General features: G+C 33.5%; 1 protein-coding gene and 2 pseudogenes across 1 annotated transcript; all 3 read left to right on the top strand.

Annotated features, from left to right (window-relative positions):
• The first annotated feature begins 1533 nt into the window (after nucleotides 1–1533).
• On the top strand, nucleotides 1534–2472 carry LOC100733253 (olfactory receptor 6C74-like). Its single transcript, XM_003475995.1, has one exon. It carries the CDS (start codon nucleotides 1534–1536, stop codon nucleotides 2470–2472), a length of 939 nt encoding a protein of 312 aa, XP_003476043.1.
• Nucleotides 2473–21541: 19069 nt separating this feature from the next.
• LOC101788794 (olfactory receptor 6C2-like) lies at nucleotides 21542–55947 on the top strand (annotated as a pseudogene).
• A 9133-nt stretch (nucleotides 55948–65080) lies between these two features.
• On the top strand, nucleotides 65081–66019 carry LOC100733815 (olfactory receptor 6C68-like; annotated as a pseudogene).
• Nucleotides 66020–72089: the final 6070 nt, after the last annotated feature.

The raw sequence follows: 72089 nt of genomic DNA, 5'->3' as shown, positions 1-72089 counted from the left end.
GGAAGTGAGGAATTGAAAGCACCAAGTGGCTCGGGTGCTTTTAAAATTGCAGAGAGTTTTAGAAAACATTTAACTCTCACTATAAGAATTCAAATTTCTTTTAATATAGTTTAGATTTTTTTGTAGGTGCTATGAATGTTAATTAACTTGGTCATTTATTTTTCAGAGCTAATGATGAAAATAGTCAATTAGTGTCTTTCTATCCCCAAGGTCCTTAATCAAGTATGAGCAAATAAGTGCTTATTAAAGAACAAATATTATTTATGGTGAAGCAGAACTAAAAAGTTTTTATTGAAGAAAAAGAGAAACACTCATTAGTGACTATGATTTTTAAAAAGGAAATAAAACAAACACTACAACTTGTTACTAATAAGTAACTTAGCTCTCCTGAGTAAATTAGATTGAATTCTGATAATCCACACCTAATATGTGGCGAAATTTTTAAAAATGAGTTTTAAAGTGCCACATTTATTCTGTTTGGGAGGGGAGAGAGACTGAGACAGAGACAGAGACCGAGACCCAGAAAAAAAGAATGAGAAGGAGAGAAAGAGGAAGAGGAAGGACAAGAGAAACTGAAAGTGAAGTAAACAAGAAATTTTCCAAGAGTGAGGTGCCTACAGAAGATGTATGGTTTAGAAAGAACCATATATTGTTCAACAATCAGTCATGGAAAATTCAATGATTTTGCATATTTTTCTAGCAAAAAAAAGTTTCAAAATGCAACAAAAAACACCTCTGTGAAATGCAAAAAAGTAAGTATTTTTAGTATTTGTTGCTTTGATATTAAGATCTTACAAATTAATAGACTCAAACTTTAGAGAAAATAAATTGAGAATTGGACTAACAAAATATTTGGGGAACTCACATTGAAGATGAAATGTACATAGCTGCATTCTTCTAGAATAGAAACATCTAGAATAGAAACATAAACAGTACCTCTATTAAGCTTTTATCAAAACTTGAGGATGCATATTTTTTATATTTATTAAAGGTTAGAATAATTTAATTTACTAATGGTACATTATTTCTTATATTTGAAAAGCTGCTCATAAAGTTAAAGTAGATGAATAAATGAGTAATGAATTCCAAATTCCATATAATAATTTCAACTTGATGTTTACATACTGATTTTGAGATTTGAGAACTTTTGAAACCTAAAATGTATTTTGCTTTCTTTTGTGTTGAAAAAAAATCAAATTGCTGGAATAAAGAGTCCCCAAAATAATTATAAATGTTTAAATTAGAAATAGTAGAAATAAAAATGGCAAGAAATAACAAAGCCATTGTTTCTAAAGGTAGAAAATTTCAAAAGTAGCATTAGCGAAATAAGTATGCAGAAAACAAAAAACCATAAGTGGCACTGAAGACTGGGGTTTCCACTGCTAGCTAAAATGATAGAAGGGAAAAAATATCAATTTGATTTGTGGTTCTTGTTTGCCCATAACAACTTCAAGTCTATGACAAAAAATCCCTTTAAAACAGAGATGATTTAATTTATCCCCAGGAAAGATGGAATTTAGAAAGAATTTGACCATGACAAACCATACAATGATGACCACATTCATTCTTCTAGGACTCACAGAGGATCCAAACTGGCAAATTGTAATTTTTCTTTTTCTATTAATAACATATTTATTGAGTGTCACTGGGAATCTTATCATTATCCTTCTCACCTTGCTGGATCACAACCTCAAAACACCCATGTATTTCTTCCTTCGAAATTTTTCTTTCTTAGAACTCTCACTGACAACTGCCTGTGTCCCTAGATATCTCATCAGCATAGTAACTAAAGATAAAACTATCTCCTATGACGCGTGTTTGACACAATTATTCTTTGCCCTTTTCTTTGGTATATCAGAGTTTTTCTTGTTAGCTGTCATGTCTTATGACCGCTATGTGGCCATCTGCAAGCCCCTTCATTATACCACCATTATGAGCCACAGAGTATGCTATGAGCTCTTGTTTGCCTGTTGTTTCCTTGCTGTGTTAAGCATAATTCCTGGAGCTGTCGTGAGTCAGACTGTGGAATACTGTGATACACATATTGATCACTTTTTCTGTGACTACTCTCCTCTTCTGAAAATCTCCTCTACAGACACAAGGATCATGGAATATGCAAATTTTATTTTAGCAATTTGCACGCTTCTGATTACTTTGACACTGGTAATATCATCTTATGCAAACATCATAAGAACAATTCTGAAGATCCCTTCTACCCAGCAGCGGAAAAAGGCTTTTTCTACCTGTTCCTCACACATGATTGTTGTTTCCATCTCTTATGGAAGCTGTATCTTTATGTATATTAAACCTTCTGCTGAGGAAAGAGTGTCTTTCAACAAGGGTGTTGCAGTACTCACAATTTCAGTTGCACCTGTTTTGAATCCTTTTATATACACCCTAAGAAATAAGCAAGTGAAACAAGCAGTGAAAGACTTAATTAAAAAATGTGTCCTTAATACTTTGAAACGATAGCTTTGATTTTTATAATAGTGTACCACTAAAAATTGAAAATTTCTATTGGCTACCTTTCAACATCTTCCTTTATTTTTATATTGTCATAATAAGAACTCATTCATAAACATCTATTCAGTGTCCTCCTCAAATTTTAGCCTTTTAACTATATTACCTGCATCTTTGGTTGTTTCTCATGCCGTCAACCATCATTAATACTCTCAATGTAACTCTCTGATATTTTATATGCTGACAATATTCATTATGAATGCATTTTAGAAATCTCATATATATCTATAGGTTCTAATACAAATATATCCAGAATACACATCTTTCATTATCCTGAAAAATAGTATTAATTTATTTCAATGTATAAAGTTTGAGAAGTGATATTTTCTTCCATCACATATTATTAATCTTTCACAAATATGGATTATGTTTCTAGCAAACCTTTCTCTTTTTCTTATTTTTGAGATTGCTGGGTGATAGCTGTTCTCCATATATATATATTTTTTTCTTTTTCCAGTTTTCATGCATATGCCATGTACTTTTATATGAATTTTCAGGATAATAGGTAAAATGGATGCATATGTACTTGCTTTGAAGCTAAAACTTCCTATTATTATTTCTATAAACATTTTCCCTTCTTTTTAAGCTGAGACTCTAATAAAACAAGTTGCATCATTAAAACTGTAAGATACAATTTTAGAGATTTATTTCTGAATACAATGGCCACTCTAAATGTCCAAGTTTAAATTACTGCTGCATAACTTCACATAGTAAATCTTCTGTTTAGATACTAGTACTATGTAAATGGGAATAATGCACTGCCTCATTCATAAAAACATCATAAAGTTAGGTTTTATTCACTTGTGATAAATTGAAACAATATTTTAAGTTTTTTTTGTTTTTACAGTAAAATCCATAAAAGTTTAGAAATACACGCTTTCTTTGGCAATGAATGACGAAACTAAAATCTGAAGCAATAAAATATCATTTTTGAAGTTATATTTTACCGCATAAATTGTTAAAAGGAATTGTAAAACATTCCAATTTGTACTTTCTCATCCCTACTTGGAAATAATTAGTTTCTTGGTGCACTACAGAAAAGGAACACGATGGGGAATGTCATATGAAATTGTAAGTTCCAGGCTAATTGTTATGAGAGTAAAATAAATGAATACTGATATCAGATTCACTCCAAGCAAACCCCACTAATAGATTATTTATCTCCCCGAAATACTTAACTTTTAGGCCCCATACATCTGAGTTACCGATGTAGATTCTGTTCCAACGAAAAGCGGATCAAAGTTAGAAGTGGGGAGGAAGTGAAGGGAGAAGGAGAAAAGAAATTAAGATGTATTGTGTGCATGTAGCAACTCCCCATAAGGAATGTAATTATTATGTAACACAAACATGGACAGTGCTAATAAAAACATACCCTGAACAAGTTCAAACTAAGTGTTCATTCTTCTTTTTTTGGACTAGGAATCTAACTCAGGACCTTGTGCTTGCCAGGCAGGCACTTGTGCCTCCGAGCTATATCTTTAGCCCTTGTATTCATTCTTAAATAAATGTATATTTATTTATTTATTCAGTAAATATTTATTAGTCATTTTTGAAGCTAGAAATACAATGTGAGTATGCTCAAACAAAAATAATACTTTATAATTTATTAAAATATTATGGCATATATAATGTCAGTATTTTTCTTATAAACACTTGTTCATATGATTGAAGCTTTCTGGTTTTTAGTATAATTACTTTAGTGAAATTTAAATTATAAAACATGAGGTGAACTTTTCAGTAATTATATAGTGAAATAAATTTGTGAAATACCTAGTTAACCAGAAAGTGGAATAATCTGGTAATATATACCACAAGTATGATAAATAAATATATCTTATTATATTGCTACAGTGTATGCATAGCTTAACTTTTGATAAACTGATGAAGAGAAGATTATCAAAAAACAACTGTATCTCATTTTCAATATTTTTCTGGAAAGAATCTTGACCAAACATTGCTTTACGTAATTACACTTAAATAATTTTAGATAATTATGTGGATTTATTTCACCTAAAAATCACAGGAGAAAAGAACCACTAAACTCACAATGCCCTAAGGAACGCATGCCTCACTTGAAGCATTTTTTAATAATGTAACATGGGAGGTACACTTGAGAAAAGTAAGAATGACTGAAAAATAAAGGGCTCACTTTAGCTGAAAGATTTAGAAGACTAACGGACATGTCTCGCACTTTCATGAAAAAATAGATAATTAGTAAGTTACAAATGAATAACTTTTCCTAACGTTCATGAAAGAATAGAAGCATCACCTTCACTAATTCTAAAGACAGTAGGTGTTGGCAAGAGGAAACAGGTTCAAATTAGTTGCCTATTTGACAAAAAATTCCTAACAGTTTAAAAGTCTAAAAAGAGAAGAAACATTTATTTAGAAAGAACGTATCAAATGGTTTTACATGGTAAAAGAATAAAAACAGAAAAAACTAATCTGCTGGAAGACAAAGGAGTCAGGCATAGGTAGAGACATAGGAATAGGTAGAGAATTCAACAAAAATCAAACTGCAAGGGAAATACTTCCTAAGGCAACAACTGGGATTTCATCTTACTAGAAAGTTTTAGCCTGTCAAGAGGTGTCTCCACAGAGTGAAAAGAAAACCCAGGAATTGGGAAAAAAATCGTAGTCAACTGTTCCTCAGACAAAGGACTTCTATCCAGAAAATATAAAGAATTTTAAAAAGGTAGGCCCCAAAATTCAAAGACCCAATCCCCAAAATGGGCATCTGAGATGAAAACACATATCTCAGATGTACAAATACAAATGACAAATAAGTACATGAAAAAATATTCAGCATCATTTGTCATTAGGGAAATGCAAATTAACACAAAACTGAGATTCCATCTCACTCCAGAAAGACTAGCCAGGATCAACAAAACCACTAATAACAAATTCTGGAGAGGCTATGGGGGAAAAGGCAGACTTCTGCATTGTTGATGGGAGTCTACACTGGTGCAATCATTGTGGAAATCAGTGTTGAGATTCCTGAAAATACCCAAAAGTACTGAAATCAGTGATATATATGCACCCATGTTTATAGAAGTACAATTTGTAACTGCTAAACCTTGGAAACAATCCAAATGTCCATAAACTGAAGAATAGATTACAAAGATGCGGTTTTTTTATACAATGGAGTACTGCTCAACTATAAAGAAAGACTACCTTGAGGTTTTTAATAAGTAAATGGATGCTACTTGATACCACACTGATAAGGGAAATAAATCAAACATACATACGTAAATACCATATTGTCTCCTTAGTGTAAGAAACTGAAAGAGTAAGTAAGAGACCAAATCTTCAATAAATAATGTGAAAGGATAAGAAACTGCTCAAAAAGGAAAAATAACTCAGACAGGGAAAAGGAGAAAAAAAAAGGAAAAGAGAAGAAAAGTGATATAAGTTTTTATATATAAACATAATATTACTAAGATACTTATACCATTAATTCTATTAGTTTTTGGAACAAAACGGATAACAGCTGTAAGATTAGATCAATTTTGTATGACTATTCCTGGTAATTCAAAAAATACTTATGAAGATAACTAGGCAAAATAACAAAAATTGTTATCTTCCTACCAACAGTTTTGAAAGCCTTCACTGTTATTGTTTTGGCCTCTTAGATATAGTTATTTATTTGTTGTTTGTTTTTACTTCTAATGCAGAAAGGAGAGATGTACGTGTATAGGTTTAGGCTTGCCTAGAACATCACCTAAAGGGTTTATAAGAACTGATTTGAGTATGTGTGACAGTATGAACAACTACACAGAAAAAACAAGACATCGTGGAGCCATGGATGATTTCCCATCCTTTTTATTCAAAAGCCAATAATGCTTTTATTCTTCATCTTGGTTCTGAATGGTTCTAGTCTGTTTTCTATTATTTGATTTCAGTATATATGAAGATATGGGGAGCTATTTTGAAAAAAAACAAGAGAAATTATGTTAGCCATTACTGATTTCCTATTGTCTGGTCTCGAGAGCCCTTAAGGCTCTCATTCTTGTGTTTTGATTGCTTTTATACTATTTTGATGTGCATGGACATTTGAAGGTATGGACAACTATTTTGAAGAAAATAAGAGTAGCCAGTGTTGACTTTCCTGATGTCTTTTTCTGAAATTCTGTGTTATTTGCATTGTTTTACTCTGCTCTGCTTTGTTCTGTTTTGTTTTGGTTTGCTATGGGTTTTTAAAAATTCTCTTTAAAATAAAAAATTATATCAAAATGTGACTATTAGAAACAATCTTAATCTCAAACTCTATAACACCTATAAAACACCATTCTTTAAAAAGAATAAAACCATACAAAAGCAGTAAACAGTTTAGGATATCATCGATGAGTCAACATTTTCAGAGCTATTTGGGCAAACAGTCCCTTTCCAAAACACCTGGCATGAACTCGGGGCTCAGCATTAGCAAATTAAATGAAAAGAATGGGCTCCAGAGCAAGCACAGGTGCAGTTCGTAGAGGATGAGTCATGAAGGAGGCACTGGGGCCTGCAGGAAATAACAGAGTGTTGCTTGCAGTAGCTTCTGGAATTAAAGCCAAAAATCTTAAACATATATTATAATAATAAATTCTGGAATTCATAGTGAAGATACAAGACATACACCAAATAAGATGCCAATGTTTATGATATAAAAATTACTGATGGAAAAAAAGACCTAGAAATGCATTAGAAGACATTGACTCACAGAAGTGTTTATGAGGAAAATTCTTTTTAGAGTTGCTTGATGATAACATTTAAATTTTGCTTGGTGCTAAAAGTGAAAACTCATTGATGAGTGTTTAAAACTAAACTCTGAAGTTCTTGTTAAGTGCCATCCTCATTATCAGGCCATGTAAGTGGAAAAATGTTATTGTGACAAATGGGATCATAATGGAAAAATAGAAAATGAAAACGCTCATGGAAAGCATGTAGACTACAACTATAGGTGGAAAAACAGAACAATGCTGATACTGCATTACATATGATGTTCCATTGAAAGTTCAAATATGAATTTCTTTAGCACTGAAATTTATCTGGCCAACACTTTTTGAACAAGTTCTTAAAGTGCTGTTTTACCTGCTGGTTTCCAAGGGAATATATAAAAGGCCTTAGCACTGGGGCAATAGAGGTAACCAGTACCGTCATCCCTTGGTCAAAGTCGCTGCTTCTTTTGCTGGAGTTCTTACATACATGAAAGTTCAGCTCCCACAAGAAATGGAGACCACAACTATGTAAGGAGCAAGTGGAAAGACCTTTTACTTTAACTCAGCACAAGGGATTCTCAGAACCGTCTTAATGATGGATACATAGGAAAGTAACAGTAATTTAAGTTTCCCATGGGGGGAAAAATCAGCTCAAGGCTTTTTGTACATGAAGATGAAGCTTCCGAAAAAGAGGGAGATGACAATCATGTGAGAAAAAAAGGCCTTTTTCCTTTGCTGAGAAGGGATTTTCAGAATGGTCCTGATGACGTTTATGTAGGAAACAATCGCCAACACCAGAGTGACAACCAAGGTTACAATTACCAAAATAAAGTCAACCAGCTCCTATAACCTTGTCTGAGCAAGATATTTCTATGAGAGGCCCATAGTCAAAATAATAATGATTCAGCACATTGAAGGCACAAAAATCCAGCTGACTGGTTTGTATAATTGGAGATAAGATAATCAGGAATCCACATAACCAAGAGCAGAGAACCAGCTGTGTGCACACCCTGTTTTTAATGATACTGGTGTAATGAGGGGTTTGCAGATGGCCAAAATCAAAGGACATATAGTCTAGAAGGTAAAACTCTGTGGCTCCAAAGGAGGTGGCAAAGAAATATTGTATGGAAAACCCAACAAAGCTGATAGTCTTATTTCTGGTTAAGATGCTGAATAGCAGACTTGGAGTAAAAGTGGACGTAAAGGAAATTTCCAAGAAGGAAAACTTCTGGAGGAAATAATACATGGATGTCTGGAGATGGGAGTCCAGTAGTGTGAGTGTGATAATTGTCAGATTTCCTATGATACTAAGTATGTCAGTGAAGGAAAGAAATATAAAAATTAAAATTTGCATCTCCAGGACATCTTTTAGTCTTAGCAAAATGATTTCTGTCAAATTTTGCTTTTTCATTTCTAACCTTTGGTGCCTGTGAATAGACGAAAGAATTAAGTCACTGATGAAGGCAGAAGAGCTCAGATCCATTTAGGAAGGGAAGCATTTTCATGTTGAATGGGTTCAACTGTCTTTTCATTATCAATGTGAGTCAACCAAGATTATCTTTTAGAATTTTACAAGATTATTATGAAGTGATGTCTTATTTCTATCTGCCCCTTGGTATGAATAGGTGAAGAAATAAGCTTAAATCATAGTTGAGAAACCTTTGATAGGGAATCAGCAATGTCATTAAAACTGTCATAACTAATGATTCCATAGCTTCAATCTAATTTTTGAATTTATAGACCATCATAACTAAAATCATCATTATATTCATATTTTCTTCTGGTGTCTGCTATTCCTCAAATCCCAGTTCTGTAGAGCTTCAGCACAAGAATGGATGATGTATTTCCCAGTAGATTCCTACTTTTTCTTTTCTTCCATGTCTGTACTTATATCTATATAATTTTGCTCTGACCAGAGAAATGCAATTGAAATCAAAAGGTTTGAGCCTGATTTAATAGTCCTAATGATGAACTTGAATATATGGAAGCAATTTATCTCATCCTTTGAGTCTCTAAGTAACTATTTTTGTTACAACAATGAGAGGTAAGTATCTGAATAATTACATAGATACTAAAATAGAAATTCATTTAAATATTTTTAAAATTTTGTTCATTTAATTTAAATTTTCACTTTTATTTAAAGTTCTTCATAATTCTTAAATACCAAGCCCTTCTCAAAGACATCTCAAAGCCAGGTACCACACATAAAAGTTAGTAATAATTAAAATTGCATTGCTGTGATTCTCCTTACTTAGTTTTCTTCTTTAAACTCCTAAATGGATCTACCTTATACCTTTATTCAAAAAGTAGACTGCATTAGCTGTGTCACTTCAGTCTCTTTCTAACTCTTAAAATTAGAAAAGAGTAAAAAGCTTTTTACCATCTTGTATGTTAAAAAGCACTTTTAATATGTTGCTTTATTTTGTTATAAATATTATAATAGTAAACTCTAACCATCATTAATTGAGAACTTACTGTGTGCCAAACTTTGTCATTATTTTATTTTATTCCTACAATAACCCTCTGAGATATCTACCATTACTATTCTCATTTTGCAGATGAGGAAGCTGAGGTTTGGAGGAGTTGATAAGTTGTTTCAAATTCTATGATTAAACTGTTGATCCAGGATTCTCATCCAGTGCCACCTGAATCCATACTCTGAAGTTAGCTGCCACTTTGTACTTCTTTCCTACCTCACTTAAGGGACAGGGATTATAATTATTATCTCCCCTTAACTGAGATTATGTGAATTTGTGATATTGTGAGAATAATAAGATAAAAGTGAAACTGGATCTTGGAATGTGATTTGCCCAAGAGTATATTTTAATTAGAATTAGAAAAATTTCTAAATTCTAATTTCTATACTCTTATAATTCTAAAGTACACATCAACCAAACTTTGTACATTTTAAAATAAACTTTCCAATCTTTGATAGCATATTTTAAAATTCTGATTATTTTTTACATCTATAAAATATCTTACACTATTTTCTTCTAATGTTTCTTAATTTTTGCTTTTATATGAGTCCCTTACTAATTTTTCCACTTTTCTCTAGACTCTAATGTCATTTCTCTTATTGCACCCATTCATTCTTGAAAGTAATAATTCTTCAGATGTTGCTGTCTACTTTAGCTCCAAATCATTGAAATTAATTCATCTGACACCTCTCCCTTGTTGTCCTTCAGATGGATATTTCTAAGGTCTGAATTATTGTTTAATTTTCAATTTATATCTTTAATTCTCTGTTACACTTTTTATGCTTCCCTCAAATGAAAATTTATATGCTAAAATACATTGCGACATCTTTCTATCCTTTCATAACACCCCTTTAAATTTTCAACTTCCTTGGTATTTTTTAAATAATCAAAAATTTACTTTTGAAAAAACATACCTTAAAAATAATATCTTATGAAAACATAACTGTACATTTTCTTCTAGAAATCAGTTTAAAGTTATTAACAAATATTGATCTAAATTTAGTTTCATAAATATTTAACCATCTACACAAAATGGTCATTTCTAATATTTTAAGGCAAACTGTTAATTGGATAGTAGTCCTTGCACTGACCCTAAAAGGACATGTGTTTCAAACCACTGGAGTCTCTCTGCTTCTATAGTCATAAACTGGAAAAAGCTATAGGTATCTCTGAGATGTTGACTCTCTTTCAGCACATCTCCAAGTGCAAATAAAACCCCACAAAAATCAGCAAATTGAATCTGTTAGAAAGCACTATCAGCTGAGTGACGCAGCATACACATTATAAGTATTGTGGTGAGATGCTATGTGGAATTTGTAAATAAAAACCATATTATGTAAAAATTTGCCAGCTACCACTCTGAGGACATTTCATTAAGCCTAAATAACTCATATTTACATATGACAGCTCTCCAGAATTTTCAAGCTTAAAAAATTGGAATTCTATATCCATTAATTAATTGCTCCTCATATTTTCTTTCCTTCAGCCCTTGAAAGCTCCATTCCACTTCCTGTTAGTATGAATTTGACTACTTTAGATATTTGATACAAATGGAATTATACATTATTATATTCTTGTGACATAATTTCTTTTAAAGTGTAATGTTCGCATTGTTCGTGATATACCATGTGACAGTTTTCCTCCTTTGTAAAACTGAAGAATATTCCACTGTATATAGATATCACCTTGATATCCATTCATCTGTTGATGGACATTGTGTTGCTTCCATCCCTTGGCTGCTGTGAACAGTGCTGCTATGAACATGGGTGTGCAAACGTCTCTTTGAGATCTTCTTTTTAGCCTTTTTGGATATATAATTAGTATCATATAATACTGTAACATGTTGTAATCCTATTTTTTTGTAGTAACTGCCATATTGTTCCATAACAACTATACTCTTTTTTTTTTTTTGAAATGGGGTCTCACTGTGGAGTCCAGGCTGTGCTTCAGCTTACTATGTAGTGCAAGGGGACCTTGAACTCCTGGTGGTCTTACTGTTTCAGTGTCTCAGTTCTGGGATTACAAATATGAGCCACCATGCCTAGCTCCATAACAATTATATTCTATGTCAGATTATAACATGAAAATATATATCTGTGACATAGAATAAATACAGAGATATTTCATTATAAGATAAGAAATAAAATAACTGCACTTACTCAGGAATTAACCAGTTTCTCCTTCATATGTACCCATATGTCATTTCCAAACCAGGTGAAAAGTTACTTAAGAACAATGCGAGAACAAGAGAATCAACATGCACTGAGTGATCAGCATTTTGGCTTGTGGTAATGCATTTATAAGTATATTAGTCCTGTTTTGTGATACTGCTTTATTCCTCCCAGAACAACAACAAAATATACAGTATGACCAAAACATGTATTTGTTAAATAAACAACAACTATAAACTAGTCCCCTTTTCTCTTACTGAGCTCACACAGTGCCTTGTATTCTTGACTATTTGCACATTTTCTCCCAATTTGTATCTACTGACCATTAGGAGCTGTCAAGTGCTAGCCTAGGATACAGTCCCTTACATCTTTGGATTGACTTTATCTTTTTCAAGTCTCCTTCTTGCCTAAGAAATTGTGTGGTTGCCTGGTCTCTGCTGGAACTGCAAAATCTGAGAGTCAACCCTGCATAGCAAAGCTGTATGTATTTTGTGAATTCCCCTTATGCATTCAAGGTGCTGACCCATCACCAAACAACAAAAATCTTAATTTGTTCTACTTGTTACTAATATTAAACGCATTTTAAAAGTTATTTTATATTGAGATATTTGCTACTTCATTGTTAAACTGATAAATAAAATCACATGTATGTATCATGTATAATATTCTCTTCAGAAAATTGTTATGGATTGAGAGAAAATGACAGTGTGGGAAGTTATTTCAGCACAGAATGGTCTGTTGTCTTTCGTTTTCAAGACACTTGACCAATTTGTTACTGGTGGAAAGTGAAATCTTAAACATCAAATCATTTCAGGTGAGAATTTCAAGAACCACCTTAAATTCTCACTTGTGACTCTTAGGGAAAAATGCTTAGCCAATTTACACCCCATTGGATAAATCTAAGCCTCTTAATGGGCTGGGTCCCTTTCTTTTGCATATAGTTACAACCCAATACAGAAACTCAAAGAAGGAGTTATCAACTTGTTGCTCAAAGTATTCTTTCTCAGAACAGTTAGTGTTCTCCCAAGAATCCCTAAATATCAAGGTTCCTTTGATTTTCTTCATATTGTTCTGATCCTCAAAGATCTTAGAAAAAAATGAATTTTAATCCTCCTTCTTGTACCTCAGGACCAGGTATAAAATACGAGTGCCATCTTTATATTGCCTCTAAGATTGTCTTAATTACTTAAAATGTGTGGGAAAATTTCAGATTATTTTTCGACTTGAATTTCCAGATTCTAGAATTTCCCAGTAATTAGCTCTATTCAGTTTGCAACTTCACTTTCACACACTTCTATTCATTTTGTAAGGATCCTCTATCAATAATACTGCAAAGTTTTTCATCTTAGCTTTATTTTTACCTTAACTTTGCATATGATAAAGGTTGGAAACAATACATGCATCTGCCAACAAGAAATCATTAAAAACTACAAAATGTAACAGTCCAATAAAAATGAATGTAAAGTATTCATATCAGCTCACTTGGAAAGTTGTAGCCAATCTGCATAGTCAGATCCTAAAACATAAATTGTTAACAGCTAGAACATTATGGAGTTTTATTAGGAAACAGGGTACAAAAAATGGAACTATCTCATCTATTTTATACCCATCTATTTTTCAATGTTGTAAGACAGTTACTTTTAATTTAAACAAATAAAATTACTTTTAAAGGATTTCATGTTATTTAACCACAAATAGATAATACTGATTAAATTACAGGCTTAGAACATACTTACAGTTGAATTTCAGTAGAAATGCTATGACATTTTTACCAGAGATGTCCATGAGATGAATCACAATTTAAAAGTGACTTAAATTGAAATCTAAAATCCTACTTTGGGTAGAAATTTAAAATTCTGCTTTGGGTAGAATGCTGCATAAAATTTAAATTTAGCATTCCCATCACTACTTCTTGATGCAATTGTTCACAAAAGTTCAAAAATTTGAGAAAATTCTACAGGAAAGTTCCCACTCATCCTGACATGTATCTGTTTAGCTGTCACTTGCCATTTCTTATTTATACATATATGTAAATGTGTTGGTGTTCTGGGACATGTCCAGTAACAAATCATTTGAGATGTAATTTATTTAAGCTATGTATATTTCTTATAGTAAAACATAATAAAATCCTATGAAGCAGTCTCCTTTCAAACCTTTATTTCCTCTGCTCTGAAGTGTAGAAGCCTAATTTTTTGCTGGTTCTCTGATTTTGCACCAGTGTAAAATATGTTTTAAATGTTCTATTCAGTGGAGGCCACAGAATGACCAGCTGAGGAAAAAATAATAGATCTAAAGAGATCTATTCACACATGCTAGTGAACTCTTTGTCAAACCTTTAATAGGAAATTGGAAAAGAAGCCCAAAAAGACTCGAAGAAAGCTAACAAGAAAACATCAGTGAAGTATGAAAGTATTATGAAGACAGCAGTCATAATAACAATTTAAAATGTATTATTAGTTCAAAAAAACAAGAAAGGGGTGGTAATAACTGAGAGACAAGGGAATAGCTCCTGAGAATCTATATTTTATTTCACTTGACTCTGAATTACAAAGCAATTTCCATAACAAGTTCATTTTACACATTTTTTCCTTTTTTATCAATTTAATAGCACAAAAGTATGAAGTACAGCATGATTATTTGATTGAGTTATACAGTGTGTGATACACACAGATGTACTCTTAAATTAGTGACAATAAATTTTATGGGTATAAACTTTAAGCTATTAAGAACAACATTCTTTCTGACAAGAAATAGATTGTATTTACAGGAAATGATATCTTCAACATGAGAATATTAAATAGAATGTGTAAGCAAAAGTTAGTTTATCATAGATTTAAGACTGAATAGTGAGGAGTAAAAGAACTATCAAGGCAGATAAAATGAAGCAAAGAAAACAAAAGGAATTCGGTAATACCTTGTGGCATGTAGTCATCATTTTTAACTTGTCATTAGCATGATATTGCAATGACCTTGACAACTTTAAAAATAATGAAAGCATAAACAGTCAAGATAATATTCTTCAATAGTCTTTAGTTTATACTCAATGATTCCTTTATGCAAAATTGATTATGTAACCTGCGATTATAATATACATCAAAACACTATTCATTGTCTGAGTTAATTTGCAATAAAAATCAGCTAGTTGTTTAGAGATTTACAGTAGAATTCAAGAACAATGGCTGTTATTTAGAGCACATCACTTTTCTCTAATATTAAATGCAACAAAAAATAAAATCTTTCTATGGTTTGGATCTTAAACATCCCCCAGTGGCTCATATGCTGTAGACTGAAATTGTGAAACCTATAGGAGCGGAGTAGAATGGAAGGAAGTGGGTCTTTGGCAATCTACTATTCAAAGAGATGTCAGGACCCCAGTATCTTCATCTTACTCTTTTCTTGCTTCCCACTGTTTTACTTTTTAAAGTTATTGCTTGTGCTAAAGTCAAGAATCCCTACTTCTAATATATATCAATATCCATGACATTTCCCTCCAAAAACATGTTACTATATATATATATATATATATATATATATATATATATATCTCATTTTCTGGTAAACATTTCAATATTTTCTGAGTTCACTGTTTAGTAAAAATTAGACAGAGGGTGGATTTGATGCATAAAACTAATAACTGATTTTGGGTATAAATTATCCATTATTATTCTCCTCTCCTTGGGTTCTGAAATAAATAGTCCTAGAACTGAGATAATAATATATCAGCTTTATTAATGCAAAAATTGAATTATATATGAAACAAAATGAATCTTGTATACCAACCAAAAATTAAATTGCTCACTTTCACAGCATACTTCTAGAATAATACAACTATATGCATTAGAAAAAAGAAGATACTGGTTTCTGATTGAGTTTAACTTTTTGATTTCCTATCATCTTGTTATGAAGTCCCATAATGTTTTCATTCTTCTGTTTTGATTTTTTAAAAATTTTTTTATTACTTTGAAGGTAGTAAAATACAACAGAACAAAGCCAGTTGATACAATGCAGTGAAATTGGTACAGAACATCACAACAGGTTACCAGGATAACAGTAATAGGTACCATAGTACATCTTGTTATCTTCACAATAGTTGTCCTTTCAATCAAATATAGTAGAATCAAACCAAATACAGAGCTTTATAGAACTTATCAAAACAGAATATTGAACACAGCAATACAGTTCATCAGAACAAACAAAACAGTGATAACAATGTTCATCTTCAAAGAGATGGTAGAAGAAAATCCCCCATATTTGCTATATTGCATATGGCAAACCTCCCAAATGATGTTCAGACCTCTGGCTCACATTTGCTAATGAGCAGGGGGAATATGGGATGTTTGATCCTCAGCCTACGCGCTGGTAGGCTAATGGCTGCTTACCAGGGGAGCAAGTGGGTTGCTATGTTTCCCAGCACCATGGCATGAATTTCGGGAGACGCTGGCTGGTTCTCTCCTGGGAAACCCAGTGCTTGTTCAAGCAGGAGTTCAATTTTATAATTCAGGCAACACCTCAAGGGTAAGTCATAATCTTAACTCAGATAAATTATTTGTTTCCTAGGAAACAGTTTACAATGGGATTAGAAGATATATGTTTCTTTTTATACTTTGCATGGATGAATCTTTTATGGACCATATTTGGAAATTAGAAGATAAATATAATAAAACTCCTTTCCTTGATGAATGTGGTACCTGTTTCTTACATTCACAAATCAGTATTTCTTTAACACATTCTGTTAAAGGAAAAAGGAGTAACTACTTTTCAGTGAAAAGAATAACACAGTTTGGTATGGAAATCCTCTACCTTTTTTCAAGAAATAGCCTACTAGTGACTATACTTGATTTTTGTCCATCCCTTTGTTTGTTCTTTCTTTTTGTTTGCTTTGATACAAGTTTGTTGTTATTGTTTAGTTTTTTGTTTTGTTTTGTATTGTTTATAGCATTTCATGCTAGTAGCCACCTTTTTTTTAGTTTCATTAGCACATGTTTTTAGTGCCTAATGATTACAATCTCTTTAGGGAACTGGTACATACACATTTCAGTTCTTTTTATTTCCCCTTCCCTCAACCCACTCTTTATATTTCCAGCATTTAATTCATTTATTTAACTAGTAAGGCCTTATACATTTAATTAAGAATTAAAAAATGGATCACATCAAATTAAAAAGCTTCTGCACCAGCAAAGGAAACTACCAAAAGAGTATAGATATTACTGCCAAGTTCTTCTAGCAAAGGAATAATATACAGAATACATAACAAACTCAAAAATATTAGGTCACCCAAATTTAAAGACCAAATTCAAAAACAGACATTTCTTAACTTCAGTTCAAACAGACAATAAGTATATGAAAAATTTTTCAATGTGACTGACCAGGAGAAATGCAATTAAAAGTTACACTAAGATTCCATTTCACTCCAAAAGAATGGCTGTCACTAAAGAGTCAACCAATAATCAATGCTGGTAAGACTGAGAGAAGGGCTCTTCTCCATTGTTGGTGTAAACTGATACAGCACTGTGGAAATGTATGATGACTCTTCAAAAAGTAAATATAGAAACTCCATTTGACCAAACTTTTCCATTTCTATGCATCATACCACAGAGGTGTATATATACCCATGTTTATAGCAGCACAATTCATAATAGCTAAATCTTGGGAATAATTTATTATAAGTCTATCAACAGATTAACAGATAAGGAAAATATGGTATTTATACACAATCAAGTACCACTCCACCATAAAGAAATATAAACATGAGTTATTTGTAAGAAAATTGACACATCCTTAGAGTATAATGTTAAGTAAAGTAACTCAGGCACACAAGCTTAAATATCACATGGTTTCTCCATATGAAAATTATAATTATGAAATTAAAATATGTAATTACAAAATAAAATACAGATAATAGGAAAAAACAGAAAAATGGTATTGTAATTGAATGTGGACAATGTAACCACCAATTATTAGTACTGTGTGATAATTAGTAGAGTTTAGACTTTGAACTTTGAAATAGCTAAGAATATGTCAATTTTGTAAATAACTTCAAAGTCAGATTATGACTTTTAGATCAATAATCTAATTATACTAATCTAATATATATGAAAGATATTCATTTTCTTTTCACTCAGAATCATATAATTAATCAAATGCTCTAAATTTATTAAAACTATGAAACAATTAGATAAAGGTCTAAAAGTATTATGTATGAATACAGTAATAATTCAGTTGCATAACTGAATTATTCAATTCCAAATTCATGTTTGAACCTCAAAAAGTTCAACAATTGAGCACATTTATCTCATAAAAATTAATGGAAAACCAGGTGGAAAACCAATTTGGAGGCTCAAAAGTTACACTTATAAATTCATTTTTCTGAGACTTTAACAAATTTAAAATGATTTCTTTGTTTAACTCTATCATGGTTCTGACACTTGTCCTCTTAGCTATACTGATGGTATCATTAACTTTCTTTAGACTAATGATTATGACATTTTACACAAATAAAATGCAAAAAAATACATAGTAATGACTGTTTTAATGCACTGGCACAAAGCGCTACTCATGACTTACCTGGGTAAGAGCAGCATTTAAAGTGAAGTGTCATGCGGAGACATGATGTGTGACTCTTCAACTATATAGCTACAGGTGTTTCTAAGTCAGACTTCCAGTTCAACTATGAAACTCAACAAAGAGATTTTTAGAATTTTGCTGTTCAAATAGTGGAAAGTTAAGTGTGGAGCTGTTCACAACTGAGGTACCACTGTACTTCTATTATTCGAAACTCAAGGCAATATATATATATATATATATATATATATATATATATCAACCACTCATATGCAAAGTCCAAATCTTTCTTCCACATTTCTAATCCTACTCTGTCTTTAAAAGATATATCATGATAGAATTTTCAGTGCAGAAGGGAACCATCTGATAGAATTTTCGGAACAGAATGGAACAATCTGATAGAATTTTCAGCTTGGCTAAAAAGATAAGAAGTATGAAATAAAAGTGGCCTTTATTTTAAGAATGTGGAGAGAGACTCCTTGACCCTCTGGGGTCTGGCATTCTCTCTGCCAGACACATGGTGTGGGGACATATATGAGGCTTAGGTTGGGGTGGTGCCTAAGGGGCATTAGTGATGCACAGGTAGCCCATTGTTATTCATTTTGTGCCACAGGTAAATTGCCTAAGGGCAGGAAAGTTGACCTCAAGATAGAGTCCCTTGGTTCCATCTCCCAGTCTTCCACCGGCTACAGTGTCCCATCTGGGGCAAAATCTTTTCATTCCCATCTTTTGATTATTAGAAAAAAAGGGCAAAGATTTTCTTATTTTTTACTGATTCCTGCTGAAAATGGTTGCTGTAATGAGATTTAAGAGTGTGGATGGGATCACGGTTGATGCCCATGTAGAAGCTGGTGCCAGGTGTTTTAACCAGGACAACTTTATCACTGGTGAATGCCTGTATGTTAGACTGGAATAATAAAAAGACAAGGTGTTATGAGGAAGCAGGCCACTATCATATTTAAGGATCCAGGTGAGGTAAAAGGAAAGGTGCCTTTGATTTAGATACATCATTTTATCAGGACCATGTTGAGGTAGAATCCTTGCCACCATAAGGTAAAATTCTGAAAAATAAGTGTGGGGTTATGAGAGGTGATTATATTCCCCCATCTGAAAGGGTAAAATTTAAGAAGGTAGGTAGGTAAGACTTGTGTCTGGTATGCATGATGTAGGAGTCTTTAGGAAATATTTTTGAGAGTCCTGCTGTAAAAAGGATAAGAAAACAGGAAACAAATTGGATAACAAAACGTAACAGCCTGAGGGTTGTGGCTGTGAGGCCTTGGTGAGGTGGAGATGAGTGGGCAAAAGGATGTTTAGATTTAGGGCTGGAAGGGCTCCACTTAGCTGGAGTGATGTGAAACCAGGATGGAGGTCTAGAAACTTTGACCACTATTGAGGTTGCCAAGAAGACCAGGTATGGGCTGCTCTAACTTGGTTGTAGTCCTTGGGGTGATTTGCTATAACAGGACTTTAGTAAGTATATCATCGGTCTCCCTGGTTGCGGGAAAGGCTTTTATTTATCCTAAAGGCACAAACAAAGGTAAGAAGGTAAAATTTATCTGTCAGTCTTGACCAGGTTGTGTCTCAGAAATTGGTGAATAGGAAAGGAAGGGTGTGCTATATATCTCTGAGGAGAGATTCACTAGTGATAACAGGTGTAAGCTGTTGAGGCCTCAGAGTGTCTGGGTCAGTCTGCATAAACACAAAGGAATAAAAAGGCATTTTTAAGATTTAGGACTGTAAAGTGAGTGGTGGAGGGAGAGTTTGGCACCACTGGACAAATTAGGAAGAAGCAGCCTGGAATCTGCATGAAATAGGCCCTGACTGTACAGGCTGCAAAGGTTGGCCATCAATACCCCCTATAGAGACTGAAGACTTATTATTGTGGCTAGAAACTCAGGAAGAAACCTATATATGGCCTCTATGTCCACAAGTATAGAGAATGTCTTACCTGAGACTTTTAGTGGGACTTGGGACTCTGAGAAGGAGACCTTAATGGGGGCTGTGGGCCCTGAGCACCATCAGTCTTTGGCAGCAAGTCCAAGCAAATACATCAGCAATGAATCTGGCAGTGTTGGAATTTCCTGTGAAGGCTAGAAGTTAGAATGGCTTACCCACTGTCTGGTGACTAGGACAGTCTAATAGCCCTGGGGTAAGGTCCCAAAGAAATGTCAGGATGGGGCGCTCTCTTGCCCATTGTCCTTCTGCTGCATTAGAGGCATGGTCCCTGGGGGGGGGGGGCTCAGGCAGCTCCACCTTGTGTCAGTTTACCTGTCTCAGAGCTCCAAGTGTCACTGCTAAAAGATCAGATTGTTATATGTTATCTCTGTTGTTGAAAACACAAAAAGCTATATTAAGAAGGTCTCCCTGTGGGGTTTGAGGGCCAAGTTTAGCCTTTTGTCTTGGGATCTGGTCCACAGAAGAAGGCATCTGTAGAATTAATTAAGTATGCAGGAGTCAAATAATATAATCAACAGGGTATTTATGATCATAACTTTATATAATATCTCTTTGTGCTGTTAAAATTTCTAAAGCCATCTGATTTTTGGAGAATGGCCTGTTTTATTAATTTTACCTTTTTAGTTAGGAGAGAGATCAGCTATAGTGTCATTTAATGTCAGTCGAGTATAGTTAATTATGGCTCTGGGCTGGGAAAGGCTCAAGCCTGGTTTATATCCCAGTGTTGGTCTTGTTGTTTTGCATCATATAACTTTTTTTTTTTTTTTGAAAAGATCTAGTGGTTCCAAGCAAAAAGAATCTAAAAGGAATTTGTAATTACCTCTTAATTTCAGTTGTTAAACACCTAGAAGATTGATAACAATATAGTACAATATAGGCAGTAAGCCTAAGATAGAACATTAAATGGCTATCAACCATGAGCATTTTAACATTTGAACACTGAAGAAATTTGTGAAACACCTCTAAGCATATGTGTGGATCTGAAAGAAAACATTTGTCATCATACATTACATAAATTTTTGTTTAAAATTATTATTTGACCGGTTTACTCATATTGGTCTGATTTGTATCTTTTGGCTGGAATACAAGAAAAAGACAGCAGAAACAATCCCAATTTTATATTTGAAAGCATGAATATAACATCAGATCAGCAACAATGAATTGTCCACTGCGACCTGTTGTTTCTGTCTTTGCGCTGGTGCTCAGAGCCTTGTTTGCACTTGGGGGTGGGGGCTGGGACTGCTCCAGAGAAGCTCAAAGCATGAAGTTGCAGGGGCAAAATATGGAGGGTGGGTGGAGCATGCAGGGTAGGCGGAGTGCACAGGGTAGGGTGTATGCAGGGTGGGAGGGGTGCAGAGCTTAGACTGCTTGGGAGACTCAAGGATTGCACAGGGCAGGTAGGAACACAGAGGGTGAGCAGAGCACCCAGGGAGGGGGAATGGGGGAGTGGTGAACGCAGAGTGGCGCATGCAGATTGGGTGGGGCGAGGAGCTGGGGTGAGGCGTGAGGGCCCAGAGCAGCCGACATGTACCTCCCCAACACTGTTTGGGTGCACTTCTCCCCTCCCAGCAGGAAAGGCAGGTCAGTGCATAGTGGGGAAAAGAGGACACTGAGAAATCTTTGAAAGGCTGTAAAGAAAGATGCTATGTTATCTCCTAAGTGTGGGGAGGGGGAAAGATCCTGGAGGACCAGAGGGAGAGAAAGACACATTCTTAAAATAAAGGCCCAAAGATGGAGAGTTTTTGTAAACTTGTCATCAGTGTGATAAGCTATAAATAGGTCTGGTTTTGGGGGGGGCAGGAAGTGGTCCCGCAGATAAGCAAATCCAGTGTGGGGCCTGCCCCACAGGGTCATAGTCAGGTGAGGAAACGGACAAAGGTCTAAAAAGATCGGGTCATCACCTTTTTAACCTCTTAGACCAGACGGTAATCGTAATTAGTTCCAAAGCTCGTGTTTCTTGGTCATCACCAGAGGCACGAGTGGAGTTCCCGTGGATTACAGTAATGGCTCTGCCCGTGTGAGCTTAAAGGCTCTAAAGGATGTGAGAATTTACAGTAAAAGCTCTGCCTCGGGGCTGTCTAAAGATGTGAGAGCACCACTCGAGTCCAGGGAATGGGAAGAAAACCTGCATGAGGCCTCCCCCAGGGTTGAGTAATCTCCAGAGGTTGCTTACCTGTGGTGAATGAATTAGACTGGTGTGGCTTGCAATCCAGCAGTGACAAGTCTAGCAGCTCCTGCGTTTTGAGAAGTAAGGAATTAATCCAATATGCAGTCCAGTCCTAAATGGCAGGGGACTCATCAGCAGTCTCTTGTCTGCCGTTCCTGGTCAGGTAACCATCTGATAGAATTTTTGGCGCAGAATGGATCAATCTGATAGAATTTTCTGCATGGCTAAAAAGATAAGAAGTATGAAATAAAAGTGGCCTTTATGTGGAGAGAGACTCCATGAAGCTCTGGGGTCTGGCATTCTCTCTGCCAGACATGTGGTGTGGGGTTCTATATGTAGCTTAGGTTTGGAGTGTTGCCTAAGGGACATTAGTGACACACAGGTAGACCACTGATATTCATTTCATGCCACAGGTAAATCACCTAGGGGCAGGAAAGGTGACCTCGACATAGAGCCCTTTGGTTCTACCTCCCAGCCTTCTACTAGCTACAGTGTCCCATCTGGAGCAAAATCCTTTCATATCATACAGATACTTTTAATTGATGTCTTAGATTCTCCATCACATTAAGCATTTGTTGGAATACAGTGTTTTCTCTTTTTTTTCTTTCACTATTCTATCCAGGTCTGTTTTTATGTTACTAACTTGTATTAAGTGAGAAGCCTAATGGCTGAGGAATAAGTCAGCATACCTATAATCTACTTTCTTTCCATAAAAAATGAGATCTGATATTGTAACTAAGGAAGATTGCTCCTGAACTAAATTCTTTCCAACCTCATGTTCTGCACCCTCCTTAGATTTTGGACTTCTTGAGTGTGGTGTGACTATAGAACAATGTGCCTGGTGCAAGATAAAAGAAGGCCAGAAAATTTCCTTGTTAATTCAACATGCTATCTGCACTGCATCTAAATAGGGAATTCCTTGCCTCACAATTACTTTTGCCTCAAAACTATAATACTAACTCTAGCTCTAATTTCCTTCTTTACCCTGTTATCTCTACTAATGTGAATATGTAGTGAGTTGAAAAACAATTGACTCTATATTTTGATATTTCACTGGTGATAACTCTTTTTGGGGAAGTGTGTTTTTGTTTTTGTTTTTGTTTTTTTACACAGGAACACAATACCTTGTGCTTACTTTTAAACCTCACTTTTCTTTTCAGCCTCATGCTGGGTAAACTGAGAAGAAAATTGAGATCTTCCATTTGGCACTGTCAAGATGTTCAAACTGCACACAGTTAGCCTCACCCCCCTTCCACACATACCTCTTAAAACCATGTCTTCTTGTCTTGTTTTTTCAAGCCTTTTTTTTTTTTTTTTTTTGGTACCAAGGATTGAACTCATGACTTCACACTTGGCAGACAGTGGTTTATGCCACTGAGCTAATCCACCGCTTTCAAGCCATTTTTAGATGAGGTTGGGAAATCCAATTGTTCCTTCAAAGATTATGTAAGTAATAAATTTTTTATAACATCTTGCTATCTTATGTGCACATCAGTTTCCATATGAAAATAGAATTTTTGGTGGAAAACAGTGTAACCTTGTAATTGATAATAAAAAACCTGGATATCTGCATGCAGAAAAATCAAAGCAGATGCTTACCTTGCCCCCTCTATAAAAATAAATTCATAATGAATTAAAATCAAAATGTGTAAACTGAATCTGTAAAAGTGCTAGAAAAAACATAGAAAAAAGTTTACAACACTTGTCTGGGGTATAATTTTATAAATAAGATCCCAAACACAAGAATTAATATGAGAAATGAGACTAAAATTTAAAAAGTTTTCACAGTCCAGAAAACAGAGTAACCAGATGTGGCACTGCATGCCTCTATTTCCAGCAGTTGGATGGCTGAGGCAGGAGGATAGCTCTGAGTTCAAGGCCAGACTATGATACACAGTTAAAGGCCAGCCAAAACTATATAGCAAGACTCTATCTCAAAAAAGCAAAACCAAAAACAAACAGACACAGGAAACAAAGTGAAAAAAAAATATGGAATGGAAGAAAATATATTCAAAACACATCTGATAAGTGATTGATATCCAAAACATATTAGGAACTCAAGCAAAAAAAAAAAAAAAAAAGTAACTTGATTTTAAAATGAGCAGAGGATCTGAACTAATGCTTACAGAAACAAGAGACACAAAAGGTCAAAAATTATGTGAAAGAATGTTTGACATCACTAGTCATCAGGGAAATTCAAACTAAAACCATTATGATGATCACCTCAGACATGCTAGGATAACTACCGTCTTATTAACAAGTGCTGGTGAGGATGGGATGAAAAGGGAGCACTTGCATGCTGTTAGTGGGAGTGTAAATAGTTCAGTGATTCTGTAAAATGGAATGGAGTTTCCTAAAAAAAAAAAAAAAAAAAAAAAAACTAAAAAAGAAAATAGTGTTATTATGTCAAAGAGATATCTGCATTCTTAAATCATTGCAGTATTATTCACCAAAACACAGAGTTAATGTCAAGAGTCTATCAGTGAATGTATAGATATTTAAAAGGCATACTTTTAAAAAGAAGAAAATCTCTCATTTGTGACAACATGAATGAACCTGAATAACATTATATTAAATGAAATAAACCTGACAGAAAAACAATACTGCATGATTTTACTTATATGTGGAATCTAAAAGGTCAAATTCATAGCAGAGTTTCTACTATGGAGGAAAGTTGGGGAGATTTCAATCAAAGAATACAAAATTTCAGTTAAGGGGGATTAGTTCAGGAGATCTATTATACAACATGGTGACTATAGTTAATTACAAGATAAGTGCCCATCAAGGGCAAGCTAAAAAGCAAGATTTAATATATCCACATAATGAAATATTATTTGGCAATAAAAAGAAATGAAGTATTTATACTTTGCTACATTGTGAATGAAGTTTGAAACATTATGTTAAGAGAAAATCAAACAAAAGTGTACATATTCTACCAGTCCATTTAAAGAAAAATCAAGAATTGATAATTTCTCAGAGACAAAATAAATGTTATTAATTATAAGCATCTAAGAATAGGAAGAATGAAATTGGCCATTACTGATTTTCATTTGAGAGTAATTAAGATGTTCTAAAATTAGATAATGTTAATCACTAAAAAAATCTATCTTATACTGAAACAGTCCAAAGTTAATACTTAAAATAATAAGCTATTATATTCACCATTTCAAAGAAAGCCTTAATTTTTAAATTAACTGGTACATATAACAGTAAGGTTGAAAAACTTTAAGCTAAGTGAAAGCTACTTGGCTGCAAAACATACATACTATATGTACAGATATACATTCTTGCCTATGAAACCCTAAAGAAATGTAATAGGGTTTAAATAAACTGAATCCACAATGACTGGACCAGATTACTGTTTGTCTGGAGATGGGGCAGGATGGATGACAGAAAGAAACATAAAGCAGGAACTTTGGACAATGAAATGCCCTGTCTTTAATATGGTATTGGTTACAAAGGAACATAAATTTGTCAAAATTCATCAATTAAAGTTAAATGTAAGGCAGTTTAAAACTATATGTCCATCTATATCAATTATTGTCCCCAGAATTTGCAACCCAGTCTTGACCAGACCAGTCCTTGATTAAATAAGATAATAATCCTCACTCTCCATAAATGAAAAATATGTTTATTGTAATATATATATAAACAAAGGCACTCGTATTTTTAAACCTCAAGAATGTGTTTAGTTATCACTTCATTTAATAAAAATAAAAATCCAATTTACTGAAGAAATTTACTTCTCAAAATTATTCTGAAAACAGGCCAAAAACAAACAAAAAAAAAAGAATAAAAATATTGTAAAAGCTCTTTTGGTAGTATATTTTATAGTTGTGAAAGATGTAGCAAAGAAACTAACAATCTTAAAATGAGTAACTATGAAATTACATTTTGAAAAGATTGACATTGGAAAACCATAAATCTTACAATAAAGTATGGTTTAAACTCTAATGTTACATTATTACACTGGACTGGATTAAGGTAGGATTAAAATGATGCATAGTAATTATTAATTTAAATATATCCATGTATATCTAAATTTAAGATTGTGTGTGAAAATGTATCTATTTTAACATTTTTATTTCTCAAATTTAACATTCACGCCTTTGTAAAGATTGCATGTGGCATATATTATTATGTTTGCTGGAGGGAAATTATGGAAGGATATTCTACAAAATGTTAGTATTTGCAACTTTTTAAAAAGTTTTTTCTTTATCCTTTTGTCTTGTGTTTTGCTTTTCCTTAGCGCATTACAAGTGCTAGGAATATATACCATATATACGATCTTTTATCCAACATACAAGAGAGGGAGAAATGAAATCGATTTTCATTTTTTCCTACCAATCTGTTTTAAATTATTCTGATGCTTTCTGCTATCTCTAGAGGATATACCCCATTGTTAATGTGTTAGGTTTGATGTGGGCTTTTTCCCCGAAGTCCGTTACACAGAAGATTTGTTAGGAATTTCCAAATCCATGTCATCAAGGTCCTTTGTTTATTAACTTTGTTGCATATTTAACACAATACCAACCTCAAGTTTGAGATTGGAGAAATCTTTCTGAGCAAAAATAATTCATAATATCAAATCCTTTAAAGATACCAACTGTTCCTTTTAACATTCTTTTACAATAATGGGAAGTAAAAATGTTTCCTAGGCTTGTGACAGTATGTTTTATATGTGAAAGTTTAATTGATTAAAGATAAATATAATTCTAGTCACTCCAGGTTTCTGTAAATGGGGGATGATGAGAAAAAAATTCTTGAAATTTGATGTTTCCTTCATTTTCAAATTTGTAGCTGTAAGAATAATTATAGGAAAAGAAAAAAATATATATGTATATAAGATAGCTGAAATAATTGCACTATTCATTTATTTAATTCATTGAAAGGAATTGTTCAAGCTTATATTGTTTGATCTATTTTGTATGGTTATATCTAGTAATTGGAGCAACTATACTGAAGACAACAATATGCAATATAATAATCACTGCTATTTTCCTATCATCTTGTTTTGAAATTCTGTCTTGTTTTTATTATTTTTTAATTCTCTTTAAAAAAGAATAATTATAAGTGAACAATTCCTGGAAGGAGACAATTCTGGACGGAGACCTCCAATTCTGTCATTTCAGTAACATGCTTTTTGTAAGATTGACTATATTTGTTTATGAGCTATATAGATATTTTTCCTGAATGTATAAACCTAAAATTTGTGCCTTAATATGTATATTAAGAAATGTCATTTATGAAATACATTACTTTTAATTCATATTCATTAATATGGTAATTTTTATACAAGAATAAGTAAACCATATGAAGACCATATAAAGATGAGGAGCCTATATAAAGGCATAATTTGAGCAATGTGAAGAATAACAACTATCACACCAACAAAAAAACACTTTTTAATGACTTTGGCAGTGTATCACCTGAGCAATGAAAGTTTAAACTCTTCTAAATGAAATACAATCAGTAGTCTTTCAATGTAATTCAAGCAACTACTTAACATCATCAGACAACTCGTGGAAGTGCAGATTTAATGACTAGAAGATAAAGTGGTTTTATAGCACTCACTCAGTAGACCCACATTAGTAGCCACAGAAAAGCAAAGCTCTCTATACACTGTGAAGAGGCAGAGGCAGGCAGGGAGGAGGATGCAGAAAAGCTCTTTACTGCATCTTGAGATGACCTGCTGCAAAGGTCAGGCTAGACTAGTATTCCATGATATCACTAATTCTAAGCAAGCCATGAGCAAGTTCATGCCCTTTCTCTTTGATATTATGATTCCTGGGACCTGACTAGAACTTTCACACAGGTTCTGATCTGGCTTCCACTTCGGTAGGCAGAAATATGTTAACGTACACATACAGTGAGATTTTGCAATATTAAAAATATTGGAATGTACAGGAAAAATTTTGGGTAAGCATTTACTCAAATTTCAAACTATTTAATAAATTTTTGTAATATACAATTTGTATTAGTTGTTGAGAAATGATAGAGACGATTTCTCCACACATTTAGAACTCTAATCTCCTGGCTTCCAGTTTTAATACTCCATGGAGCAAAATATCAGTAAAACAAAAGCAATAGCAAGGAATATATAGCTATTCCTCTGACTGCCGGTTGGCAAAGACAGAGCAAAGAGTGAGGGTAAGGGATATAAACAGAGTTGTGCTTTTTCACAATAAAATCTACTTCAATAACTGAAAAACACACAAACAAAAAGTCAAAATGTCTGAATATAACATGTTAACTAAATAAATTAAAAATTACAGCAAATTTTAGTTAGATCCAAAATAAAAACCATTCATGTGGAAAACTTTTTGTAAAGTTCTTAGCATTGAACATGTATCTGCCACTGCATTATTTATTGATGATAATCTAATAAAATAATAAAATGATATTTACCAATGATATTTGGTATCATTACCAATCATGAAATCACTACTAACTACACTACATTAGTAGTGATTTCATGATCACTAGCTGCAATTTTATCTTCATGATATGAAATTCTATACCCTCCATTCAGTCTGTTGCATATACTTTCAATAAAGTTCTTAATCTCTAGAATTTCTGTTTGGATCTGTCTCGTCGATCTGTAAAGCAGACTGGTGTGAGTCCTTCTGATGGGCACTAAACCTCCATTTCGATTGAAAGAGGCATTGTCATGGGCTCGAGGTTTTCATTTGGACTCAACTGGGGACATTGCTGTGTAATACACACCGTTGGCTGAATATTCTGGGTCTTTAGTGTTGTGAATAGATTTCCTGCACTTTCTTGTGTTAAACCCTGGTTGACCATCATAAAATAACAGAAATTCTATGTCTTGATTCTATTGTCCTCACCACCCAGACTACAATAACACCTTTTCTTCTTCATTAGAATAAGATTATACTGTTAAGTGAAACATTATGAGACACATAAAAGGAAGCTGTGTGAAAGAAAAAATTTAATGAAAGCACAAATGTTAACAATTACACTGCTAGAATTCAGAATCCTAACACCAAATGGAGAATCTGTATAAGGAAAATAAAATCATTTTTTAATATTTAACTTCAATGAAACAAGTGAATATAATACACAAAGTTTAAGATTCAGCCTTAGAGTTTACCTTGTAAGAAAGAACTCTTAGTCTCATTTTAAAAAGTAGAAGTAGAAACTGTTGCTTGGGAAAATTAAATGTGAAGTACACATACAATACAACAGATTTGGAATAAAATACAATGTGAAATAAGTAGCCAAAGTACTTTGAAATATGATACAGAAAAGGCAATTTGACTTTTTAAATATTTACCTTAAAATGACCATAACAACACAGTTGTAGACTCTAAGCCACTTGGGTATCAATAATTTTTGTAAACAAAATACTTAAATGTGTATAAACTTATTTTTATACTTTTCTCACCACCAGTTGGCATTTTACAGAAACACTTCTGAATGATAGATGCCGAATGAATAGAAGTAAGGATCCAATTATGAAAAACAGTTACAACATTTATCCTGCTGTGGTTGACTGATGACCCACAACTAAAGGTCATGATTTTCATCTTCCTCTTTCTCAACTACATGTTGAGTATAACTGGGAACCTCACAATCATCTTGCTCACCTTCAAAGATTCACACCTTAAAACTGCTATGTACCTTTTCCTACAAAATTTATCCTTCTTAGAAATCTCATTTACATCTGCTTGCATTCCGAGATAGTCGTACAAAGCATCCACAGATGACAAGACAATCATAGATGAAAATAGTATCATTCAAATATTTTAAATTGATCTTTTAGGTGTAACAGAACTCTATCTCCTTGCCACCATATTGTGTGACTGATATGTGGCCATCTGCAGACCTCTTCATTATGGAGCATCATGAACAGCAGGTTTTGCAGAAGGCTCATCATTTGTTGCTGGACTGCTGGCTTGGTGATCACACTCCCTCCACTTAGCCTTGGGTGTCTGAAATTCTGTGACTCAAATATTGTTGACCATTTTATCTGTGGTGCAGCCTGTCTCCTAAAGATCTCAGGCTCAGAAACATGGCTCATCAAGGAGATAGTCATCATCAGTAGTGCTAAACTTTATCACTACCCTTCTGTGTGGAGTTCAATCCTATGTATATATCATCAAGACTATTCTATGATTTCCTCCTGCCCAAAAGGAAAAAAGGCACTTTATACCTGATTCCTACAATCATTTCCCACATGGTTGTGATTTCCATCACTTATGGCAGCTGTATCTTCATCTGTGTTATATCTTTAGCAAAAGACTCAGTGGCTATTAATAGGGTTTGACAGTCCTGACTAAACCCTCATTGCTCCTACACTAAACCCTTTCATTTAGAAAAAAGTAAGTAAAACAGGCCTTTAAGGATTAAATAAAAAGAATACCACTGACTTAAAGAGGTACTCCATTTGCTAATGTGGAGGAATCAAGTTTTAGTAAAAACCACTAGCCCTTCATAAGCTAGATTTTCAACATTTTAATCTTTTGTTTACTAGCAAAGAATATTCATATTCATCAACAATGAAATAGTATATCCTTCTAAAAAACTAGAACTGATTTCACATACAATCAAAATTTAACATAACTTTAAACAAAAATAATAATAATTGAGGTTGTTCATCACTCCATGGACTAAGGGGCCTCAAACCCTTACTCATTTTGTGAACATAGAGGGTGTCAAGATCATGAAACTCAATCCCTTCCTCACTCCATAGACCTATAGACTGCCAAGAACATCTGCACCATCTCCCTCCCCACTCTATAGTCTTGGTGGTAGCCAGGATCATCAGCCTCCTCTCTCTCACTACACAAACCTAGGAGCTGAGTGGATTGTAGGCCTCAACAATCCCCCACCCCAAGACTTGCTCCACTGACCCATGGGGCAAGTGGGATCCTTCTCACTCCACTGTCCTCAGGGGCAAGCAGGATCAACTGTATACCATCCTCTTTGCCCCAAAACCTCAGAGATTTGTGAGATTATCAGTCGGTGTGATAATCACCCCAAAAGACCCCAGTAGCTCATGAACAATTCCACCACCTTCAGAAACTTGGTGGTCTGATGGGAGTCTCAGCAACTGCTCACCCACACAGAGGACTTCAGCGTGCTGAAATGTGGTGAGTGTCCTTTCAAATACAGGACCTCAGAGGGTAAACAGGAGCAGTAGTGACCTCCCCCTCCCACAGGCTGTAGGACCTTGGTGAGTGAAGCAAGAGTGTGAGTTAGTTCTCCTTCCATATGGAGAACACCAGGTGAGTTAAGGAAAGTGCCAACAAGGCCTCCCCCAATCCAAAGGAAATCAAAAGGGCTTATGAGACAACTAGTGACACAATAGGGTGCCAGGTAAGTGTCATACTACAGCCAGGTAAATCTGGCTGCCTGGAACAGCCTAAAGTGATAGTAAAAATAAGACCTAATGGTTGACTTACATCAATATTCCTAGGATAGTCAGCTTAGGAAGAATATAGGACTCAACCGAAAGGCTCTTCAGGAGGAATTTAGGTACTCCTCTTCTTCATTGCAGGACCCAGAAATTGGACAAACATCAGTAGCATACTAACACACACACAACTAAAATATTAATGAAGAGGTGAAGATGAAAACTAAAACACAAGCTCAGACATCAAGTCTATTCAGAACAAGTATAGGATATATCTAAATAGAGGACATTAGACGACATACACCTGAAATTTCTGAAAAGATAGCAAGTGTAATAAAGAAACAAATCCCTGAGGCTATAAAGGAAATCAGATTAGAAATAATCTCTCACATAAAGAAATGACAACCTTAATAAAGGAGTTGCTCGGCATAGCTAGAGAAGACATTGATTAAAAAAAAAAAAAAGTGCAGGACCATGGGGAAATGATGGAAAATTTGAGAAAACAATTTAGAAAAGAAGTAGAATGCATGAAACATATTCAAAGATATCCAGGAAATTAAAAAATTGTGTTGACAGCTGTCAAAGCCATTTGAATGTAGCTGAGGATAAAATTTCAGACCTTGAGGACAAGATCACAGCTAGTAATCATGAAAGGAAAGGACTTTTAGAAATAACAAAACAACAGAAAATGACAATTCAACAGGTTGAAGAAAATTCTAAAAGACACAGTATGAGACTAATAGGCATCCATGAAGCTGTTTTAGAAAAGGCACAACTCACCTATCAAGGAAAGTCTATTAGAATTAAAGCAGACCTCTCAGCACAAACCATCAAGTAAAGACAAGCTTGGAGCTAAGTATTTCAAACAATGAAATAAAGCAACTTTCAATCCAGATTGATGTACCCTGTAAAACTTTCTTTGACAATTAAGGGAGAAATAAAATACTTCAATGACAAAGAACAACTGAAGGCATTCATGTCCAGCAAACCAACCCTAGAAAAAGTACTGAATGGCATACTAAATATAGGTAAAAATGACTTTCCAGAGCAACAACAGAAAGAAACCACCAGACAGGGTAAGTAAATAAACAAGGGGGAAAAGCAGGAAACCAACAAGAGGAAAATAACATGACAAAATTGAGCCTGAGGAAGAGCTAAAATCATAGACATATATGCACCAAATGTAAAAGATCCCAACTATATAAGACAAATACTAATAGGCCTGAGAAATTAGACACACAATAACACACACAATTTAATATTTAATACTCCAATGTTACAAAGAGATAGATCAACTAGACAAAAAGTCAGCAAGAGAACTGAATCAAACCTGTGAACAAATGAACTTAGTATACATGTACAGAGTGTTCCACCCAAAAATATCAGAATACACATTCCTCCCAGGTACACATTGGACTTTTCCTAAAATAGACCATATATTAGCCCATAGAACATGCTTAAGTAAATGCAAAGGTATTGAAATTATCCCATGCATATCATCTGACCATAGTGCACTGAAATTAATGGCAAAAGACACTGCGAAACCTAAATACATGGAAATTAAATAATCTCATGAGCAACCAATGAGTTACAGGTGAAATTAAAGAAGAAACTAAACAATACCCACAATACAAAGAAAATGCAGATGCAACATAACTGAAACCTGTGGGATGCAGTGAAAGTGATCCTAAGAAGGAAACACATAGCAATTGATTGTCACATCAGTAAAACAGAAGGTGTACAAATAAACAACTTAATATTACACCTCAAGCTTCTAGAAAAATAAGAGCAAGTCAAACCTAAAGTTCATAGTAGTATGGAAATTACAAAGATCAGAGCAGAAATTAACACAATTGAAATGAAGAAAACAGTACAAAACGAATCAAAGACCTGGTTCTTTGAGAGAATAAACAAAATTGGTAAACCTCTAGTCAAACTTACTTTAAAAAAACAAAGAAAAACTCAAATTCATGCAATAAGGAATGAAAAGAATAAAACTACTACAGATCCCATGGAAATTCAGAAGATCATGATTCTCTACTTTGAAAGTCTTTATTCATTGGTTTTAGACTGTATTTTATTATTTAATTTCAATATATATGAAGGTATGGGCAGCTATTTTCAAGAGAACAACGGACATTATGGTAGCCATTGTTGATTTTCCTATTGTCTGGTTTGAAGGTCTATAATCCTTTATTTCATTCTTCTGTTTTGATCAGTTTTATACTGTTTTTTTTTTTTAATTCATTGTGTGTGAAGATACAGACAATTGTTTCAAAGAAAACAAGAGATGTTATGGTAGCCACTGGTGATCTCCTATTGTCTTGCTTTAAATTCCTGTGTTATCTGCATTGTTTTCTTCTGATCTGCTTTATTGTTTTCATATATTTTGTTCTATCTTCCCTAAAATAAAAAAATACATAATATTAAATAAAAAGAAAAAAATATTCACATGAGGTGGAAAACACAGAAGAAATGGAAAGATTTCTAGAAACATGAATCAAGAAAATATAACAATTTTGAATAATGCTATATCAGCTACTGAAATTGAACATGTGATTAAAAACTTACCAGCAAAGAAAAGCCCAGGTCCCATTAGATTTACAAATGGATTCTATAAGAAAATTAGAGAAGATTTAATGCCAATAGCCTCCAATGAAATTGAAAGAGAAGCAATTCTACCTAACCCATTTCCTAAGGCAAGTATTACACAGATATCAAAATAATAGAACTCAATCATATCTGCGAGCAATTGAACTTAGTAGATGTTTATGGAATGTTGTACCTAACCATATCAGAATACACAATCTGCTCAGTACATTCTCCAAAATAGACCACCTATTATCCCATAAAACATTCCTAATTGAATTAAAAGATATTGAAATTATCCCATGCATAATATCTGACCCTAGTACACTGAAATTGGAAATTAGTGGCAAAAGAAATTTCAAAACCCGTATCAATAAATGGAAAATTTAAAAAACCTTCTGAAAAACCAGTGGGCTAAAGATGACATTAAAGAAGAAATAAATTCAATGAAATTCAGAAACTACAATTCAGTGAAAATGCAGAAACAACATCTTGTAATCTGTGGGATGCAATGAAAGCAGTCTTAAGAGGGAAATATATAGCAATGAATTGTCATCTCAAGAAAACAGAACAGAATGAGTACTAAGTTTCTAGAAAAGGAAGAACAAGTTAAACCCAAAGGTCACAGAAGAGAGGAAATTGTAAAGTTTAGAGCAGAAATAAATAAAATTGAAACTAAAAATAACAATACAAAGAATTAATGACTCAAAAATGTTTTTTTGAGAGACTAAACACAACTGACAAACTTCTAGCTAACCTTATTTAAAAAAAAAGAAAGTAAAAATCCAAATTAAGGCAATAAGGACTGAAAAGGGGAAGTTACTACAGATTCCATGGAAATTCAAAAGATCATGAATCCCTTCTTTGAAAATCTCTACTAACATAGGATGGAAAACAGAGAGGAAATGGACAGATTTCTAGGAACATATGAACTACCAAAGCTCAACCAAGAAGATATAGCAATCTTGAATAACCCAATATCAGCTATTGAAATTGAAAACATGATTAAAAGCTTACCAACAAAGAAAAGCCCAAGTCCTGATGGATTCATGGCTGAATTCTACAAGAAATTTAGAAAAGATTTGATGCCAATACTCCTTGAACTTGTCAATGAAATTGAAAAGGAGGCAATCCTCCCTAAATCTTTCCTGGAGGCCAGTATTACTCTGATACTAAAACCAGAGAAAGCCTCAACCAAAAAGAACTGCAGGCCAATCTCACTAACGAACATGGATGCAAAGATTTTCAATAAAAAAACTGGCAAATATAATGCATTAAATCATCCAAAAGATTATTCATCATGACCTAGTGGGATTCATTCCAGGAATGCAGGGATGGTTTAACATACACAAATCAATAAAGGTAATACACCACATCAGCAGAAGCAAAAACAAAAACCACGTGATCATCTCAATACATGCAGAAAAGCTTGATAAAATCCACCACATGTTCATGATAAAAAACCTTCAGAAACTCAGAATACAGTGTCTACTTCAATCTTATAAAATCCATCTATGACAAACCAACAGCCAAAATTATACTAAATGGACAAAAACTGAAAGCTTTCACTTTAATAACAGGAGCAAGACAAGGATGTTCACTATCACCACTCCTATTCAATCTAGTTCTGGAAACTGTAGCCAGGGCAATTAGACAAGAGAGAGAAATAAGGATAGGAAAAGAAGAAGTTAAATTATCATTATTTGAAGATGACATGATTCTCTATAGAAAAGGCCCAAAAACTCCATTAAAAGACTACTAGAGGTAATAAACAAATTCAGCAGTGTAGCTGGATACAATGTCAGTGCTCAAAAATCAATAACATTCTTATACACAAAAAACTCACTGAGAGAGAAATTATGGAAATATCATCCTTTAGATTGGCATCTGAGAAAATGAAATACTTAGGAATCAACCTATGAATGTAAAATATGTATATGCTGAAAATGATGCTATACTAAAAAAGGAGATTGAAGAGGATATTAGAAAAATGAAAGGATATTCCTTGCTTTTGGCTGGAAAGTACCAACACTGTGAACACACCCATACTACCCAAACTGTTATACCAATTTAATGCAATCCCAATCAAAATACCATTAAGATACCTCACAGATCTAGAGAAAATACTCCTAAAATTCATTTGCAAACAGAAGAAACATATAATAGCAAAGGGAATTCTGGGGAACAAAGGCAAGGCAGGAGGCATCTCAATTCCTGACTTGAAACTATACTGCAAAGCCACAGTAATAAAATCAGCATGTTACTGGCAAGGAAATAGACCTGAGGAAGCTTAGAGGATGCAAAACTAACTACAAAGACACGCAACCATTTGATATTTGACAAAGGTTCTAAATATTTTCACTAGAAGAAAGATAACTTCTTTAATAAATAGTATTGGGAAAATTGGCTCTCCACATGCTGAAGACTGAAACTAGGTCCGTGGCTATCACCATGAACAAAACTAATGTCTAAATGGATCAAAGACCTCAATATTGAAAAGAAACACACACACACACACACACAAAAAAAAAAAAAAAAAAAAAAAAAAAAAAAAAAAAAAAAAAAAAAAAAAAAAACAAAAAAAAAAACGTAGGCAGAAGTCTTGGAGACATAGTAGGCATAGAATTCTTGAACACAACACAAACTGCATGGGAAACACTTCAAAGAATCAACAACTGAGATCTCATATAATTGAAAATTTTCTGCACTTCAAAAGAATTCACCAACAGAGTGAGAAGGAAAACCACAAAATAGGAACAATTTTAGCCAGCAATCTCTAAGACAAAGGACTTATGTCCAGAACATATAAAGAATTGAAATATATCAAGCCCCCCAAATTCAAAGACCCTCTCTAAAAATAGGCATCTGAGATAAACACACAGTTCCCAGATGAAGATACACAAATGGCAAATAAATACATGAAGAAATGTTCTCCATCATTGGTCATTTGAGAAATGCAAATTAAAACAGCATTGAGATTTCATCTCACTCCAGAAAGAGTAACTGCCATCAAGAAATCAACTGATAACAAATTGTGGTGAGCCTGTGGGGAAAAGGAACAATGCTTCATTGTTGGTAGGTGTGTAGATTGTGCAAAAACTATGGAAATCAGTATGGAGAATTCTCAGAAGATGAGGATTGGAAGTTCCATTCAATCCAGCTATTCCCATCATCAGTATTTTTCCAGAAAAATTGAAAATATCATATCACAGTGATCTATGTGCAACCATGTTCACAGCAGCACAATTTGTAATAGCTCAACCTTGGAAACAGCCAAGATGCCCATCAACCACAAAGTGGATGAAGAAGATGTGGTATTTTTATACAATAGATTATTACTCAGCTATAAAGAAGATGATCCTAGGGCATTCATAGGTAAATGGAGACTCTTTGAAACTATCTCATTATTGAAATAAATAAGAATCATATTTATATCACATTGTGTCTCTAATGTAAAAAGTAATAAGAAATATAAGAGTAATAAAACCCAAAATGTGTAATTTTATTGTAAAAAAAAGGGGGAATAAAAGTGCCCTAAAAGATATAACTGCATGTATGTTGAAGTATGTAAGATTGGTAACCATATTACTAAGATTTGTTGGATCATTGAACCTATTTGCAGTCTAACTGTTTGAATGTCCACTTTGAATGCTTTACTTTTGTAACTAGAACAACTTTTTCTTAGAGGACAATATGTAATTTATCAACTAGTGATTTCTTAGTGCATTTTTTTGAAATTAGGTATTATTTCTACCCTTTTTGTTTTATTTTTTTTTCTCTTTAAATATTTTTTTTAAAAAAAGAGCTAAAGCGCTCACGATTCTTAAAAAGGTGACCTTGAGGTTTTTAAAAGTAAATGAAGTCAACTTGAGACTATATTCATAAGTGAAATAAATTGAACTCAGATTTGTAAGTATTGTATTGTCTCCCTTATGTAAAAATTAATAATAATAATAATAATAATAAAGTAAAAGAGTAATAAGATCCAAAATGTACAGTATCTATTATAATAATGATGTGGAAAAAAAGTGCTCAAAAAGACAGAACTACTGAGGTAAAAGGAAAGGAAAAAGGAAGGAAGGAAAAGTTTATATGTATATTGGTAAACACATACAAATGTATATATGTATATGTACCCTAGATAGACTACTATATCGCTAATCTCTCTTAGTTCATCATAAGCACAGTTGTGCTGTCATTGTTTGATTCATCACTTTTGTATCTAGGTTTGTAACCTGAACAACTAGTTCTGATATAACAAAAATATATGTGATATGTGAAATATATCAACTAGCCTTAAATCACTACATTGATTTCTTTTTTGAAATTCTGTATCATTCCTATCACTTTTTCATTTTGTTTTTAGAAATAAAAAAATGAAATTTAAAAATAAAAGAACAAATATAATTCATTTTTGTGAAACAAAAAAGAATAAAAACTATAATACAGAATCTTAAAATAGTAATAGGACATTAATACTGTTAATATAAATTGCTATAAAGCAGTTTAAAATTCTATGAAGATTAAAAGATATCTGCACAGAATTTTTAGCTGCTTTTACATCTTTAGTTTTACAATCATTTTGTTCACCAATAAAAATAAAATGTTTTTATGAGATTAGAACCTAAGGAGTCCAGACCCACCAGAATGAAGAGACATATAATCTAAAAATATAATTGGCTTTTATTAGTGACTCATGGAGGGAACAGCATGGAATGTAAAATAAAAGGGGCTCCCCTGGGCCTGCAGAACAGTTGGGATATGTAAGGTGCTTTTAGCAAGAGCAGGGAAACAGTGATATAAAACATGGATTGATGAACAAGAGGTTGCTTCAGGTTATTTTCCTTATAAAGTTAAAGTAGAAGGGAGTTTCTTATCAAGCTAACTAAGCTGACTGTACAGTATCCTTTCTGATTGGTTGCTGTGAATATTCTGTTCCTAGTAAATCCTTTCTTGGCAGATTTTCCTGCTTCTTCAAAGCTTCAGTTTCATCATATGGTGCTTAGTCAAAATGGCTTCATTTTACTTTGGTCTGTTCAGACTTACTGCAGAAGCTCAGTCCAAGACACTGTTTTTCTATAAATTTTCCTTAAAATCATGAAAATGCAGTTTTCTGTGCAAAATGTCAATTATGAATGCCAGAACATGTAGAAATTTTTATTTAAAGTGCATTTTGACTATTATTTCACTCATGCATTGTCATATACATGTATGTATATATATATATATATATATATATATGTATGTATATATAATTTAATGATCTTCAAATTATAGAAAACATTTCATAAGGCAAAACTACATTAATTGCAGAAAAAAAACTTGGTAACATATGTACTCCTTAAAATTAACATATGATAAATGAGATCATTAAGAATGTTGATAGGTAAAATTCAGCAACATATATAGATAGTGAGTAGAAGGAACCTGTGCAATACAATAAGAACTGGATAAAGAAAAATAAAGGGCTCCAAATTTTTAAAAAGGTGCAAAGCACTTGGATAAGCACTTCCCAAAACAGACACGTGGGTGGCTGACAAGCATAGTCAAAAGTTCAACACATCACTGCTCATCAAGAGGAGTGGATCAAAACTATAAAAATAAAAAAATACTCAACAGAATAACAACTACTTGTTTTTAGTGAACAACCTATATTTCTGAAGAAATGAAGTAGCTCCATATCTGCTAAACTGCTGATCAAAGGACAAATTAGTTCAATTGCTTTTGTAAACTTCTGGAAAGATCTATATATAACAAACACATGCTTATCCCATGACTCCAAAGTTGCATTACTTTAGTTTATTCCAACCTGCCCCCACAAAAAGCAAATATTCACAAAACATCATGTTCAGAAATTGCATAAACACTGTTTAGCAGTCAAGCCAAAATTTAAACAATGAAAATACTATCATCATTAGAAGGGATAACAGTAATCTTTAAGCAATTTAAAATTATACAGAATTCAAGAAAACAAAGTATGAAACATTTAGAAGAACACAACTTTGTACGTAAATCTTAAGATATCATGGTGAATTGAATATTTCAGTTTGTTTGAAGGTATGTATACAACAAAATTCTATTGATGTTAAATTAAAGGCAAAATTAATCATTGTAATGGAAGTAAAACTGATGGCTATTTCTACAGAGCATGGCACTTATAAAAGGAGAAGTGTGACAATTTTGAAACTCTGAAAGTGTTTTATATCTTGATTTATAACAGCACATTAGTCAAAAAGCTTCACAGAATAATATATAGGATTTGCACATTTAGTATGGACTTTACCTTAATGTAAAATGAAACTTGAAAAAAGAGGGATATTTGCATTAACAATGAAACAAAGTATTTATCTGAGCAAATGTCTTTATAATTATAATGGATAAAGCTATGTAAGTTTATAATTAATTCATTGATACAAAAATACAATATAATTAAAATTTAATTTGGCCCAAAGAATATGCCTCTTCTAGCAACCATACTAACATGCCAAACTTTTTCTTACTAGAATGTCATTTTTGGAATAATTTATCGTCAAAAGTAAAAATAAATCTAAATTTGTTTCAGATATTATAAACCCTGGTTTCACATTCCAGAGGAAGTTTTAATATGGGTGAAAAATTTAAAAGTAAACACATATTCAATCAATTGATTTTTAAATCTAGTAGCATGTGAAGATACTAAAATAAGTCATAAAATCGCACCATTAAGACAGTTGGTTAGAAGTACCTAACACTCATAACTTCCACAAACAACAATCAAAGCAATAAATAAATAATTACAATTCAAGAAAAGCTTCGGAGGGAAAACACTGGAGTTCAGCAGAGGAGTATTGTGATAGGAGTTTTGTGTAGCAAACAAATGCAACACAGATACATATACTGGTCAGTAAACCACCAGGAACCTGTAATCTTGGCTCCCAGGGAGGATTGACTTTCAGTCAAGAGATCCCATCCACCCTATTTACTTGCATCAACACCAGCAATCAAATAAAGGACTCACCTAGAGTTTATGCTGCTTCATTACTGCAGAAAAGGGGAATTCATTTCTCTCCTCCTCTCCCTCAGATTCAAGTCATACAGCATCATCTTGAAAATAAAGATACTGCTAAACTGTATCCTGCCCTTGAGACAGGACAGGATGTCAATACATCCTTGTCACCCTCCAGTGTGCTCATGCAAAAGACTGCAATTCTGTGAGCCCAGGAAGATCCTGTAATACAATAGTGAGCAAAGCACCTATACTCACATATAGAGCTTCATATCAAGGAATTACTGGCCTAACCTAGCACTAAGGCCACCTCTGTGACTGGAGAAACTGACATCCACCAAGCCCTAAGGTGCAACATGTCCAAAAGCCTCCAATCTTAGAAATACTACCCGAACCTTTCTGTGAGAACTGTCATCTTCCATCAATTCTCCATAGTGATGAAAACAAAGGAAACAGGCGGAGAACACAATATATGTTCTTTAGGCCTTTTAGAAAACATGAGATTTTTCCTTTGGCTACTTATATGCAAATCTACAAAAAGATTCATAATGTAGACATCAAGAGAATGGGTACTCTGCAAAAAGGAAATCCACACACATGTTGCCATGACAAAAAAGAAGAATCTACTTTACCTAGCATAGTGTTGGCATTGCTGTGAACAAGCAAGTTAAGGGCAAGATGCTTGCCAAGAGTTAATGTGCATGTCAAGCATATTAAACACTCTAAGAGTCACAAAAGCTTTTTCGAAATGTGTCAAGGAAAATGATCAGAAAAAGAAAGAAGACAAAGAAAAGGTACCTGGGTTGAACTAAAATGCCAGCCTGCCCCACCCAGAGAAGCACACTTCGTGAAAACTAATGGGAAGGAACCTGAGTTGTTGGGACCTATTCCTTATGAATTCACAGGATAAGCTGGGAATGGAGCTCTGCTATTAGGTTACTAATTGGTGGCTAAGTGTTCTAGGCTCTACTTAAAAGTAAAAAATCATCCTGTTGTTGTAAGGAGGTTTTCTTAATTGAACAGGTGTGGTGCCTTACCTCAGAAACAAATAATTGGAGCAGATTTTCATTCTACCTAGTTAATTGTTTCAGACTTTTACTCTCACTTTTTTTCTGGCTCAAATATATTGCTGTTGTTTTGTGTAATTATATACCCAAATGTCCAAATATTTATGAAATATTTAAATTGGCTTGAAGATCCTATAAATCACCATGAGAAAAAAGTGTATCAAAATAAAATAGAAGTCACTTTGGTTGAATTAATGGAAGTTCATTGCAGTTAAAAAAAAATTGTTAACAGGAAAAAAAAAATGCTCCTTTCGTCCAACACCAATGACTCTGCTAAGGCTGAGCATATCTGCTAAGAACTCAGGACTTGATTAATAAGCAGTTCCCAAAACTAATGGGGCCACTTCTGCCATTCAGCACTCTTTACTAGGCCTTGAATGAATCCATGTACAGCCCTGCCCTCCAGTGAAGCTGTGCTACTGCTTCCACAAACACTTGAGTGATGTGTTCACCACTGATGTTAAGTATAAAAAAAGAATTTATGTGCAGACTATATCACCACATCCACCCAGGAACATTAAATCACACAAACCAACTAACACCCTAACACGCAACAACAAGCAAAATAATAGCTACAAAAAGCTTCCTAAAATTTGAGGCAGCAGTTCCACCAGATACACAGAAACATGAAGAAGTAAGGAAGCATGACACTTGCAAGAGAACAAAATAATTCCTCAATAATAGACATCAGAAAAAGGGAAGCAACTGATTACCTCAAAAGGAATTCAAAATCATGTTTTAAAAGAAAAGTTAATATATAACAAAATACAGATAAATAATTTGTTCAAACCATGGAAAGAAAATGATTTGAATAAATGTTAAGTTCAAAAGGCAGATATAAAAACAATCAAATCAATATCTTAGAGCTGGGGAATTTAATGAAAAACATTTAATAAAACATAATTGAAAGATTCAACAGACTAATTCATATGAAAGACTTTGGAGCTTTAAAACTTTTTGAAATACCACAGACCAAAATAAGAGAAAAGGAATTTAAAACAATGAAGAAAGCTTATGAAATTTATGTGACACCATAAACAAAGAAATGTTCACATTATAAGCATCTTAGTTACTTTTCTCATTGCTGAGACAAAGTATCTGACACCCAAATTAAAGTAGGAAAGGTTTCTTTAGCTCACAGCTCACAGAGGTCTCAGTCCATAGTCAGCTGGCTCCTAGGCAGGTTGGACAACCACCTACAGTGTCAGGTGTGGAAGAGTCCAAAAGTTCAGTCTGTGCACAGGGATGAGAAAGATCCAGTCAAAGGCCTGCAGCTCCATGTAGTGTCCTATGGGAGCTGGCATCAGGAGCTGCAGGGTCTGTGGCATAAAGCTGAAGAATCTGTCCCATGAAGGCTGAAGGATTGATACTTGAGGCTGAAAAGTCCAGAAAAAGCCAGAAGATGATCTACAAGGTAAAACTAATGACAGGAGAGCCTCCTTCCTTCTTCATTTCCCTTTACAGCGTTCTTTATAGCATCCGGACAATAATTCTTCCTGGAGTAGATCTTCTAAGCCCAGAACTAAGCTTCGCCATTTAGATGGGCATTTCTTACTCAAATGGACACAATCAATCAATCACCCCAATAAGATTAAGAGAAATAAAAAGTTTGGAAAGACTCTTTAAGGAAATAATCACTAGTTTTTTTGTGGAATCTCCACACTGGTTTCTGTTGTACCAGTCTACCCTCCCACTAACAGTGGAGAAAGACTCCTTTTTCCCTACAGCACCTCCAACATTTGTTATTGCTTGATTTCTTTGTTATGGCCATTATTCCTGGAGCAAGATGAACTATCAGAATTGTTTTAATTTTCATCTCTTTAGTAAACAGTAATGTTGAATACTTTCTCACGTTCATTTGTCATTTGTACTCTTCATGTAAGATGCGTGTATACATCTCAGATGCCCAGTTTTGGATTGAGTCCTTAAATTTGAAGGGTTTTTTTTTTTTTTTTTTCAGTGCTTTATGTATTCTAGATATAAGTCCTTTGACTGGAGGACAGCTTGTTAAGATTTTGTACCACTCTGTGGGTTTTCTCTTCACCCTGTTGGTGATTTCTTTTGTTGTGCAAAGGGCTGTTAATAGGCTGAGATGCCAGTGATTGATTCTTGGTATGAATTCCTGTGCAAACAGGGTTTTGTTCACAAAGTCATTGCTTACACCTCTGTCATCAATGTTCTACCCATTTTCTTCTCCACTAGGTTTAGCTTTTCTGGTTTAATATTTAAGTCTTTGATCCATTTCAATTTTAGTTCAATGCATGATGATACAAGTGGGTCTAGATTTATTCTTTGGTATGTGGAAAACCAGTTTTCTAGCACTATTTATTAAAGAGGCTATCTTTCTTCCAGTGACTGTTTGGTTCCTCTGTCTAAGATAAGGTGGCTGAGTGTGACCAGAGTTGTTCCAGCTGCCTCTTCTAATCTGTTCCTTTGATCCTCAGGTTTTCTTTGCTTTCCTTTCTCTTCCTTCATTTCTTTTGTTATTGCCAGTACCATACTTTTATCATAGTGTTTTTGTAGTATAAGATCAATTCGGGGATTGTGATACTCCCTGCCTTTCCTTTGTTTCCAATAATTATTTATGCTGTTCTACATTTCTTCAGTTTCCAAATGCATTTTAAGAATGTTTTCTCCAGTTCTGGGAGGTATGTTAATGACATTTTGATTGGGATTGCTTTAAATCTGTACAACAATTTTGGGAGTGGTACCATTTTTACTATGTTGGTTTTTCCTACACAGGAGCAATGGCTATCTTTCCATTTTATGCTCTTCTTTGATCTCCTTTTGCAGATTATTTTAATTTTCAATAAACAGATCTTTTATTTTCTTTGCTGGATTGATTCCTAAGTACTTCAGTTTTTTGGATACTATTGTGGAGGGTGTAGTTTCCCTAATTTCTCTCTCAGTGAATTTGTAGTTTTCATACAGGAATGTTTTTGATTTCTGAGTGTTGACTTTATATCCAGGTACACTACTGAATGTGATTATTATATGTATCAACTTTGGTGGCGTTTTGGAGTCTTCTATATAGGCTATCATATCATGTGCAAATAATGCTGTTAACATCTTGCTTTTCAATCCTTATTCCTTTTATTTTTTGTCTTGTCTAACTAACTACTCTAGAATAAGAGGTCCAATTTGACCCAGCTATTTCTTCTGTGTATCTTCCCAGAAGAGTTGAAAACATCATTCCACAGCAATATATGTGCTCCCATGTTTATAACAGCACAGATTGTATAAAAAATAGTATTTTTATTTTTCAAAAAATGAAGAAGTCCCTGAAAAAATTCCCAAGTCTTAGGAGAGATGTGAACATGAAGATGTATGATGCTCCAAAGTTTCTCAAGATCAGTCAAACCCAAAATGGTCCTCATTCAAGCATATTAGAGTTAAACTGATAAAAAGTTTAAAACAGACAGAAATTCAAAAACCAGCAAGAGAAAAAGATATTCACATTTATGGGAACTCCCATTAGACTAACATAGGATTTATCATTAGAAACCTCATAGGGTAGGAGGAAATGAGATAATATATTCACAACCAAAGTAAATCTACACCCAGACATATAATAATGGCCATCTCAGAAATTGAACAAAAGAATAGAATATTAAAGGCTCTCAGAGAGAAAAGACAGATCACCTATAAAGGAAAACCTATCAGAATTACAGCAGACTTCTCAGCACAAATAATAAAGTCAAGAAGAGCATGGAGTGATGTATTTCAGATCCTAAAAGAAAATGATTTTCAACCTAGGCTGAGGTACCCTGCAAAACTGTCCCTCAAATTTGATGGAGAAATGTGATACTTCCATGACAAAGATCAGCTGAAACTTCATGATCACCAAGCCAACCCTGCAAAGAATTCTGAAATACAGCCTAGATACATTTAGGAAAAAACCACTAAACAAAGCAGACAGTTGAACAGAGCAGAAAGATAAACATGCAACGCCAGGAAGATAATATGTCAACAATAAACAAATTTATAACAGTTCTTACTATTAATGTAAATGGTCTCAATACACCAATTAAAAGAAACAGACTGGCAGAATGTATCAAGAAACAAAATCCAACCAGACGCTGTCTACAAGAAACCCACTTAACTCAAAAGAATACTCACAGACTCAAAGTTAAAGGATGGAAAACAACATTCCATGCAACAGAAACCAAAAAAAAAAAAGCTGGGATAGCTATTCTGTTTGCAGACAAAGTCAACTTCAAGCCAATAATGATTAGAAAGGATAAAGAAGGTCACTACATACTGGTTAGGGGAAAACTCCAAGAGGAAGATATAACTATCTTAAATATATATGCACCAAACTTCAGAGCACCCAGTTATATAAAACAAGTACTAACAGAAATGAAAAACCAAATCAGTAGTAATACAGTTCTCACAGGAGATCTTAAAACACCATTGACACCAATGGACAGATCAACCAAAAAGAAAATCAACAAAGAAATAAAAGAACTGAATTGCACCTGAGAACAAATGGACTTAATAGATACATACAGAGTATTCCACCCAACAACAACAGAATACACATTCTTCTCAGCAGTGCATGGGTCATTCTCTAAAATAGAGCATATATTAATTCACAGACCATATTTAAATAAATGCAAAAGGGTTGAAATTATCCCTTGCATGCTATCGGACCATAGCGCCATGAAATTAGTAATCAACGAAAAAAGATATTGCAAAAATCCCACAAACACATGGAAACTGAATAACACACTCCTGAGTAATCAGTGGGTCACAGAGGAAATTAAAAAAGAAATCAAGTAATACCTACAAACAAACGAAAATACAGATACAACTTACCGGAATCTATGGAATGCAATGAAAGCCGTCCTCAGAGGAAAATTTATTGCACTGAGCTCCCACATCAGGAAAACAGAATGAATACAAATAAATAACATGATGCTACACATTAAAGAGCTAGAAAAAGAAGAGCAAGTAAAGCCCAAAGACAAAAGAAGAGAGGAAATTATAAAAATCAGAGCAGAAATCAACGCAATAGAGACTAAGAAAACAATCCAAAGAATCAACGAATCAAAAAGTTGGTTCTTTGAAAGAATAAATAAAATCGATAAACCTCTAGCCAAACTTATTAAAAGAAGGGAAGAAAGAGCTCAAATCCATGCAATAAGAAATGAAAAAGGTGAAGTCACTACAGACTCAATAGAAATACATAAGATCATCAACACCTATTTTGAAAACCTCTACTCTCAAAGGTTTGATAACACAGAAGAAATAGACAGATTCTTAGAAACATATGAAGTACCAAAGCTAGATCAATAGGATGTAAAACTGCTGAATAACCCAATCTCTATCAATGAAACTGAACATGTAATTAATTCCTTACCTACAAAGAAGAGCCCAGGCCCAGACGGATTTACTGCAGAATTCTACAAGAAATACAAACAAGACCTAATACCGACACTCCTTAAACTCTTCAATGAAATTGAAAGGAAAGCAATTCTTCCCAAGTCATTCCTGGAAGCAAATATTACTCTAGTACCAAAACCCGTGAAAGACCCAACCGAAAAAGAGAACTACAGACCAATCTCCCTAATGAACACAGATACAAAAATCCTCAAAAAAATATTGGCAAATAGGATGCAGCAAATCATCAAGAAGATTATACACCATGACCAAGTGGGATTCATCCCAGGCATGCAGGGATGGTTCAACATACATAAATCAATAAATGTAATCCACCATATCAATAAAGCCAAAAATAAGAATCACATGATCATTTCCATAGATGCAGAAAAAGCCTTCGATAAGGTCCAACATTCATTCATGATAAGAACTCTATAGAAAATTGGAATAGATTGTCTTTACCTCAATATAATAAAGGCTGTCTATGACAAACCAACAGCCAGTATCATACTAAATGTCCAGAAATTGAAAGCCTTTACTTTAAAATCAGGCACAAGGCAAGGATGTCCTTTATCAAACCTCTTCTATTTAATATAGTGCTGTAAGTACTAGCCAGAGCAATTAGACAAGAGAGAAAAATAAAAGGGGTAAAGATAGGAAAAGAAGAAGTTAAATTGTCATTATTTGCCGATGACATGATACTCTACATAGAAGACCCCCTAAACTCCATTGAAAGACTCTTAGATATAATAATACAGTAATGTAGCTGGGTGCAAAATCAATACTCAGAAATCAATAGCATTCTTATACACTAACAACAAAATCACAGAGAGAGAAATAAGAGAAGCCACACTCTTCACACTAGCAACCAATAAAATGAAATATTTAGGAATTACTCTTATGAAAGAAGTGAAAGACCTATACAGGGAAAATTATAATACACTGAAGGAAGAAATTGAAGATGATCTCAGAAAATGGAAAGACATCCCATGTTCATGGATAGGAAGAGTAAACATTGTGAAAATGGCCATTCTCCCAGAACTGTCATACAGATTCAATGCAATCCCAATAAAAATACCATCAACATACCTTATAGATCTAGAGAAATCACTCCTAAGGTTCATCTGGAACCAGAAGAGACCTAGAATATGAAAGGGAATTTTAAGCAACAAAGGCAAGGCAGGAGGCATCACAATCCTTGACTTGAAGTTATACTACAAAGCAATCATAGTAAAATCACAATGGTACTGGAATCAAAACAGAGCAGAGGATCAATGGAATAGGTTAGAAAATACAACCACAGCTACAAACGCACTTAACCACCTTATCTTCAATAAAGGAGACAAGCAGGTTCACTGGAAGAACGACAGTCTTTTTAATAAATGGTGTTGGAAAAACTGGCTCTACATTTGCTGAAAACTAAAACTCAACCCAAGCCTATCACCATGCACTAAATTAAAATCTAAATAGATTAAAGATCTGAATATTAAAACAGAAACACTAAATCTATTGGAAGACAAATTAAGTAGAAACCTTGAAGACATAGGGGTAAGTAGAGAATTCATGAACAGGACTCAAACTGCACGGGAAATACTTTCCAGAATCAATAACTGGAACTACCTTTTATTAAAAAGTTTCTGTAAGTCAAAAAAAATCTCCAGCATAGTGAAAAGAAAACTCACGAATTGAGAAAAGATCTTAGTGAACTCCCCCTCAGACAAAGGACTTTTGTCTAAAATATATAAAGAATTAAAAAAAAACCAGACCCCCAAAATTCAAAGACCCAATCCAAAAATGGGCATGTGAGATGAATACACACTTCTCAGAGGAAGAAATACAAATGGAAAATAAATACATGAAAAAAATGTTCATCATCATTGGTTATTAGGGAAATGCAAATTAAAACCACACTGAGATACCATCTTACTCCTGAAAGGATGGCCAGGATCAAGAAGACCAACAACAACAAGTGCTGGAGAGGCTGTGGGGAAAAAGGAACTCTCCTGTTGGTGGGAGTGTAGACCGGTACAACCTTTGTGGAGGTCAGTCTGGAGATTTCTCAAAAAGCTGGGATTGAAAGTCACATTTGTTCCGGCTATTCCACTACTAGGCATCTTCCCAGAAGAACTGAAAGCATCATACCAAAGTGATATATGCGCACCTATGTTTATAGCAGCACAATTTGTAATTGCCAGAGCATGGAAACAACCCAAATGTCCATCAACCGAGGAATGGATAAAAAAGCTGTGGTACTTCTATACAATGGAGTACTACTCAGCTATAAAGAAGGATCACACTGAGGTATTTATCAATAAATGGGTGCAGCTTGAAACTATACTCCTAAGTGAACTAAATAAATCTCGCATCTGTGAACTCCGAATAGTTTCTCTAGTGTAGGAAATGAATCAAATATATAAAAGTATGTGATAACCATGATTCCCCATTATATGACCTTGAAGCCCTATATAATTTTCACTCATTAATTGGAATGGCTTTATTCTGGTCTGTTTGATATTATGGCCGGTGATGCAATAAACAGATACTTTGAAGAAAATAAGACATAAAAACAGCTAGTGCCGATTTAATACCATTTTGTCTTAAAGCCGCACCAAACTAAGGTTCTTCTGTCTCCATTGATTTTATCCATGTTGTAACTTGCTGGATTTTATCATATGTGGTAGTATAAACAAAAATTGTTATAGGCTGGTTCTAAATACTCTACAATGCTTTCATCCACTTGAATGGTGTTACACAGTCTTGATATGTTTGATGCTATACCATATGCAGTTATATTCAAATATTTCAAAGAAAAAGACACTATGGTAACTACTATTAAGTCGGGTTATTTGGTGGTGAAACACTAGGTTGCTGAAACTGTCATGCTTTAACCTGTATTGTTATGTTGTTATGTCCCCTTTTATCTCATCCTGTCCCTTATTCATTAAAAAATTATTTAATGTTTTTAAAAAATATATCAACCAATAAAAAATGTTCCTGGATCTGTAGGGAAAAAGAAACCCTTTACAACTGTTGGTTAGAGAGTAGACTAGTACAAACACTGTGGATATCAGTGTGGAGATTCCTCAAAAAATTAGGATTAGCGGTCCATTCAACCGAGGTATTCCCCTTCTGTGTATCTTCCCAGAAGGATTGAAAAACATCACACCACAGTGACATATGTGAAACCATAAGGTTCAAAATATACAATAGTCACTGTAAAATGGAAGGAAACTGTTAAATAAAAAGAAGAAACTAAGATAGGGGAAAAGAGAAAAGATAGAAGGGAAAAGAAAAAAAATGCCAGTTAGTTATACCATCAGTGTCCCTTAGTTCACTGAATAGGAAAGGTTGTGCTAATATTGATTGAAGAAATTTTTACGCCCATATTTTGTACTTGAGTGACTAAAGACAATGATGTGTAATTTATCAACAATTGTTACTTTTTCATTATGTTGTGAAAATTTGTTTTACCTTTTCTTCTTAATATTAACAAATAAAGTAATTAAAAAAAAAAACAAAGTGCTAGGAAGAAAAAAGAGAAAAGAACTGGTATTTAATTATCCTGAACTCACAAAAGCTAATTATCTGAAATGAAGAGGAAATAAGACATTTTGTACAAGCAAAAGTTGAGGGAATGTATCACAACTAGAATAATAAGAAATGTTTAATAAAAAAGAGGGAAATATTTATAAAATCCAATATCCAGATGCGAAAGAAAGATAATGACTACGATGGAAGCAGACAAAAACATAAAACATACTGGAAAAGCAACTACAAAAATGAAAAACAGAATGCAATCAAATTTTATTGTTAAAGGACTAAAAACCATAAATGTAAGCACAGAGTGACGAATAATGGAACAAAGTATATACGAAGCTGGAGAGAAACAATTGACAAAATGACAAGAATAATTTCTTTCACATCAATAAAAGACTTGAATGGAAACAGATTAAATTTGTCAATGAAAATAGTGTGTGAAATAACTTTTTAAAAAAGACCCAACCAAATGGTGCTTACCAAGGAATTCATTTTACCAGTAAACACACACACATGGACTAAAAGTAAAGAAATGGAAAACTATATTCCATGAAAACCAAAATCAAACATGTGCAGAAGTAGCTACACTGCTACCATATGAAATAAAATTTAATTCCAAAGTACAAAAGACACAAAGTATAGCCTTATATAGTGATAAAGGAGGTAATTCAGCAAGGTGATATAACAATTGTAAACATGTACAATGCCAAAGTACTCTAACATTTAAAGTATATATTAGTGTGTATAAAAGAAGAGATAAATTCCAAATCAGTCTTGATTGGAGACTTTGACACCTCATTTCAACAGTGATCCAACTGAAAAATAAATAAACATGGGTGTTAAATAACACTCCCACAGACCTAAAAAACATTTACAGAACAAATTCATCCAATCACTGTGGAACACATTTTCTCAGCACAGAGAACATTGTCAAAGGTACCACCTTATGATAGGTCTCAAAAAAGTTTTAACAACTCAGGCTTAACGGTACCCTCTCTAAAAATTAAAAACAATTTAAATATCTAGGGATGTAGCTCAAAGAGAAAGCCCTGGTCTTCAATTTTGGTACCATGAAAAGAAATATTTATAACTATATCTATATCTGTATCTAACAAGAAGGAATAAGTTTTAGTGTTCACCAGTATAGGAAGGTGACTACAGTTAACAATATGCTATTGTATATACAAAATCACTAGAAGCAAGATTTAAAATATTCCCAACATAAAAATTCTATGCCAATGACATGGGAAGATATATGTAATGATTTGATCTTTACATATTATATACATGCATCAAAATAACATACAGTACCCTTTAAAGATGTAAACTATTACATGTCAACAGAAAATAATTTATAAAAAATTAGTTTCAATAAGTGAGTCATGTAATTACGTGAATATTTGTATTATATTTAAAAGTTATGACATTTGACAGCATATTTTCAGATATATGTCAATTATTGATATTTTCTTTTAAATAGTAAATAAAATTATTTTGATACAAATGTAAAACATAACCTAAAATTGTATATGTTGTAATGTAAGCAGCCTGGGTTATGTAATTTTGTGTATGCTTTTCTGGTCTCATTAAAATTTCCTAAAACAAAAATTAGCATATCATTATATATTAACTCATAAAACAGTTTAAGTAAGAAATGTGATTTCCATATGATCCTCCTATATGTTTAATTTCAGGTTATATAATGTGAGAGTAAAAAGCAATTAAACAAGTGTTTTATTAAAAATCAAATTCTAGTGTTGTCCTACAACCTTTTTCACTACTACACCTTCTTTCCTCTAAGGACGCTATATCCAAAAAGTCAATTAGCTTGGCTTTTTAACCTCAAATTTGGTTACCCAAAAGATTCATTAGTGAATGCCTACAGATCGCTAGAGAATCTGTTATATATTCACTTGGTTGCTTTTTATAGAATAAAGCAAATGTTATGGTAGGTATAGTAAAGTGCTCCTTGCTGTTAGATGTCAGAGTATCAACTCTCCAAAAGTGGAGGAGCTATATTATACTGTTTTGTTTTCCTTTTTTTCGCTTTCTTTTAAGAAGTAAAAATAGTGCAATAAGGAAGTCCAAGTAAAACTGGCTTTAAAATGACTATTTCTGTGATGTCTGTGCATCCTAGAGTTTTCATGAATTTAACAGAGGATTCATGAGTTAAAATGACCAGATGTTCAGAGGAAACTCTTCACCTCAAGTGGCATTTCCAATTTAGGAATTTTAAGATTTCAGGTGTTTTCACAACCAGTAGAAACTATGATTGACAGTCATAATATAAGTACAATTAACTTTATCAGCATAATTTTATTTACTTTTGTTTGATATAAATTATTATGCTTTGAAAGAGAAAAAATATTTTAACTACCTCCTAAATGTAACAAATATGAGTGACAATTTCTAAGTTTGGTAAGGTTTCACTTTTTGTTTACAGAATATATTTTTAAGATACACAGATGTTAATTTTGGAGTCATTGATGCACAACACTATACTGTCATTTGAATATTAAAATTTGGTAGTTACCCAGAAATATATAACCTACATTGTCAACCTCACTTTCTAAAGGTAACTTCTATAATATGTATTTAAATTACATATTCACCAAAATTATACACCATTTTTTCATAAATATATGCAAAATATCATATATAATATACATTATATAATATATAATTATGCAAACTTCACCCTAGGTACCCAAAGCACAAAAAATTGGTGCAAGTTTTATTACCTTCTTAGAGAATTCTATTTTCATTTTAAACCATACATTTTGAAAGTAAAATAAACCAAAACCATTCATAATTACAGCATTTACTAATATTCAGTGGTGATAGGGCTGATTAAGTTTACTCACTGATGTGATTTCTGTGTTTTGTGAGACATTAGGAGAAAGGTTGAAGTAAAGAATTCCTCCATAGTATTTAACAAAGGGAAGGCAGTTTCTCTGTTATAATATGTAAAGGTAGCAAAAAGCAGAAAATTAGATCTCCTTAAAAGCAAGCATAAAAAATAAATTTAGAAATAGGATCAAATTTAAAGAGTTAACATCAAAACACTTTGAATTAAGAGTCCAAAGAGAAAGAAAAATAGCTTTATAGACATTCAACGGGAAAATATGCAATAGAAAAAGCCAGTTAGAGAACAATCAAAAATGTCTGAGATGTCAGTAATTATGTGAGCTATTATATAAGGTTGAAGACACATTTAGCATGATCTCAATAAGTGAGCATTCTTTGTTAAGTGTCAATATAGCATCCTGTATCGTTTTTTAATGAAGTGTCGTGATGGAGATTACAGAAAGCCCCATCATTGGGTTTGCAAGAAACTTCATTAAAAGGCTTAAAATTTGTATCAAAACCCAGTGAATCCAATGGAAAAGTAAAAGATTCTCACATCTGTTAAGCACAACAAGCTCTTGTTCTTGTGAGAAGCATTTATTAAAATCTCAATCACATGGAGCATGCTCAACAAATGTACTGTTCTCTAATTATTAAAAGGAGTCTATCATTGTGACACAGGATACTTGAAACACATGTGAAATGTTCAAATAGATATTTTAGTATGTGTTTGAGAATCAAGGATGTTTCAAAATAACATATAGATTTATTGATGAGTACAACTGGGAATCTGACTATCATCACCCTCATCTTCATGGATTCTTACCTTAAAACAGCCATGCACTATTTTCTAAAACATTTTGCTTTCTTGCAAATATCATTCACCTCTTCATGTATTCCCAGATACTTGTATAACATAGCAACAGATCACAAGATGATTACTTATAATGCCTGTGCTAGCAAAGTGTTCTTTACTGACCTCTTTGGTGTAACTGAGTTTTTTCTTCTGACTGCCATGTCCTATGGTCGTTACATAGCCAACTGCAAGCTCTTGCATTATGCCACCATCATGAGTAAAACAGTCTACAGAAGACTTACCTTTTGTTGCTAGGTAGCTGGCTTGTGTATTATAATTCCCCCTCTCAGTTTAGGCCTAAATCTGGAATTTTGCGATTCTAATATGATTGACCACTTTGCCTGTGATGCTTCTCCCCTCCTGAAAATCTCTTGTTCTAATACTTGGTTCATGGAACAGATGGTTATCACCTGTACTGTATTGACATTCATTGCGACACTCATATGTGTAGTTCTGTCTTACATTTACATTATTAAGACAATTTTAGGGTTCCCTTCTGTCCAGCAAAAGAAAAAGGCCTTTTCCACCTGTTCATCCCACATGATAGTGGTTTCTATCTCCTATGGAAGCTGTATCTTCATCTACATCAAACCTTCCACAAAGGAAGAGGTGGCCATCAACAAGGGTGTGACAGTCCTCACTACTTCCATCGCTCCTGTGCTGAACCCTTTCATTTACACACTGAGGAACAAGCAAGTAAAACAGGCCTTCAAAGACTCAGTCAAAAGAATCATAATATTTTTCAAGAAATAAGAAAATGTACATGAACAAGGAACATGTCAAACATCTTAATCAGGTAAAGTTTTCAAAATACTCTCTCTTATCTTTGACTAGTTACATGTTTTCTAAAAATCTTTTTAAGGTCATATCTTTCCAAAGGAATCCCAACATCCTTCAAAATTTAGATCATGATTTTATTTTTGAATGAAGACCATCATAAAATCCAGTACAATAAAATAAGATGCAAGTAAGTGTCCAATAAATTTTTACATTTATATGAAAAAAGATATGGTCACCATTGTTTCTTTAAATGAAAATCTTTCAAATGATTTATTCATTGATTCAATTAATAAATGTGCATTGGGTAATTTCTTTAGGCCAAATACTGTTTTTGGCACAAAAACAGCACTGGTAACTTTTACTATCAGAAATAAAGGGAAAACTGCCAACTTGCTAAGTGCTCCTCAATTTATAAGTGGGTATAGAAAATGTTATGTATATACAGCATGGAATATTATTCAGTTATAAAATGAGACACAATTCTATCATTTGCAAGAATATAGTTAGTACTAGAAATCATTAAGTTAAGGGAAATAATCTGGACTCAGAAAGTCAAGTACATCTCTTGAGTGTTGAACATAAGGGCTGATTCCAGAGACATTAAGGTACAGAGTAGAAAAGACTGGGAAAAGATATATTGGTGGATACTAAGTTTCAGTTTGATAGGAGTAAGAATTTTTCATGTACTTTTGCACAGTATAATAACAATGGAAAATAATGATTTACTTTATGCTTTAAATGTTAGAAAAAGGATTTTAAATTTTTTGTATGATAAATGATTAATATTTGAAGACATAGTTTTTTTAAAATTTTAACACTGTAAAATATAGTATGCCATAACATCACATAGTAAGCCATAAATAAAATTCTTAGATTTTGTTAAAAACTTAACGGAATAGTTATAAAGAGGTTGACATGCTCTGAAATAACCATTTTTGTTATGAAATAAAATTGGCCATTCTATATGATATACATATGTCAAAACACCATATTATATGTCACAATTATAAACAGTTATTACTTGTCAATTAAAATACCATTTGAACTAAGGTTTAGAATACCACAGGTTGCCTCACTCCCACGTTTTGCTTTTTTCCTCCATGGCAGCACAAATTTGTAAAAAGAATGAAGGATTTTGCAGTTGTAAGGGAGGGTTATTAAATTTTCCCATTTTTCTTTTTTTTTTTTTTTCCTCATCCAAAGGTTCAAACCATTTTTCTTTTCAGATTATTTAGAAATTCAACTGACACCTCTGTGTTTTATGCCACAGGAGAAGCTCATGCTATGTAAGATGTTGTTAACTTCCTCATAATCATTTTTTCATAATTATTTTGAATCTGTACCACTTTATTACAGCAACACTAAGCTTCTTGAGTCAAGGACTGTGTTTCTTTTTCATTTGCCCTCAACTCTTACCACTCTGTGTTTAATTTCCAGAGAGCAACTTCAGGATCTGCTGAAGTTTTATTCTGAATATGGACAGCCAAATCATTTCTTTCTTTCTTAGAATTTCACCTTCCTACTTCCTATAGGTCCTGATTTATGTTTCTGGGCTCCATTTGTTTGGAAGTATTCATTTTAGTTCAGCAAAGCAAGTGGTCTCCCGAGGGAAGGTGAGAAGGAGGGACATCTGGGGACTGTTAGCAACAGGATCTGTGGTTTGCATCTTAGCACCCTAGGGCCTAATGTTCGACATTGGTCCCAGGTCTTCAGTGTTTGGTCAGAGATGACAATTTCTAACCCCCTGAGGGCCCTATAGGCAGGTCTCCTTTGGGGGTCAGGATTAGTGGGAATACTAATTAATTCATTAGTGGAGTTGATGGATTATCAGGCTGTCTCCTGGCAGAGGGGCCTTGGAGGGGTGAGCAGATTGCTGCCCATAAATCTGCCTGTTGCCTCACTTCTCACTGCTTCAATGGCTCCTGGCATCAGGCTTGTGGGCCAGCAACTACGTGCTGGTCTCATTCTCTCCACTCAGCAGATGGTTCTAACAGGTTAGCTCAGAGCTTTACAAAAAGCAGAAGAAAAAGAAGCAAGGGCTGGGGAATTGGCCGGCTTGCCCAGGAGCCATGTGAGGACCATGAGGGGTGGGGGAGAGGATGAATGCAAATACTCTTTGTTTTCTTTTCCTAGGGCAGTCACCACCCCCTTTCCTTTGCTGAGTGCACACGCCCCTATTGCCCCTTCTAACCCTTTCAGAGTTCAGCAATCAACAGTACAACTGTCAAGGAGTTGTGATGAGAGGATGAACCCAATAAAATAGATTCTATCTTTCTCTCTGCAAAAGGCAGCTCTTAAAGAGAATTCAGCATCATCCACTCCCTTTAATGCTGCACAAGTATGCACACACACACACACACACACACACACACACACACATGCACGCACACAAAACTGAATGTATTTTGAAAGCTAATCCTATTATATCCACTCCCTTACATCTGTCAGAGAAAGCAAGGAGCCTCTGCAGAATGTTTCGTCCCCACCCTCATCTTTATCTCAGTATGTTCACCTTTCTGCTAATCTGCTATTCTTCTCCTCCCCCTTAAATTGCACAGGCAGGACACCAACACCACCAATAACATCAACTTTTAACTATCCACAGACATGGCTTTAAGACACAAAGCAGGAGATCAATCCACTCAATACGGCCTCATTGAACAACTATTAAGCAGCTCTAGACTAAACACAAATTAGCCCATAGATAACTTCCCTCTGGCTGAGGACTGAATGCTGCGTTGATTTACAGAAATCCACCATTTCTAACTTCTGTTTTTTAATTAATTAGAAAATGAACTTTATTTTGTTAAACAAGTGTTTCCTGGACAGGTATACAAAACAGATTAGTAAGAGTTTAGAGATTTGCTGAAAATGAATAACTTCTGAAAACTAAAAAAATGTTAATTTTTATTCTTTACTTTTCCATGAGGGAGAAGAGTCATATGACACATCAGAATTTTTTTTTAAAAAAATAACTATTTTAAACCCAAGGTATTCTTTTAACTTCATTGGGAATAAAACTATTTTTTGTGGCTGGGGGAGTAGCTCAGTGGCAATACATATGTGTAGCATGCATGAAGCCCTGAGTCTGATCTCCAGTAACAGCAAACAACAATCAAATAAACGAACAATTAAAAAAAATCTCTCCATGCACAAAGTATATTTATATATTTATTTCCCTCATCACTATTAGACAATGTGCCCGATATATTGGAAGAGCAAGTGATTTCCAAAAAGCCAGGGAAATTTTTCTCAACTTACTTTCAAAAAGACATTTTGCTCTGACTCAAAATGTTGTCATGCTACAGAGGGGCAAAACTTAAACTATCAACTCATCTAACAATTCTGAGAACTGATGCTCAGAGTGAAGCTGATCTGATTAACCTGAGCATCTTTTCTTAATCTCTTCAGGATCACTAAGATGATTGATTATAAAATCCTTGACATCTTAAAATGAACTCACAGTTATTTATTTGCTGTTTTAAAAGGTACTATGTGTAACAATATATTCACTTCAAATTGTTCCAGATGTTTTCTTTTTTATCTTCTAGCAACTTGATCTCACTTCATAATGCCAAAGTAGTTTTAGGGATTATACAATCCTCTTTCTTTCCAAATTCATTACCACTCAGGTGGGCTTTTTCTACCTGAATGCTTAATAATGTAATTTTGAAAAACAATAGTGGTTCCCAGATTGTAAATCAAGGAAATAAATATTAAGATAATGGTTTTATTTATTTGCCTTTTGTTTTTCTACATTTCAAATGAAAAAAGATTGAAAAAATAGTACAATAAATGTAGCTTTATATATAGTCATGGGTTAAAACAAGAGTTTTAAAGGGAGTAAGTTTGACATGTTGAAAAGCAGGAAAAGGCAGATACTCCTTTAAACTTTTAGATCTCAAAGGGAATCTAAAGAGGAGAAAGAACACTAATTCGCATCTGATGCTGTGTTCTCTGGACACGTCTCCCTGCCATTTTCTGATTAGTTTCAGAAGTGAGCCAGCAGTTTCATTTGTCCTTTTCAGCTCTCTCTAGCGCGGGCAGTCTCTCCCCAGTTTCCTTTCTCCATTCTGCTCTCCATGCTTCACCTTTTTAAACCACTAAGGTCTCCAAGTTCTCTTTCTCTTTTACCCCTCAATTTCAGCAAATCGTCTCACGTTCCCTACTATCCACCCCTCTTTAAATAAACAGTGGCAAAGTTGGACCTGGTCAGAGGGGGCCCTTTCCAGTAGGCGTGACTTTCGCTGGGGGAGGGAGGAGCTTGTCTATGGGCAGCGCTACCCCTCCCTGGTCAGCTGGGAGAGCAATCAAAACTGCTGCAAGTCTGTAGCTCCGGCCAGAGAACAGGAGCTGCCCAGAGGTTGTGGTTCTGAAAACGCCACTCTGGGAGCTAACCAGGTGGGAGAGGTTCTGAAGCAACCGGCAGCACCAGTAGCATCGGAGGCTACTTCAGCCCCGGTGCGTCTTGGAGGAGAATCAGAACTCCATGGAGACGAATAAGTAGCATTCAGAAGAACTAGACCTAGAGAAATATCTAAGGGGTAGTTATCAGGTTTTAATATGGATCGCTGAAAGCACTTCCCTCTCCCATGATCTGTATGGTCTGGGGGCCTTGGCTTCTCTGTCTTCTAGGACACAGATTTGCAGAGTTCAATCCAGGAACTGCCACTAACTGAGGTGAGCCCGTGGGTGGGTTGGTGTTAGTGGAGGTTAGTGAAGTCTCTGTTGGAAGTTCGTGTAGATCTAGAACGGCCAGAGTGAGGTAAGTCTCTTCTAGGATAAAGGAGGAGGGAGGAAGATTTAGAAAACTTCAATGTACAAGCAGAGAAAGTCTTTTAAGAAAACTTAAAATGGATGCAAATTTTAAGAATTTTATTAAGTTTCATAGCGCCTGACATCCAAAGTAGAATTCATAAATGCTATAAATCATTTTTATAAAATAAAACTGTAAATTATCTCTTTATTTCTGTCAAACTCACCATGACATTATATTGCTAATACTGAAAACCACCCAAAAGTTTAACTGCTTTTCCAGAGTGATGCAGAAAGTTGGTTAGAAAATGGACTCAATCCACCACTCTGGACTCTATACTATACATTGAAGGAATGGAATGGAGACAGAGGGAGTGCAAATCAAGCTAGGAATGGGAGAATATTTTGGAAAGCCATGGCAGAACAGTGTCACTACTGCCCCATTTGGTTCACTAAAGATCATTAAATAATTGGGATGGGATGGGGAAATTTCTTTTCTCCTAGTTCTTTCAGTTGTGAAATCAGAAAACATTGTCCAAGTATACTTTTTTCTGACTTACATGCATCATTTATCTACCAAAGAAATATATTTGAAAAATCCTACTAAATGTACAATACTGACCTCACTTTTCGACAAAGGAATCAGAGATCATATACATGGAGAGAAAACAGAAGGTTTGACAAATTTCACTATTAAGAATTGATGTGATGGAGACTGAAGGGTGACATGCTCTTGCTAGATAGGATGTATATGTGCATGCATGTGTGAATGCTTTCTAATCAAAAAGTAGAGTATAAAGAGCTTGGTAGCAAAAGCACCAAAAAGTCTGCTGGTTGTTTCCAAGCAAGGCTGTTTGTGAGTATATTATAGTCTGTAGTCTATCTTTTTATTGCAGACTGTGCAACTTTGAGCAAATCATATGTCTATCTGGTCCTTAGATTCCTTGAAACTAGATCAGACTGTTGTCTTCCTGTTTATTTAGAGTTATAGGTCAGGTGGTAAAAGACTACTGTCAGTTTTTAAGGCAAAAGACACTATCCAGCCGCTATATACTCATGTGGTTTACTAAAAGTCACTTATACACTTATTCATCATTTGAAACTTCTCCAAAGTAAAAATTAATAAAAGTATAGGAAGAGTTCCATGACAAGCATCACATGGTTGTAATGCTAAGTAAACTTAGCTCTAGTGTAATGAAAATATTGAACAGTCACAAAGCAAACACTTTGCTAGAACAGGTTTGTAAATGAAAAAATGGCAGATATACTTTGACTTAGAATAAATTAAAGTTGAAAGTTCATGGAAGCATCCTAAATAGAGAGGAAAATTCTGTCACATTGTTAAGGTAACAAAACCAAGGTCAAAGACTAAATGGCCTTTGTAAAATCAGAATTTTTTTGTATGTGTTGATGGGGAAGGGGCTGGATTCCGCTCCCAGAACCAGTAATCATTGATTTCTGTCATTATGGAATCTGCTTCCTATAAATTTTGAGGGTTAATTTCTTTTCTGCAAATTAAGAACACCTGAAGATGATTTATCATGATACTTTGTGAGACAGTGCTATAGATTTTCCCATATATAGTTTGTATAAAATAATTCTAACACTATCACGTATAAAATAGTTTTATAAATACAACTTCCAAATATAGTGAACAATGTGAACATGTTTGCAGTTTGACCTCAGGATAAAGGAATTAAAATAATTTATGTTTATTCCATAAATGAGTGAACAAAGAGGGTCTTAGTTTCATGCTTCTTTTAGTACAACTCTGAGACAGCTCTGAGATGGTTCACTAACAGGCCAATCACTGCATTTGATCCAGATGCCTGTTCTGGAAAGAATCTAGCTTCTTTTGTCAAAACTCAAAACTGTGCCACACGTGTTTTTTTTTTTTGTTTTTTTTTGTTTTGTTTTTTTTTTTTTTTTTGTCTTTTTAATTTTTATCGGTACCAGGGATCGAACTCACGACACCTGCTTGCAAGGCAGGTACTTATGCCGTTGAGCTAAATCCCCAGCCCCGCCACACGTGTTTTTAACACTCAGATATGTAACTGGATTTTCTCTTTCTTCCTTCAACTAACATTTTGATGCTGTAAAACATACTTAGGAAGAAAAGAACCCATTTTTCATTTAAGTGACAGTTTCCAGAAAAGCTTATTTCCTAAGTTTATGAGAGCACTGCATCTATTGGGAGAAAGTTTGTGCAACTGATTACAGATAGAAACTTCAAAGAAAGTATGCATTCCTATGCTACCATTCCTGTGGAAATGATCAGATTCCATCAGTGATGACCAGAAATAGCCATGTTTGTTTTCAACATTAAGTCCATTCTTAATGTATTTATCATAGTAACTATAGTTAAGCAACTAAGCAAGGGATGTGATTGATGGCCAGAGTGTGAGTTTAATAAATTTTGACATTTCAGCTACACTTTTGTTTTTGATACTGTATCATGTATGCCTCTAATTAAAGAATCTTTGTTAATTGTATGAAAATTTAAAAATAAAATTTTAATAAATAAAGTATTATTGTTAAAGTTTAATCTTGAATAATGTTGATGGGTGAAACTATTTAGCAACAATGAATGTGACCTAACAGTGCTCTGAGAAGTAATAATATCACTTGTACACAAATGTCTGCAAGCTAAAAGCTAAATTAATTGTAATTCTATTTAATGAACTTGGAATAAAAATTAAATCTACCATAATATCAGAGCCAATATGGTCTAGAGACAAGAAAATATGTCACCTTCTTAAAATCTAAATTAATTGCTTTATATAAATATATTGTCAATGGAACTGGAAAGTGGAGACATGAATAGAATGAAGAAACAGCATTAGGAAAAGGCTATTCTTGGTAAGTAATGTATATATGGTATTCATTTCAGTATTTTGTGTAAAGGTTTAATAGCTAACATACTATTTGATTATAAAGAAAATGAGAAGAAGTAAGAAGGTGTGGAGAAGCAAGAGTTTCATTTCAGACTTATGTTGTGAATATATTTGATTACAGGACTGAGACTGGGAAGAGACTAAAGAGTTCAAAAAAAAAAACACTCAAAAAGAGTGTACAAAAGTGTATAGTAAGAAGTAATGAAGCACTAAGAAGTATTCAAAAAAGAGATACCAGCAAAAATAAATAAATAAATTCTAGAAATTACAAAAAAATGATGACAGGCAAAGTATATATGTGATAAGGTAAATCATGGGAGTATGTTATATTGCTAGTTTAAAATGTATACTCTATAGAAGTTTCCTAAATTTAAACAGAAAAGGATAGGCATCTGATAAAATATGGTAAAAATTGTTTAGTTAAAACCATCAGACAAAATATGATTTCAACATATTGACAATGTAATATATATTGGAATGTCAAAAGGAAGGTCATTGTGGACTGGAACACTGAAATTACTTAATGTATTTACTACACATTACTGATCAGGTGCTTTTACAAATATTTCATCTATTAACTTATTTAATTCTTCAACAGAGTATATAAAAGTCAATGTTAATTCCATTTTAAGTGGCATGACTGAAACACAGTAGAGTCAAGACATATGTGAAGAAATGTTTAATAGTTAAAGTCTAACATTTTTGAATTACTGTGATTAATTGTGTTTTGGAGTGTGTTCCAAAAACATACTAAAAATCTAAAGACTAAAAACAATTGTAGTGATGTTTTTTAGATACAAATTTTATAGCTACCATACATTATCATTGGTTGCAATAATTTTTCCACCTAAGTGCTCCCTTTCTCTTCGTTGCAAAAATAAAATATTATAACTGTAAGTGAAAAATTATGAGACATAAAAGGAAGCTATATGAAATAATTTGTAATGGTAGCACAAATATTAACAATTACATTGCTAGAGTTCAATATTCTGACAAGAGGTGTGAAACCTGTATAAGGAAAATCAAATTATTTTATTAATATTTAAACTTCAAAGAAACAAATGAACATAATAAAGTTTAATATTCAGCTTTAGAGTATACCTTGTAAGAAGAACCCTCAGTCTCATAAAAACATAGCAGTAAAACCTACTATTCATGAAAATCAAATGTGAAGTACCAATGCAATACAATAGGTTTGGAATAAAATACAGTGTGAAGTCAGGAGCCACAATACTTTGAAATGTGATTTGGAAAATGCAACTTGAGTTTTTAAATATTTACCTAAGAGTGACTAAAATAACACAATTGCAGACTTTAAGTTTCTTCTTAATAATTTTGTAAACAAAATACTTAACAGCATGTGAGCTTGTTTTTATACTTTTTATCACTATCAGTTGGCATTTTACACAAATGCTTCTGAATGATAAGTACAGAGTGAAAAGAGTAAGAATCCAATTATGAGGATTCTTAACACACACCCAGTTACAGCATTTATCCTCCTGGGGCTCACCAATGACCCAAACGGAAGGTTCATGTTATTCTCTTCCTATTTCTCACCTACATGTGGAATATAACTGGGAACTTCACAATCATCTCACTCATTTACACAGACTCATACCTTAAAACTGTCATGTACTTATTCCTACAAAATTTATCCTTCTTACAAATCTCACTTACATTTGCCTGTGTTCCCAGATACTTGTACAAACATCAACAGGTGACTAGACAATCACATATGAAATTGTATCATTCAAATATTTTTTACTGATCTTTTAGGTGTGACATTTCTATCTGGTTGCCACCATGTCCTATGACCAGTATGTGGTCACTTGCAAACTCCCGCATTATGTGACCATCATGAACAGCAGGGTCTGCAGAAGACTCGTCCTTTGTTGTTGGATTGCTGACTTAGTGATCATCCTCCGTCCACTTAGCCTGGGCATAAATCTGAAATTCTGTGACTCTAATGTTACTGACCATTTTTATCTGTGTTGCAGCCCCCCTCCTAAAGATCTCATGCTCAGCGACAAGGCTCATTGAGCAGATGATCATCATCAGTGCTGTGCTAACCTTTATCATGACACTTGAGTGTGTAGTTCAATCCTACATATATATCATCAAGAGCATTCTAGGATTTCCTTCAGCCCAGCAAAGGAGAAAGGCATTTTCTACATGCTCTTCCCACATGATTGTGATTTCCATCCCCTATAACAGCTGTGTTTTCCTCTGTGTTAAAAGTTCAGCAAGACTCAGTGGCTATTAACAAGGGTGTGACAGTCCTCATTACTTCCATTGCTCCTATGATAAACACATTCATTTACATGCTGAGGAACAAGCAAGTAAAACAGGCCTTTCAGGACTCAATCAAAAGAATTTTATTGTTCTTAAAGAAATAAGAGAATTTGCTAATGTAAAAGAAATAGTTTTCATAAAATTCATTGATTTCTAACTTTGTTATCTCTGAGCTTTTACCTCATGAGTTTTCTTGTAAGGAAACTGCTTCAAGACAGCTTTTTTTCTGTAAGAAAACATATTTCTAGCAAACAAAGGAATGGCTTTACATATTAGCAAGTTGTAAATACAAGTAAAACAAAAGCAGACATTGTAGAATCAATGATTGTATCCCAGATTTTACACTGATCAATTTTGTTTATTGCATTTTCCAATTCCACTATTTCAAAGCCTTTTTAAAAGCTAAGCACTATTTCAGGCACAGAATACAGGACAGGAAAGCCACAAACTACTGCCTTTTCATACTTTATATTACAGAAGTACATGAAACAAATGAATTACATAAGCATATTATTACATCAAAAGTGAACCATAAACACAGCACACAACAAAAAAAGTTAACATTTTAAAACAAAATATTTCAAGTGTTTATACCTGAACATAGACTGAGTTATTTAGTATATGAAACATTTCTATTTTGGATATTCTAAAAATTACAGGACTAAGAAATTAATTTGAATGGAAGTTATATGAAATAAAATGCTAAAATACTAGTAAAATTGCAAAAAAATGTCATGTGTTCACATTTGCATTTCTTTCTGCCTTTACCTATAAATATAGCATTGTCTGTTGTGAAATTAAAATGTGAGGAAATTCATAAAATACAGAAAATTTTAAAATATGGAATGTATGTAAGTTAGCCACACAAATCAGTGTAGCTAAAAGCCTAAAGAAGGTTTATCCATATCACTTTAAACTTTTGACAAAAGAATCTATGGCTGATGTTGATGGTGTCAAATACTGACTGTATCACCTCATCTGTTCTGAATCCCTTCACTTACACTCTGAGACTCAAGGAAGTAAAACAAACCTTCCATGACATTTCAAGGGGCAGAAGCATACATATCTCAACAGTTTTATATTGGTTACAGGCTGAAATGATTATATCAATGGTTAAATAAAACATACTTTGACATTTTTATTTTATCATGTGTCCCCTATAAAATTTTAAGCTTCATATGTGGATAGTCATTTACAAATATCTGGGAGATGATAATCATGAACTTCAGTTGTAGGTCATCAGTCAGTACCAGCAGGATAAATATTGCAACTGTGTGGTTTCTCGTAATTCTGTTCACTCAGGGTCTAGCATTCAGAAATATTTCTGTAAAATGGCAAGTGGCAGTGAAAAAAGTATAAAAACAAGTTTATATGCATTTATACATTTTATTTACAAAAATTATTGATATACAAGTGGCTTAGAGTCTACAATTGTATTATTTTGGTCATTTTAAGATAAATATTTAAAAACTCGAATTGCCTTTCTATATCACATTTCAAAGTATTCTTGGCTCCTTATTTCACACTTTATTTTATTCCAAACCTATTGCGCTTGTATTTCACGTTTAATTTTCACAATCAGTAGTTTCTGCTGCTATGTTTTTATAAGACTAAGAGTGCTTTCTTACAAGGTAAACTCTAAGGCTGAATCTTAAACTTTAGCATATTGATTTCTTTTGAAGTTTAGATATAAATAAAATGATTTGATTTTACTTATACGGATTCTTCATTTGGTGCCAGAATTCTGAACTCTAGCGGTGTAATTGTTACCATTTGTGGTTTCATTAAGATTTTTCTTTCACACAGCTTTTTATGTCTTTCATAATTTTTCACTTAAAATTATAATCTTTTATTATTTTAATGAAGTTGAAAAGGTGCTGTTGTAGTCTGGGATTGTGAGGAGAACAATTAGAATCAGGGCATAGAATTTATAATATTATTTATGGTAGTTACCCAGAGTTTAACATAAGAAAGTGCAAGAAATCTATCCACAACACTAAACACATAGAATATTCAGCCAAGGGCTTGGATCTCACAGCAATGTCTCATATGAATCCAAATGAAAACCTAGAGCCGATGACAATGCCTTCCACAAGTCCAAACTGGAGGTCTAGAGCCCACAAGAAGGACTCATACCAGTCTGTTCTATAGATCCATGATGGGAAGGCCCAAAGGTCAGTGGTGGAAGATAGAAAGTCTATGCCAGTGGGGTGAAGGAATTTAGTAGGTTGATGTTTTTACATGGGAGTCAAGAAGTCACACTCAAAACAAGGACCAGGGCTTTCCTGAAAAGTACTGTAGTCATCCTCCGTGACATAGAGGTCCCAGGCTCATCTGAGGATAAGAACAGTAGAGTACATGCCAGAAATCCAGCATGACAAGTTGCTCCTGGAGACTAAATGGCACACATCTTTTCTGCTGGAGCCAGGAAGCATTGCTCAATGTAAAACCACAGCTCTCCCAAAGTGAACCATAGCCACTCTCACCAACAAGGTCCCAAGCTCCTCTGATGACAATGGTTGAACTCACACTAGGGAAACAATTCATGAGAAGCTCCTCCAGCAGCACTCAAACTCTTAGTGCTTCTTTACTTCTTAATGTACCACTGAATAGACTCTTTTGAGTATTTTCTTGAATTCCTAATCTCCAAAAGTCATTGCTTTTTCCAGCTTTAGAGAAATCCACAATGCCTAGCTTCTCCTTCTCCACATCTCTACTTATCCTGGCAACTTTCCTTAGGTGGAACACGTATGTTCAGCACCATAGTGATTTAATTCAGCTGGTGTTAGGTTGACTACCAATTTTTAATTCATAACAGGAGCATTTTAGTGACAAATTTATTGTTACCAATAATGTTGTATGATAAGTATAAAATTTGTACCAAACAAAAATCACAACGATAGATTTTAGTCTTTAGATTATTTAACGTGATTTGGAACACACTCAAAAATAGTGCAATTAATAACAGTAAGTGAAAAATTTTAGATTTAAACTATTAACCATTTCTTCACCTATGTCTTGACTTTACAGTTCCTCAGTCAAGTCACTTAAAATAGAAGTAATATCACCATTTATCTACTGTGTTGAAGAATTAAATATTACATAAAGTAGTTGTAAAAGCACCTGTAATGTGTAGTATATAAATAAATACATTTAAATTATTTCAGTGTTCCAGTCCACAATGACGTTCCTTTCATCCTTCTACCATATGTTACATTGTGAATATATTGAAATCATATTTTGTCCTGTGATTTTAATTAAACAATTTATACCAAATTTTATCAGGTATCTATCCTGTTGAAATTTAGGAAATTTCTAGGTATGACATATATTTTTAACTAGCAATATTCATAATATTTTCTCATGAGTTACCTTCTAGTCAGATAAAAGTTTTATTTACGTATTATCATTTTGCTTTCTAATTCCTAGGCATTCATTTTCTTGTGATATCTCTTTTTTTGATACTTCTTAGTGCTTCTTTATTTCTTAATGTACCACTTAATAAACTGTTTTGAGTATTTTCTTGAACTCTTAATCTCCAAAAGTCATTGCTTTTTCCAGCTTTAATCATACATTCACATGCATCCTGAACATTAGTCTGAAATGAAACTTGTTATTCCACACTCTATTCTATTTCTCCTTGATTTCTTTATAAGCAAAATAGTATGTTAAATTGATTGAAAATTTGCTATACGCAAAATACTGGAATAAATACTGCATACACTTTCTCTGCCAGGAGTCATTTTCTCCTCCATGGTGTCTTTCCATTATATCTATGTCTCCAGTTTCCAATTTCATGGGATACACATACACAACAATTAAATTCTAGGTTTTAATTGGCAGAAATTTGTGTGCATGTGATATTATTACTTTTCAGAGCACTCAAATTATCCTGTTAGGAGACATTCATTGTTGCCAAGTATAATTTTACCCATCAACCTTACTCAAGATTAAAACTTCAACAATTATGTTTAATAAGTTAAAAATTCTGTTTTTAAATTTTCATATGATCAGTAAACCTTCTTTTATTAGAGGCATATATGATATAATATAAAAAAGAAAATGTAACTGAAATGTCAGAATTTATGATACTCACACTCTGGCAATTAGTTATAATCTTTCATAGTTGTTTAATTTTATTGTCATAGATACAATACAAATGGACATAATGTCAAAAATAAGCATGATTATTTCTGTTAACTATTGATTGAATCTATTTATTTCCACAGTAATGGTAGCATGGGAATGTGTAATTTCCAAGACTTTTCCATCTTTAATCAAATACATAAACTTTCTTACAGGAAATGTTGTTTTATCAGAAGCTTAGAAATAGCCTTTCTAGAAATTTTCTGCCACTGAAAAGAAAAATGGGTTTATAGGATTTCCAGATGGCTTTAAAAGAGTTGAATTGTATTTCAGAGAGAGTCTTATCAATTTTACAATTTGTATTTATTTCATTTGCTAGATTTGCAACACAGTTAATAACTACAAGAGTCCCTTGTGGGCCATTTTCAAAAGTCATTGATGAATCTTCTGTGTAATGAACTTCAGGGGAAAAAAATCAAATTTACTATAGTAAAAATAGGAACATGCGACAGGAAAAAGCATCAGGTTCTTTAAAAAAGACTCAAGGAAATCATTAAAATTCAAGTTAGAAACAAGTCCTAGTCCAGTTTCTTTTAATTAATTCACATCATATAAGGCAGTTATATGTCTTTTGTGCCTTAGCAATTTGTTGTACAGTGAATAAGTTGTATATTGATTTAAAAATTGATGGTTTGTTTTTTAGAATGTTATCTTACAAGGCAAACCATAAAATCTTGTGAGTGAAAGCTAATAACTAAATTCAACAAAAATGCCTAGTTTCATTTCTAAACATTTTAAAAGGAAGCAGAAATGTGAATTTTTTATTGTGTGCTAACATATCTGATATTTAAAACTGCATTAAAATGTAATAGTCCAAAATTTCTATAGCTGGAAGTCCACTGTTAGTTCAACTCAACTTCAAGTTGTTCTTTCCTATTAATGATTTGACTTTACAATTCTTCCTGACGTAGAAACATGTAGAATCCATTGCTTGAAAATAAACAATGAAAAACAAGTATATTTAAAGTTGTTTTGAAATATATACATATTTATTGTGATAGCTTAATTGACAAACAATTGTTTATAATTGTGATGTGCAATATTGCGTTCTGATATACGTATATCACATAAACCGGCTAATTTACTTTCACAACAAAAATAGTTATTTCACAGCTAGGTAACCTTTTTATAACTTTATCATTTATAAACTTTTTTTATTTGTTTTTTGTTTTTTCCAGTACCGGGGACGAGCTCACGACCGCCTGCTTGCAAGGCCACTGAGATAAATCCCAAGCCCCCCATTTACAAACTTTTAACAAAATATAAAAGTTGTACTCATTTATGGTATATTAGGTGATGCTTCAATACATGTATACATTCTGCAGTGTTCACATTTGAGTAAAAAAAATTATGTCCTCAAATATTAATCATTTAAATATGAATACAAAAATTCAAAATCATTTCTTCTAATGTTTGCAGTATACCCTATGTCATTATTTTCCATTGTGAAATTGCACATTAGAAATTCTTACTCGTCTCAAACTGTAACGTAGTATCCACTGATGAACCTTTTTGCAGGCAAAAAGGTTCTGCTCTCTATCCTTAATATCCCTAAGATCAGCTCTTAGTTCCATACTCAAGAGATGTACTTTACTTTGTCTGTCTACATTATTTGCCTTAGCTTAATGATTCTCAGTACTAACTATATTTTTGCAAATGATAGAATTTTATCTATTTTATAACTGAATAATATTTCAGGATGTATATATATATATATATATATATATATATATATATATAACATTTTCTGTAATTTGAGCATTTATTCTTGAATTTTCCCTTTTTTTTCTAATAGTAAATAATTTAGTTTCTTCTTTCAGTTTTGGTACCTGAAACAGCATCTGGCCTAAAGAAATCACCCAATACACATTTATTAATTGAATAAATGAATAAATCAAATGAAAGTTTTGCATTTTTTTCTTCATTGAAATGTAAAAAACTTATTGGATACTTGCTTTTATCTCATTTAATTGTATGTGACTGTTGTTGGGGTTTTTTTGGTATTTTTCATTCAAAAATAAAACCAGA

Source organism: Cavia porcellus, unplaced genomic scaffold, assembly GCF_034190915.1.
Source record: "Cavia porcellus strain 051 isolate PalLab524CR breed Dunkin Hartley unplaced genomic scaffold, mCavPor4.1 scaffold_8, whole genome shotgun sequence".
Classification (NCBI taxonomy): Eukaryota; Metazoa; Chordata; class Mammalia; order Rodentia; family Caviidae; genus Cavia; species Cavia porcellus.
This window is presented reverse-complemented; position numbering and strand designations above follow the sequence as displayed.

Bases quoted from the DNA above. Each gene is read 5' to 3' on its own strand.
- LOC100733253 (XM_003475995.1), top strand. From the start codon at position 1,534: ATGACAAACCATACAATGATGACCACATTCATTCTTCTAGGACTCACA.